The following is a 72,089-nucleotide window of genomic DNA, read 5'->3' as shown; positions in this document are numbered from 1 at the left end:
AGATAATGGTGGAGGATGAACAGAAGGTTATTCTATTAACAGTTTGTGGGCTCAAGACCTACAACGTCATAAGGAATTTGACATCCCCAGAGGCTCCCAACACACAGTCATTTGACCAGTTAATGAAGCTAGAAAAGGAGCATTTCAGCCGCAGACCCTCAGCCATACCACAGCGCTAAAAGTTGAATTTGGTCGTCAGGAACCCAGGAGGGGCGATCTTTGCTTTTGTTGGCAGACTCTGTCCAATGGCTGAGCATTGTGAGTTCAGCACAGCACTCGGTGACATGCTGTGTGACGGTTTAGCATGCGGTATTAACAACATAAGTGTGCAAAAGAAGCTTCAGGCTGAAACAGAAATTGCCCTAGACAAGGCGATCAAAATAATTCCGGCAACCAAGAGCGTGAAAGGGGTGCAACAGAACGTCAAAGCGTGCAAGAGGGGGATGTAAACCAGCTGTGGGGCTGTATAGCTGTGAGACGCACTGCCAGGTCGATAGGCACAGATGGTGGTGCACCTGGAAATGTGGAGGTTTCGTGCAGCACATCTGCTCCCGATGGTTGTCGAGGTGACGTTGTCCTGACTTTTTCGGCATTAGGATCATTCCAGGGATCAAGCGAGGACCTGTGTGAGATCTCGCAGATGCCTGCACACAGGTGTATCCATGATGTGACGGATGCACTATGCGCCGGGCATCAGACTATATGGACGCGATTCAGTGACCCTGTTGCACCCGGCACAGATTCGGGCGCAATGGAGGAATCGTGAAATTGGGCCGTGCACTGGTGTGATCCAAATACCTGGGTATCGGATTAACCCAGCGCCCCAGACTCACCAGCCATGCCCGAGACACCTCACCAGGGAACCATTTAAGGCTGGTCTCTCAGGCTATTAGTGGGGCCTGGGTAGTCGGGGACAGGACGGGTTGAACTCCCCCTGGCACCTGGGCACCTTGACTCTGCCAGTCTGGAATCCTGGCTTGTTCCAGCATGTTCAGGTGCCAGGTTGGCAGTGCCAGGAGTTGGGTCTGTTGGGGGCCTTGCCAAGTAGAGGGGGTTTCCCCGGTGCCACCCCAAGTGTGGCCTTGGCAGGATGAAACTTCCCAAGGTCAAACAAAATGGCAAAGTGGACAACACCCGTTCAGGGTACAAGCATTGTCGGTACTATCTGCTGCGCCTGAAGGCAGTTGAACTCCTCAGCTGGATCTGCAGATGCTGTAAAGTTGCTGACACCCACCTGTAAATCTTGGCTCTGTGCCTGCATCTCAACCAGTGATGGAATCATTCTTTCCAGAAGTGCAACATGTCTCCGGACTACCGTCCCGGGGATCGGGCAGCCCTCCGACTGCCCGCTCCCTCGGGTGTCCCTGACTCCACCTGATGTGCTGCAGCATGCGTGAAGTGCAGACCAGATTGTGACCCAGCAGCCTCGTATCTACAATTCTCCACCAAAGTGATAGTCTCTGCAATGATGAAGGGTGGAGGTGACACAGTGGTGAAACGGACTGGTGCTCCAGGGTGTGCAGGGGATGTGGCTGGATGGCAGTGACCCCAGATGGCCTGGCCTCATCTGTTGATGATCTTGGTTAGATTGCAAGGGTTGAGATCTTGGGGTGGACTGATCTGTGCGAGAGGGATGATTCACTTGCTACAGGGACATCAGCATTGCATTGTGTCTCAAACTGGAGGCCTGTGACCAAACGGTGTGCCCCAGGGATTGGCGCTGGGTCAACTGTCGTTTGTTATATATATTAATGATTTGGGTGAGAATGTAGGAGGCATGGTTAGTAAGTTTGCAGATGACACCAAGATTGGTGGCACAGTGGATAGTGAAGAAGGTTATATAAGATTGCAACAGGATCTTGACCAATTGGGCCAGTGGGTCGATGAATGGCAGATGGAGTTTAATTTGGATAAATGTAAGGTGATGCATTTTGATAGATCAAATCAGGGCAGCACCTACTCAGTTAATGGTAGGGAGTTGTGGAGAGTTGCAGAACAAAGAGATCTCGGGATGCAGGTTCATAGCTCCTTGAAGGTGGAATCACAGGTGGACAGGGTGGTGAAGAAGGCATTCGGCATGCTAGGTTTTATTGATCAGAATATTGAATACAGGAGTTGGGACGTCTTGTTGAAGTTGTACAGGACATTGGTAAGACCACACATGGAATACTGCGTTCAGTTCTGGTCACTATATTATAGGAAGGATATTGTTAAACTAGAAAGAGTGCAGAAGAGATTTACGAGGGTGCTACCAGGATTTGATGGTCTGAGTTATAAGATGAGGCTGGATAGGCTGGGACTTTTTTCCCTGGAGCGTAGGAGGCTTAGGGGTGATCTTATAGAGCTCTTTAAATAATGATGAGCACATATAAGGTAGATAGCCAACATCTTTTCCCAAAGGTATAGGAGTCTAGAACTAGAGGGCATAGGTTTAAGGTGAGAGGGGAGAGATAAAAAAGAGACCAGAGGGGAAATCTTTTCACACAGAGGGTGGTGAGCATCTGGAACGAGCTGCCACAGGCAGTGGTAGAGGCGGGTACAATTTTGTCCTTCAAAAACAGTTACATGGGCAGGGTGGGTATAGAGGGATATGGGCCAAATGTGGGCATGTGGGGCTAGCTTAGTGATAGAAACTGGGCAGCATGGACAAGCTAGGCTAAAGGGCCTGTTTCCATGCTGTAAACATCGATGACTCTATGACTCACTTGGTTGCTGCATGACAACCTCCATGTCAGCCACTGCCCTTGCCTTGGCCTCGCCCGCTATCTCCATTGCCCTCTGCTCCGCAGGTGTCTGCACACGCAGGTCAGGAATACCCCCTCCTGGCACCCTCACCTGTTATAGGTCGTCTTGCCTGGGGATTCAGGAAGGACACGGTGAGATGCATGGAAGCAGGTTCTATGGGAGTCTGTAGCTGGCGGCATGTGTGTGCAAGGCTCCTGGCCAAAGAGGAAAATACATGTGATGGGGCTTGTTGGAAGGTAGAAACATAGAAAAAATAGGAGGAGGCCATTTAGGCCTTCAAGCCCTCTCCTCCATTCATTATGATCATGGCTGATCATCCAACTCAATAGCTTAATCCCGCTTTCCCCCATATCTTTTGATCCCCTTTGCCCTAAGTGCTATATCTAACTGCTTCTTGAATGTTCTGACTCAACTACTTCCTGTGGTAATGAATTCCACAGGTTCACCACTCTTTGGGGGAAGAAATATCTCCTCATCTCTGTCTTAAATGGTCAATTCGGTATCCTCAGGCTGTGACCCCTGATTCTGGGCACCCCTACCATCAGAAAAATCCTTCCTGCATCTACCCTGTCCAGTCCTGTTAGAATTTTATCAGTTTCTATGAGATCCCCCTCTCATTCTTCTTAACTCTAGCGAATACAATCCTAACCGACTCAATCTCTCCTCATACGTCTGTCCTGCCATTCCAGCAAATAGTCTGGTAAACCTTCGCTGCACTTCCTCTATGGAAAGAACATCCTTCCTCAGATAAGGAGACCAAAACTGCACACAATATTCCAGGTGTGGCCTCACCAAGGCCTGTGTCATGAGAATGTCGCTATAAGAAATGTTTGGCTGCTCATATTACTGCAGTGATGTCAGAGTGTGGGTGGAGCTGGGCTGTCTGTCAGCTTTTTTACTTTAGTTTTAGGCTGTTGGCTGCAGGGTGTGTTTTAGTTTCATTTTCAGTGTTGGAACTGAAGCCAGACAGAGCAGGTGTACTGTTGATCTCTCTGCCATGAAAATACTATCTCTTGATCATTTGGTGAATTCAGAATTATAAAGGTTCTCATTAGTGAATGTAAGCCGAATGTGCTTCTGCTGAAAGGTGTTTCTTTTGTCTTCTGGATGTTGTTTGGGAAGTTATTAAGGGTTATTTAGTGTTGTATTCTTTGGGGGTTGTATTTGAATTGATAGTTGCTAAGATGTTCACTGTATGTTTGAAAAAGGTTAACTTGAGTTCATAGAATAAACATTGTTTTGCTTAAAAAAATTATTTTCCATTTCTGCTCTACCACACCTGTAGAGTGGGCCGTGTGCTTAGTGAACTTAAAGACAGTGAGGGGTGAGCATATTGTGCTTGCTTTTCAGGTGTGGTATTCTAGTTTAAGTGGGGAGTGTGTTGTGAACAATGGCTCTTTCAGAGGCTCAGAAGTTTATGGGGGTGGAGACGGTCACACGCAGTACCTTACGGACAGAGACTAAAAGCAGACTTAGATTTGGCAAAAACATTGCAGTTAACATTACCTGACAAAATGCAAAACGATGAGGTAATTATGGCGGTGGCTAAGCATTTAAAATTGCCTGAGATACAGTTTGACTCATTGGAAATGGCAAAAATTCAGTTACAAATTAAACAAATGGAACATGAGCAAGAATTAAAGCAGCTTGAATACGAGAAAGAGAAAAAAGAAAGAGAGAGGGAAAGAGATAGAGATAGAGAGTAAGCTTTGCGCAGGTCAAAGAGACACAGCCGGAGTGAGAGACATCCAGAGTGGGAATTTGGAACTTGGTAATTTGATGCAGTGAAGTAATCAGGAAATGTAAGTGGTAAGTCTAATTCTGCTGTTTTTCAGTCAAAAGTGCAGTGTGTGGATTACTGTCTGATTGGCTGAAGCTGCCCCCACCCTAATTGCTGAGAGGCAGTTATCTGTCAGTCACCTGAGGCCTGTTTAGGGGCACAAAGGTGCACATTGTATTCTTCTCTTTGAAATTTAAGTAGTGTGAGTCACCCTGGTTAGCTGAAGTCTGTATCAAGACAGACAGAAAGCGCACTCAGAAAGCTTTGCGCAGGTCAAAGAGACACAGCCGGAGTGAGACACATCCAGAGTGGGAATTTGGAACTTGGTAATTTGTTGCAGTGAGGTAATTCGGTGCAGAGTGGGAGAAGGTGCTTTTTCCCTAATGTTTTGTTCACTCTCTTTCTTCTGGCCTGTAACTTTCAATCAGCAGGGAGAGAACCAGAGAGCATCTGAGACCCTCGGAAGGTAAGTAAGTGATTTCTACTCATTTTTACTTTTATTACCTTTTCAAATTGTGTGTGGGGTGGGGAAAACTGAAGTGACATCACAGAAAAGCTGTGACCTGATTGGCTGGTTGGGAATCTATACTAAAATTAAAAAATTAAGCATTGGTAAACTAATTAAACATAATTACTTAATTATAATTTAGAGGGGTATCTAAGCCAGAGATCGGAGAGCACTGTATTTAGCTTTCACATTTATAGTAGAAATCTAGTGCTAAGGAAACATATAGTTAACAGTAACTTTTTAAAAAACTTTTAAATTTAATTTACTAATTAATTGACACAATGTCAGTTAGAGGGGTGCAGTGCTCTGACTGTGAGATGTGGCAGGTCCGGGAGGCTTCCAGCGTCCCGGATGGCTTCATCTGCAGAAAGTGCACCCAACTGGAGCTCCTCACAGACCGCATGGTTTGGTTGGAGCAGCAGTTGGATGCACTTAGGAGCATGCAGGTGGTGGAAAGCGTCATAGATCGCAGTTATATAAATGTGGTCCCACCCAAGGTGCAGGCAGAGAAATGGGTGACCACCAGAAAGGGCAGGTAGTCAGTGCAGGAATCCCCTGTGGTTGTCTCCCTCTCGAACAGGTATACCCCTTTGGATACTTTCGGGGGGGGGGATAGCCTATCAGGGGAAAACAGCAACAGCCAGAGCAGTAGCACCACAGCTGGCTCTGATGTTCAGAAGGGAGGGTCAAAGCGCAGAAGAGCAATAGTCATAGGGGACTCTATAGCCAGTGGCACAGATAGGCGCTTCTGTGGACGTGAAAGAGACTCCAGGATGGTATGTTGCCTCCCTGGTGCCAGGGTCCAGGATGTCTCTGAACAGGTAGAGGGCATCCTGAAGGGGGAGGGAAAACAGGCAGAGGTCATTGTATATATTGGTACTAACGACATAGGCAGGAAGGGGCATGAGGCCCTGCAGCAGGAGTTCAGGGAGCTAGGCAGAAAGTTAAAAGACAGGATCTCTAGGGTTGAAATCTCGGGATTACTCCCTGTGCCACGTGCCAGTGAGGCTAGAAATAGGAAGATAGAGCAGCTAAACACGTGGCTAAACAGCTGGTGTAGGAAGGACGGTTTCCGTTATCTGGACCACTGGGAGCTCTTCCGGGGCAGGTGTGACCTATATAAGGACGGGTTCCATCTAAACTGGAGAGGCATAAATATCCTGGCCACAAGGTTTGCTAGTGTCACACGGGAGAGTTTAAACTAGTATGGCAGGGGGGTGGGCACGGGAGCAATAGGTCTGAAGGTGAGTGCATTGAGGGAGAAATAGGGACTGGGGCCAGTATGGCTCTGAGGCAGAGCAGACAGGGAGACGTTGCTGAACACAGTGGGTCTGGTGGCCTGAAGTGCATATGTTTTAATGCAAGAAGTATTATCGGTAAGGCAGATGAACTTAGAGCTTGGATTAGTACTTGGAACTATGATGTTGTTGCCATTACAGAGACCTGGTTGAGGGAAGGGCAGGATTGGCAGCTAAACGTTCCAGGATTTAGATGTTTCAGGTGGGATAGAGGGGGATGTAAAAGGGGTGGCAGAGTTGTGCTACTGGTTAGGGAGATTATCACAGCTGTACTACTGGAGGACACCTCAGAGGGCAGTGAGGCTATATGGGTAGAGATCAGGAATAAGAAGGGTGCAGTCACAATGTTGGGGGTTTACTACAGGCCTCCCAACAGCCAGCGGGAGATAGAGGAGCAGATAGGTAGACAGATTTTGGAAAAGAGTAAAAACAACAGGGTTGTTGTGATGGGAGACTTCAACTTCCCCAATATTGACTGGGACTCACGTAGTGCCAGGGTCTTAGACGGGGCAGAGTTTGTAAGGAGCATCCAGGAAGGCTTCTCAAAACAATATGTGGACAGTCCAACTGGGGAAGGGGCTGTACTGGACCTGGTATTTGGGAATGAGCCCGGCCAGGTGGTCGAAGCTTCAGTGGGGGAGCATTTCGGGAACAGTAACCACAATTCAGTAAGTTTTAAAGACAAGGATAAGAGTGGTCATAGGGTGAATGTGCTAAATTTGGGGAAGGCTAATTATATCAATATTAGGCAGGAACTGAAGAACCTAGATTGGGGGCGGATGTGTGAGGGTAAATCAACATCTGACATGTGGGAGGCTTTCAAGTGTCAGTTGAAAGGAATTCAGGACCGTCATGTTCCTGTGAGGAAGAAGGATAAATACGGCAATTTTCGGGAACCTTAGATAACAAGAGATATTGTAGGCCTCGTCAAAAAGAAAAAGAGGCATTTGTCAGGGCTAATAGGCTGGGAACAGACGAAGCCTGTGTGGAATATAAGGAAAGTAGGAAGGAACTTAAGCAAGAAGTCAGGAGGGCTAGAAGGGGTCACGAAAAGTCATTGGCAAATAGGGTTAAGGAAAATCCCAAGGCTTTTTACACGTACATAAAAAGCAAGAGGGTAGCCAGGGGAAGGGTTGGCCCACTGAAAGATAGGCAAGGGAATCTGTGTGTGGAGCCAGAGGAAATGGGCGAGGTACTAAATGAATACTTTGCATCAGTCACCAAAGAGAAGGAATTGGTGGATGTTGAGTCTGGAGAAGGGTGTGTAGATAGCCTGGGTCACATTGAGATCCAAAAAGACGAGGTGTTGGGCGTCTTGAAAAATATTAAGGTAGATAAGTCCCCAAGGCCTGATGGGATCTACCCCAGAATACTGAAGGAGGCTAGAGAGTAAATTGCTGAGGCCTTGAAAGAAATCTTTGGATACTCACTGTCTTCAGGTGATGTCCCGGAGGACTGGAGAATAGCCAATGTTGTTCCTCTGTTTAAGAAGGGTAGCAAGGATAATCCAGGGGACTACAGGCCGGTGAGCCTTACGTCAGTGGTAGGGAAATTACTGGAGAGAATTCTTCGAGACAGGATCTACTCCCATTTGGAAGCAAATGGACGTATTAGTGAGAGGCAGCATGGTTTTGTGAAGGGGAGGTTGTGTCTCACTAACTTGATAGAGTTTTTCGAAGCGGTCACAAAGCTGATTGATGCAGGTAGGGCAGTGGATGTTGTCTATATGGACTTCAGTAAGGCCTTTGACAAGGTCCCTCATGGTAGACTAGTACAAAAGGTGAAGTCACACGGGATCAGGGGTGAGCTGGCAAGGTGGATACAGAACTGGCTAGGTCATAGAAGGCAGAGAGTAGCAATGGAAGGATGCTTTTCTAATTGGAGGGCTGTGACTAGTGGTGTTCCGCAGGGATCAGTGCTGGGACCTTTGTTGTTTGTAGTATATATAAATGATTTGGAGGAAAATGTAACTGGTCTGATTAGTAAGTTTGCAGACGACACAAAGGTTGGTGGAATTGCGGATAGCGATGAGGACTGTCAGAGGATACAGCAGGATTTAGATTGTTTGGAGACTTGGGCGGAGAGATGGCAGATGGAGTTTAATCCGGACAAATGTGTGGTAATGCATTTTGGAAGGTCTAATGCAGGTAGGGAATATACAGTGAATGGTAGAACCCTCAAGAGTATTGAAAGTCAGAGAGATCTAGGTGTACAGGTCCACAAGTCACTGAAAGGGACAACACAGGTGGAGAAGGTAGTCAAGAAGGCATGCGGCATGCTTGCCTTCATTGGCCGGGGCACTGAGTATAAGAATTGGCAAGTCACGTTGCAGCTGTATAGTACCTTAGTTAGGCCACACTTGGAGTATAATGTTCAATTCTGGTCGCCACACTACCAGAAGGATGTGGAGGCTTTAGAGAGGGTGCAGAAGAAATTTACCAGAATGTTACCTGGTATGGAGGGCATTAGCTATGAGGAGCGGTTGAATAAACTTGGTTTGTTCTCACTGGAACGACGGAGGTTGAGGGGCGACCTGATAGAGGTCTACAAAATTATGAGGGGCATAGACAGAGTGGATAGTCAGAGGCTTTTCCCTCGGGTAGAGGGGGTCAATTACTAGGGGGCATAGGTTTAAGGTGCGAGGGGCAAGGTTTAGAGGAGATGTACGAGGCAAGTTTTTTACACAGAGGGTAGTGGGTGCCTGGAACTCGCTGCCGGAGGAGGTGGTGGAAGCTGGGACGATAGTGACATTTAAGGGGAATCTTGACAAATACATGAATAGGATGGGAATAGAGGGATACGGACCCAGGAAGTGTAGAAGATTGTAGTTTAGTCGGGCAGCATGGTCGGCACGGGCTTGGAGGGCCAAAGGGCCTGTTCCTGTGCTGTACTTTTCTTTGTTCTTTGAAAAAGAAAGAGAGAGAGAGAGAGGAAAAAGAAAAGGAGAAAGAAGGAGAAAAGAAAGAATAGCACTAGCAGAACAAAAAGAAAGAGAAAGGGAAATACAGATCAGGGAAAAAGATAAAGAGAGAGAGTTTGAACTTCAGGAGATGGCCATGAAACATGACAGTCAGTTAAAATTGGTAGACGCAAAGAGAAACGTACAGTTGGATGATAGTGATGAGGATAGTGAGAAAGAGAGTCAAAGTCGAAGGCTTGGTGGGGATCTATTTAAATATGTCCAAGCATTGCCAAGGTTTGAGGAGAAGGAGGTAGAAGCCTTTTTAATTTCATTTGAGAAGGTGGCTAAACAAATATAATGGCCACAGGACATGTGGGTATTACTGATTCAAACAAAGCTGCTAGGTAGAGCTAGTGAAGTGTTTGCATCACTACCGGAGCAGGTATCTGGTACATATGAGGAGGTGAAAAAAATCCATCTTAGGTGTATATGAACTAGTGCCTGAAGCCTACAGACAAAGGTTTAGAAATTTAAGGAAATAATTTGGTCAAACATACATGGAGTTTGAAAGGCTCAAACAGAGTAATTTTGATAGGTGGAAAAGGACTTTGAAAATAGACCAAACGTATGAAGCTGTCAGAGAAATTATACTTTTGGAGGAGTTTAAAAATTCAATTCCTGATGTAGTGAGAACTCATGTGGAAGAACAGAAGGTTAAAACTGCGAGATTAGCAGCAGAAATGGCAGATGATTATGAATTAGTTCATGAATCAAAGCTTGGTTTCCGACATCAGTTTCAGCCTGTGAGGGATAGAAACTGGACATGAGAAATAAAGGTAAAGGTGATCTGATGGGAGATAATAAGGAGAGTGTACCTCAGATTAAAAAAGAAATCCAGGAGGGTGGAAAAGACACAAAAAGTTTCAAATGTTTTCACTGTAATAAACTAGGCCCTGTAAAGTCAGTGTTGGTGGTTGAAGAAAAGCACTGGGAAGGCTGATGTGGTAAAACAGGATAAGACAGTGGGGTTTGTTAAAGTGGTAAAGGAAAGCCCAAGTGAAGTGAAGGAGGTGCAAAAGATTGTACAGCCTGATCAAGAGGTGATTGATAAGAAGGTGCCAGATCTCTTTAAAGAATTTACTTGTGTGGGTAAAGTTTGCTCATCTGTATCAGGAGGAGCAGGTAAAGAGGTCACAATTTTAAGAGATACAGGAGCTAGTCATTCTTTAATGGTAAGAGATGAGGAGTTATATAGTTTGGGAAGAATGTTGCCAGAAAAGGTGGCAATATGTGAAATTCAGGGTGAGAGGAGTAGTGTTCAATTATATAAGGTAAGGTTGGAAAGTCCAGTGAAGAGTGGTGAAGCGGTAGTAGGAGTAATAGAGAAAATTTCTTGTCCAGGAATACAGTTTATCTTGGGTAATGATATAGCTGGATCGCTGGTGGGAGTGATGCCGACTGTGGTTGATAAGCCAGTGGAAAATCAGACAACTGAAGTGTTGAAGGACGAATATCCTGGGATTTTAGGAACATAAGAATTAGGAACAGGAGTAGGCCATCTGGCCCCTCGAGCCTGCTCCGCCATTTAATGAGATCATGGCTGATCTTTGTGGACTCAGCTCCACTCTCCGGCCCGTACACCATATCCCCGAATCCCTTTATTCTTTAGAAAGGCATCTATCTTTTTCTTAAAAACGTTTAAAGAAGGAGCCTCAACTGCTTCACTGGGCAAGGAATTCCAGAGATTCACAACCCTTTGGGTGAAGAAGTTCCTCCTACACTCCATCCTAAATCTACCTCCCCTTATTTTGAGGCTATGCCCCCTAGTTCTGCTTTCCCCGACCAGTGGAAACAATCTGCCCGCATCTATCCTATCTATTCCCTTCATAATTTTATATGTCTCAATAAGATCCCCCCCGCATCCTTCTAAACTCCAATGAGTACAGTCCCAGTCTACTCAACCTCTCGTCATAATCTAATCCCCTCAACTCTGGGATCAACCTAGTGAATCTCCTCTGCACTCCCTCCAGTACCAATATGTCCTTTCTCGGGTAAGGAGACCAAAACTGAACACAATACTCCATATGTGGCCTCACCAACACCTTATACAATTGCAGCATAACCTCACTAGTCTTGAACTCCATCCCTCTAGCAATGAAAGACAAAACTCGATTAGCCTTCTTAATCACCTGTTGCACCTGCACACCAACTTTTTGCGACTCGTGCACCAGCACACCCAGGTCCCTCTGCACAGCAGCATGTTTTAACATCTTACCGTTTAAATAATAATCCATTCTGCTGTTATTCCTCCCAAAATGGATAGCCTCACACTTGGCAACATTGAATTCCATCTGCCAGACCCTAGCCCATTCACCTAACCTATCCAAATCCTTCTGCAGACTTCCGGTATCCTCTGCACTTTTTGCTTTACCGCTCATCTTAGTGTCGTCTGCAAACTTTGACACATTGCACTTGGTTCCCAACTCCAAATCGTCTATGTAAATTGTGAACAACTGGGGGCCCAACACTGATCCTTGAGGGACCCCACTAGTTACAGGTTGCCAACCAGAGAAACACCGATTTATCCCCACTCTCTGCTTTCTGTTAGTTAACCAATCCTCTACCCATGCTACCACTTTCCCCTCAATGCCATGCATCTTTAGTTTATGCAGCAACCTTTTGTGTGGCACCTTGTCAAAAGCTTTCTGGAAATCCAGATATACCACATCCATTGGCTCCCCGTTATCTACTGCACTGGTAACGGCCTCAAAAAATTCTACCAAATTAGTCAGACACGACCTACCCTTTGTGAACCCATGCTGCGTCTACCCAATGGGACAATTTCCCTCCAGGTGCCCCGCTATTTCCTCCTTAATAATAGATTCCAGCATTTTCCCTACAACCGAAGTTAAGCTTACCAGCCTATAATTACCCGCTTTCTGCCGACCTCCTTTTTTAAACAGTGGTGTCACGTTTGCTACTTTCCAATCCTCTGGGACCACCCCAGAGTCTAGTGAATTTTGATAAATTATCACTGGTGCGTTTACAATTTCCCTAGCCATCTCTTTTAACACTCTGGGATGCATCCCATCAGGGCCAGGAGACTTGTCTACCTTTAGCCCCATTAGCTTGCCCAATACTGCCTCCTTAGTGATTACAATCATCTCAAGGTCCTCACCGATCATATCCTTATTTCCATCAGTCACTGGCATGTTATTTGTGTCCTCCACTGTGAAGACTGACCCAAAAAACCTGTTCAGCTCCTCAGCCATTTCCCCGTCTCCTATTATTAAATCTCCCTTCTCATCTTCCAAAGGACCAATATTTACCTTAGCCACTCCTTTTTGTCTTATATATTTGTAGAAGCTTTTACTATCTGCTTTTATGTTCTGAGCCAGTTTACTTTCATAGTCTACCTTACTCTTCTTTATGGCTTTTGTAGTAGCTTTCTGTTGTCCCCTAAAGACTTCCCAGTCCTCTAGTCTCCCACTAATTTTTGCCACTTTGTATGTTTTTTCCTTCAATTTGATACTCTCCCTCACCTCCTTAGATATCCACGGTCGATTTTTCCCCTTTCTACCGTCTTTCTTTTTTGTCGGCATGTACCTTTTCTGAACACTGTGAAAGATTGCTCGGAAGGTTCTCCACTGTTCCTCAACTGCTTCGCCATGAAGTCTTTGCTCCCAGTCTACCTTAGCTAGTTCTTCAATCATCCCATTGTAATCACCTTTGTTTAAGCACAAAACACTAGTGTTTGATTTTACCTTGTCATTCTCCAACTGTATTTTAAATTCCACCATATTGTGGTCGCTCCTTCCAAGAGGATCCCGAACTATGAGATCATTAATCAATCCTGCCTCATTACACAGGACCAGATCTAGGACCACTTGTTCCCTTGTAGGTTCCATTACATACTGTTCCAGGAAATTATCCCGGGCACATTCTATAAACTCCTCCTCAAGGCTGCCTTTACCAACCTGGTTAAACCAATCGATATGCAGATTAAAATCTCCCATGATAACCGCTGTCCCATTTCTACATGCATCCGTTATTTCTTTGCTTATTGCCTGCCCTACCATCCTGTTACTATTTGGTGGCCTATAGACTACTCCTATCAGTGACCTTTTCGCCTTACTATTCCTGATTTCCACCCAAATTGATTCAACCTTGTCCTCCATAGCACCAATATCATCCCTTACTATTGCCCGGATGCCATCCTTAAACAACAAAGCTACACCACCGCCCTTACCATCCATTCTATCCTTTCATCTAGTCTGATACCCTTGGATATTTAACTCCCAGTCGTGACCATCCTTTAACCATGTTTCAGTAATGGCCACTAAATCATAGTCATTCACGATGATTTGCGCCATCAACTCATTTACCTTATTTCGTATACTACGAGCATTCAGGTAAAGTACACTTATGCTGTTTTTTATGTCTTTGTTATGAATCCTAACACCTTGATCAGTAACTTTTCGCAATTTATTTTTCCTCTTACCCTTTCTCCTAATTTTCCTTATCTTTGAACCCATATCTCTACATAATAACCTGTCACGTAACCTTTCATAGAATTTACAGTGCAGAAGGAGGCCATTCGGCCCATCGAGTCTGCACCGGCTCTTGGAAAGAGCACCCTACCCAAGCCCACACCACCCTATCCCCAAGGCAGTAACCTGCTGCCTTGATCTCCATTAACCATTATACTGTCCATAGCTTTACACTTCCCTTCCCCCCAACTTGCTAGTTTAAAGTCCTTCTGACCAACCAATTTATCCTATTCGCTAGAACACTGGTCCCAGAATGGTTCAGGTGAAGACCGTCCCAACAGTACAGGTCCCTCCTGCCCCAGTACTGATGCCAATGCCCCATGAAATGGAATCCCTCTTTCCCGCACCACTCCTTTAGCCATGTGTTAACTTCTCTAATTTTCTCAACCCTATGCCAATTGGCACGTGGCTCGGGTCATAATTCAGAGATTATAACCCTGGAGGACCTGTTCTTTAATTTAGTCCCTAGTGTTTGATAATCCCCAAACAGGTCCTCTTTCCTAGTCTTACCTATGTTGTTAGTCCCAACGTGGACCACAACAACTGGATCCTCCCCCTCCCTCTCCAAAATCCTTTCAAGCCGATCAGAGATGTCCCTCACCCTGGCACCGGGCAGGCAACATACCATGCGGGACTCTCGATCTGGCTTACAAAGGATGCCATCAATCCCCCTAATTATAGAATCCCCTACACCTACCACTTGTCTTTTTGCTCCCCCCTCTTGAATGGCTTCCTGTACCACGGTGCAGTGGTCAGTCAACGCATCCTCCCTACAGCCCTCTTCCTCATCCACATAGGGAGCAAGTACCTCACACCTGTTGGACAAGGTCAAGGGCTGAGGCTCCTCAACTCCTAAACTCAGGATCCCCCTACCTGCCTCCCTTGCAGTCACACCACTCTGTCCCTGACCACTGTCCGAATTAACAGAACGTATTCTACCGGGTGTGACTGCCTCCTGAAACAAAGTGTCCAGGTAATGTCCCCCCTCCCTGATGTGTCGCAGTGTGTGCAGCTCGGTCTCCAGCTCATCAATTCTGAGCCGAAGTTCCTCGAGCAGCCAACACTTGCTGCAGATGTGGTCACTGACGGTCTCAATGGGATCCACCAGTTCCATCATCATACAGCAACAGCACATCACCTGTCCAGCCATATTCAACTAGTTAATTAATTTAAATTTGTTTATTTTTATTTTCTTTATAGAACCTCAAGGATAAACCCGAACACCAACAAAAACACAGCCCTCACTTGCCACTCACCCGAACTCAGTCACTCACCTAAACTCAGATGTACTCTGTTCCAATCAGCACTCCATGTCTAAAGGCACTCCTGCCACACCTTTTGTGCAGTCACCACTCCCAGCACTGTCCCGGCTCTCTCCTCCCGCGCCTTTTAAATCTCCCAGCTCTCTCCTCCGGCGCTGTTTTCGCTGTCCCGGCTCTCTCTGCTCCCGCGCTGTTTTCGCTGTCCCGGCTCTCTCCTCCCGCGCTTTTTAAATCTCCCGGCTCTCTCCTCCGGCGCTGTTTTCGCTGTCCCGGCTCTCTCTGCTCCCGCGCTGTTTTCGCTGTCCCGGCTCTCTCCTCCCGCGCTTTTTAAATCTCCCGGCTCTCTCCTCCGGCGCTGTTTTCGCTGTCCCGGCTCTCTCTGCTCCCGCGCTGTTTTCCTGATTGTGTAATAACAAGGTCGCAAAGTCACAGGTTAAGACAAGAGGAGAAATCAAAGAGTGAAGATGAAGTGGAAGTTCAATTATCAGAAACGATTTTTGATCAGATGGTTGAAAAAGAACAAGAACAGGTGGAGGATGAGGCAGATACTTTTAGTTCAGGAAAATTGGCGGAGTTACAACAGAAAGATGTAGAAATAAAACAGATGTATCAGAAAGCATTCACGGAAGAGGAATCTGAGAGTATACCAGAGTGTTATTACCGTAAAAATTATGTCTTGATGAGAAAATGGAGACCTTTACAGATGCAGGCGGATGAAAAGTGGGCAGAAGTTCATCAAGTAGTATTGCAGGTAGGGTATAGAAAGGAGGTGTTGCGAGTTGCACATGAGGTACCAATGGGAGGTCATTTGGGAATAAGGAAACCTCAAGCTAAAATCCAAAAACATTTTTATTGGCCTGGACTACATAAAGATGTAGTTAGATTGTGTTAATCATGTCATACATGTCAAGTGATAGGGAAACATCAAGCAGTGATAAAACCAGTACCCTTAATACCCATTCCAACATATGAGGAACCTTTTACAAGGGTCCTAATTGATTGTGTAGGACTGTTTCCTAAAATGAAAAGTGGGAATCAATATCTTTTGGCTATAATGGATGTGTCTATTACGTTTCCAGAGGCCATTCCAGTACGTAATATTACAGCTAAAAAGATTATGGAGGAGTTACTTAAATTCTTTACTAAATATGGGCTACCCACAGAAATACAATTGGATCAAGGATCAAATTTTACCTCAAGGTTATTCAAAGAAGTTATGGATAGTTTAGGAATAAAACAAGTTAAATCAACTGCGTACCATCCAGAATCGTAGGGAGCGTTAGAAAGGTGGCATCAGACATGAAAGACAATGTTGAGGGCTTATTGTCAAGATTATCCAGAGGATTGGGATAAAGGAATTCCATTCGTACTGTTTGCAATTAGGGATGCACCTAATGAGTCAACCAAATTTTGTCCTTTTGAACTAATTTTTGATCATGAGGTAAGAGGACCACTTCAATTGATTAAGGAAAAATTGGTGAGTGCGAAATCAGAAATTACATTATTGGATTACGTGTCAGATTTTAGGGTATGATTAAATAGAGCAGGTGAACTGGCTCAACAACATTTAAAAATTGCACAAAATGTGGTGAAACGGGGAGCGGCCAAGAAATCCAAAGTTCGTAGTTTTGCCAGTGGAGATAAAGTTTTAGTGTTGTTACCAGTGGTAGGTGAGCCTTTATAAGCTAGGTTTTGTGGACCTTATCAGATTGAAAGGAAATTAAGTGAGGTGAATTATGTGGTACTAACGCCGGATAGAAGGAAAACTCACCGTGTGTCATGTGAATATGCTTAAAAGGTACTTTGAAAGGGAAGGAGAGAAAAAGGAGGAGGTTTTAATGATTCTAACTCAAAGTGACGAACCAAATCCAGGTGACTGTGAATTTGACATAGCTCAAATTAAATTGGAAAACGAGGATGTTCTTAAAAATGGTATGTACCAATTCAAAGTTATGCCATTTGGCATGAAAAACGCACCAGCCACATTTCAACTGTTAACTAACAACGTTGTTTCAGGATTACCCAATTGTGTGGTATACATCGACGATCTGGTCATTTTCAGCCAGACATGGCCAGAACATTTGAAACATTTGATGGGAGTTATTCGATCGACTTCAGGAGGTGGGTTTGCTGATAAGCCTAACCAAAAGTGAATTTGGAAAAGCCCAAGTCACTTTCCTTGAGGAATTTCTGATACCCTCAACACAAAAGGAAATAATGCCATTTCTTGGCATGAGTGGATTTGATCGAACATTTGTGCAAATGTTTCGTAGCGTGATTGCTCCACTGATGGACTTGCTTAAGAAACGTCGAAAATTTCAATGGACAGCGGACTTTCAACAAGCATTTGGCGGCCTGAAAGCTGTGATAACCAATGCTCCTGTGTTGGAGAATTACAAGGGACTCTGTGATCAGATTGAACTAAAGTATCTGACTTTAAAGAGAAATGCCGAGACGTAGAGAAATGGACGGATCGTGCAGAGATGTTCTTGTTCAAAGAGACTGTCAATCAGGAAGGATTTCAGTTGGAGGAAGGAGAACAAAAATGGACTATATTATTATACCTGTTTGTGTGTGTTTTTTGAAACGAAATAGTGTATTTACTGTGTGCATTTCTTAAAGGATAGTGAAAAGGTGAAAAATGAAACCATCTTGAAGTTGATGGTTTATTCTTTTTTCTTTGGGGGAAGGTGTCATGAGAATGTCGCTTTAAGAAATGTTTGGCTGCTCATATTACTGCAGTGATGTCAGAGTGTGGGTGGAGCTGGACTGTCTGTCAACTTTTTACTTTTGTTTTAGGCTGTTTGCTGCAGGGTGTGTTTTAGTTTCGTTTTCAGTGTTGGAGCTGAAGCCAGACAGAGCAGATGTACTGTTGATCTCTCTGCCATGAAAAGACTATCTCTTGATCATTTGGTGAATTCAGAATTATAAATATTCTCAGTAGTGAATGTAAACCTAATGTGCTTCTGTTAAAAGGTGTTTCTTTTGTCTTCTGGATGTTGTTTGGGAAGTTATTAAGGATTACTTAGTGTTGTATTCTTTGGGGGTTGTATTTGAATTGATGGTTGCTAAGATGTTCACTGTATACTTGTAAAAGGTCAACTTGAGTTCATAGAATAAACATTGTTTTGCTTTAAAAAATACTTTTCAATTTCTGCTCTACCACACCTGTAGAGTGGGCCATGTGCTCCCCATACCACAATCTATTCAAAGTTCTGGGTCAGGTGAACTCCATGATACATTTTGGGATTCTCTAAACCCTGGCTCATAACACCTGTATAATTGCAGCAAGATATCCCTGCTTCTGTACTCGAATCCTCTCGCAATGAAGGCCATCATACCATTTGCCTTCTTTACCACCTGCTGCACATGCCTACCTTCAGTGACTGATATACGAGGAAACCCAGGTCTTGTTGCATGTTCCCCTCTCCTAATTTATGGCCATTCAGAAACCAGTCTGCCTTCCTGTTGTTGCTACCAAAGTGGATAACCTCGTATTTATCCAAATTATACTGCATCTGCCATTCATTTGCCCACTCATTCAACTTGTCCAAATCACACTGGAGGATCTCTGCATCCTCCTCACAGCTCACCCTCCCACCCAACTTGGTGTCATCTGCAAACTTGGAGATATTACATTTTGTTCACTCATCTAAAATCATTAATATATATTGTGAATAGCTGGGGTCTGAGCACCGATCCCTGCGGTACCCCACTAGCCACTGCCTGCCAATTTGAAACAGACCTGTTAATTCCTACTCTTTGTTTCCTGTCTGCCAACCAGTTTTCTATCCATCTCAATATGCTACCACCAATCCCATGCTTTTTACTTTACATGCTAATCTTTTATGTGGGACTTTGTCAAAAGCCTTCTGAAAGTCCAAATACACCACATCCACTGGCTCCCCTTCATCAATTCTACTAGTTACAGGGTGGATTATATGGGAGATGCAGGCAGGTGGGGTGTGGTTGGCCTCTAGGGGATTGATGTGAAGAGTGATGGGACTGATGGGATCATTCATGTTTTTACCCCATTGGGTTCCAGTCCTCAGGTTCGTCAGGCTGGCAACAACACTGACTGCCTCTGCCACCTCCTCCCAGGCCCTGTTCCAACAGCTGGCTTCAGTCTGCAGCCCAACCTGGGGAAGAGGGTGTCCCTTTTCTCTTCCAGAGCACCAGCATCTTGTCTAGATCACTTTCCAGAAAGCAGGGGCAGGTACCCTGGAGCCATCTTCTTGGCTGGAATGAGAATGAGCTTGTCAGGCTCTCTAGCGTTAATTCTGGCCGTGGCGAATCAGAAGCTAACGGTAATGGGAATTGATCTCAATTCATGTGGGCAGAGTACTGGCACATTTGCATGTCCTGACTCACTTATCGAATAGCGCCTCCAACGGGAATGTGAATCACACGCTATTCAATCCCGGCGACAACATTTAGTCTCCCAAACGGAGAATCCCGATCCCAGAGGCCTTGCCAACAGGTTTGGCCTTGCATGGGTAGCTTCTGCTATGTCAGATCTTCGAGGTAATTCAGAGGCATTCAAGTTATTGATATGGGCCCTGAAGACATCTGGGGCAGGATTCACCAACGGCGGGATCCTCCGCTTTGCCGACAGCTCACTCACAGCCGTGGGTTTCCCGTGGGGGTGGCCACGATGGGAAACCCCACTGGGCGGCTGCCAAGACGGAGGATCCCACTGCCAGCCGGGGCGCACGTGCCAGAAAACGGGTCTGGCGGGATGGAGAATCCCACCCCTGAGATTTATTGATACTAGCTGGCTGTTTAACCACATAAGCATCCAGCGAGCAGTGGCATCATCAGCATGTTAGCTGGGTGGTGTCTTGTTCCCTGAATGTGGAATTTTACTTCACCTTTCCTCATACAATTATATAGTTTTAAATCCTTCTATCCCTATAAATGTCCCTTTAGTGCATTACATAGATTCTCTCGTCCCTTTTTTAGATGTATTCACTTAATCCCTATAAAGATGCATTAGTCAACCATATTCATTATCTGCCCTAATAAATTGTTGCAACAAACCATATTCATTATTTCCCTCTTACACACAACATCCTCAATAACATGGCATTCCGTGTCTGACAAAGTCAGGAGCAGCAAGGACACCATTTTTCATCTTAAATTAAAGGCTCCCAACCAGCACCCATAACAATGTAAGTAGGTCCTACATTTCTTGGACCAAGAGAACTGCCTGTTCTTCTTCAAATACCTTTTATATCCACTAAATAGGCAGACAGGGCATCATATTAATGTCTCATACAAAAGACAGCATCTGAAATCAATGTCACGCTCCCTCCTTTACTATTGCATTCAAATGGAACGGCACAATGGCACAGTGGTTAGCACTGCTCCTCACAGCTCCAGGGTCCCGGGTTCAATTCCAGCCTCGGGTGATTGGCTGTGTGGAGTTTGCACTTTCTCCCCATCAGGTCTGTGTGGATTTCCTCCGGGTGCTCCGGTTTCCTCTTACAGTTCAAAGATGTGCAGGTTAGGTGGATTGGCCATGCTAAATTGTCCCATGGGGGGGGGAAAAAAAAGGTTAGGTGGGGTTACGGGGATAGAGCAGTGGTGTGGGCTTACATAGGGTGCTCTTTCCAATGGCTGGTGCAGACTCAATGGGCCGAATGGCCTCCTTCTGCACTGTAAATTCTATGATCTGTTTCTGTGCTGTAAATTCTATATAATATTAATGAAATTGCTCCTATGGCAGCCTTTATAAACATCATAGCCAACAAATTTCAATGCATTTTGAGGGAACTTCAGAAGGAAAGCCCCAGATATATTGAAACCCCACTGACAAGCAAAGAGAATACGGCAGGTAAAAGTGAAATCACAAAAAAAAACTAACTGCTGCCTGTTTGTGTTTCTATTCTGCACCAATCTCTTCCCATATAACTCCATCTAGCCCAAACAGCATGACCTGCAACTTTTTCTAACAACTTCTATTTATATAGCAGCTTTAAAGTATAACCGAGCGCCTCACAGGAAATATAAAAAGAACAAAATCGGGCACCAGGCCATGGAGGGTATGTTAGTTTAGATGACGAAAGGTTTGGTCAAAGATGCAGCTTTTAAAGTAGGAAATCAAAGATGGAGATGGAGAGGTTTAGAGAGGGAATTCCAGAACTTAGCATCTCGGTCATTGAATATATTTCATGGACACCGACGATGGAACAATTAAAATCAGTACTGTTCAAGTGGCTGGAATTAGAGAAGCACAGATACCTTCAGAGGGTTGTGAGGCTGAAGGAGATAACAGGCCCCGCTTTCTCAATTTTGCCCCTCAACGGAGGTGTGGTGATCCTCAGGTTAAATCACCATCAGTCAGCTCTCCACCCTCAAAGGGTAAACAGCCGATGGCGGCCTTACACTTTACAGAGACCCTACAGTGCAGAAGGAGGCCATTCAGCCCATCAAGTTTGCATCATCCCTTTGAAAAAGCACGCTACCTAAGTCAACGCCTCCACTCTATCCCTGTAACCCTTCCTACCGTTTTTGACACTGAGGGGCAATTTATCATGGCCAACCCACCCACCCAGCACATCTTTAGTCTGTGGGAGGAAACCCATGCAGACACGGGGAGAAAGTGCAAACTCCACACAGTCACCAGAGGCTGGAATTGAACCTGGGTCCCTGGAGCTATGAAGCTGCAGTGCTAACCACTGTGCCACCCCATGAGCGGCAAAACCATGGAGGGATGTGAAAACAAGGATGAGAATTTTTAAGTCAATATGTCTATCCCTCCTGTTAAATGCATCCCTGCTCTTTGCCTCAAGGACTCCATGTCGTCGGGATTTTCACATTCCAACCTTTCTCTGGGCAAACAAATTTCACCTGAATTCTTTATTATTTGCAAAATGGTCACTAATAAATCTGTGTAAAAACAGAAAATTCTGGTTAACCGCAGCAGGTCTGGTAGCATCTGAGGATAGAAAGAGTTAACGTTTCGGATGTAAATGATCCTTGTGCAGAACTGTCTAGTTTCTGATCCTCCCCAAATAGAAACACGTCCTCTACATCTATCCTACAGCCTTCTCCTTTCCAGATAAAACAGCCGCAATCTGTTTATTATTTCCTGGCAATTGTTGCCTCTCAGTTCCACTTAACTATATTGTGGCACCTAACACAAACAGGGCCAACCTGCAGAAACCTGGAAGTAGAATGTCAAATCTAGCTCCTTGCCACGTTGATGGAGACACCTCACTGATCAGCACTTTCCTGTCAATCGCACTTGTGAAAATATTTGTCACATATTAACATACTCCATCTTAAAGCTACAAGAGCAAATATATTTACCGATGGGATACAATCTGGGGGGGAGGGGGCAGCTGTTCGGTGTGACAGTTTGATTTCGGTTTAGAATGTAGCCCTTTGAAGCATTTAAATCTGAAGGCAAACCCAGCTTCTCCTATTTCAAATGGCCTTCACCCTTTGGAATAATGAAGCTCGTCCCCGGAGTTTCCAGAGGACATATCCAGAGCGGAAAAGTCAGTGACAGTCCTGTCTGGCTGGACCTATATATTTTACGTCCTCACGCCCTCATTATTAGGTTTGTATGCTGAGGGTTTGACGCCCACTAAGTGAGCTGATTTCTCAATCTGGGCTGCTCGGGCTGGTTCATGTCTGTCTCCCGATGAGCTGTTGGTGGCGCCGGTGCCCGCGGAGCTGCGGCTGGAGGTGAAGCCCGACCAGTGCAGCCCCTCTTTCCGTCTTAAAGCCTTCCTGCTCCGGCCCGGTCTTTGGACAGTTCCTGCTGACCTTCATCCCCGGCACCGCGGACCGGGCAGGTTAGTGACGCGCTTGTACTTCACTTGTCGCTATTTCCCCTTCCGCAAGCGGGCACTGTAAATAGGGAGACCGGCTCCCCAAGCGCCGGCGGTCACCTTTGTTACATCTTGTGCTCTCTTCCCAGCCCCCCGAATCAAACAGCAGGTCTGAATCGGTATCATTCAGCTAACTTGTTGTTTTATTGTTAAATGCCCGGTGTACAGGCGTCCTGCATCCCAGCACCAGTGATGCAATGTGCCTCAAGCGTCTGAACTCACTTCCTGGTTGTGGCCTGATTATTGTACTCAATGCATTGATTAATTGGCAAACTGCTGACCCCTCTCAGACTGTACGAGTCTCAAAACTTGCCTGATTGGGACTTGCTCCCCCAATATATAACCCCCTCATCTTTCCAAAGGCTATGAGCACTGCCAGGGATGTCAAGAGGCCCAAAGATTCAGTCTCAGATTTATACCCAAAACAGACTCTCAAGTGCTGCCCATTCCAAAGATTAGTCAAGTCTGGTTCTATTTCAACGTACTTACTACCGTCAAAGAACAAAGAAAAGTACACCACAGGAACAGGCCCTTCGGCCCTCCAAGCCTGCGCTGACGCCCGTCTAAACTAAAATCTTCTACACTTCCGGGGTCCGTATCCCTCTATTTCCATCCTATTCATGTGTTTGTCAAGATGCCACTATCGTCCCTGCTTTCACCACCTCCTCCGACAGCGAGTTCCAGGCACCCACTACCCTCTGTGTAAAAAAACCTGACTCGTACATCTCCTCTAAACCTATGCCCCTAGTCATTGACCCGTCCTTAAGAATGTAGGAGCAAACACAGGTTATCTAACTGTTTGTACTTTGTAATATGTCCACGGAGGCAGAAGTCCCATCACCAGAATTCCTTTTATTTATAAACCCAACAGCTGAACAACCATGACCATTCAGCCTGCTGTCGACACTGGGAGTGCAGAGGATCTGACACTCCCTGTTATATACACAGAAAGGGGTTCACTGATTGGGCCACTAATCAGGGAACTCGAATTCTAACTGGCCAATCTCAAAGGCCTGGCATAAGTCATTCCACCTCTCCCCTCCAAAATCCAAGGAGGATTTGGTCCTCGTGACTCATGGGTCTCCTGCTTTGTTTTTGCACCGGGTCCGGCTCCTCCACTTCGGCCTCCAATGTGGGGGGGGGGGGGGGGGGGGGGGGGGTATAATGGGGCCCGTCTTTTCTGATGTGAGCGCCTGAGGGGCGGTTTGCCCCTTTCCTCCAGCGGCAGGGGTACAGCTGCGGCATCATCCACGGTGTCCATATCCGGGTCCGTTGTCCTCACCAGTGGTGTCGAGGAGCGTGAATAGTTTGTCGGGGAGGACTCTCCATGGTCCTTGGTAGGCTGGTCTGAGTCAGCTCCGGGGGAGGAAACAAATCTGAGGCGCACACCTGGTCCAGGTGTTTATTACATGTTTTCCCACACGTATCTCATACGACGACACAGGTCCTGTCCTGGCCCTGACTGTTCCTGCTACCCATGTGGGGTCATTCGCATAATTTCTGATCCATACATTTTCACCCGTGTTGAACTGTCTTTCTCGGCGAGTGTTGTCGTGGCCTCTGCATTGGGCCTCTTGGTATCTCTCTATTCTGCCACCTAAATTCGGGAATAGTAGTCTCAGCCGGGTCTGGACTCGTCTGCCCTGGAGTAGCTCTGCCGGTGCTATTTCCGTTGTGGCATGTGTGGTTGTTCTGTAGTGAAATAGCCAGCGCGACAGTGAGGTGTCCAATGATGCTGCTGGCTGTTTCTTCAACCCGACTTTAAGGTCTGGATGGCTCTCTCCGCCAAACCATTCGATGCCGGGTGGTATGGTGCCGTCCTTATGTGCCAAATGCCATTCGACTTCATAAATTTTGTGAAGTCCTGGCTGGTGAAAACTGATCCATTATCTGAAACTAACACCTTCGGGATACCATGAGTTGTGAACGAGGTGCGGAGTTTTGCAATGGTAGTTGTTCCTCATGGGAGGTAGGTGGGGCTTCTAGGGTATGCATTCTCCTGTACCCCGGCCTACATGACCTTCTCCATGATGATGGTTTTGGGCTTCAATTTCTCCTTTCTAGCTCCGATCTCTGGCAACAACTACAATATTTTGCCAGGTGAAAGGCTGCAGGGGCTGCCGCCTGTCTGGACCTAATTTTCCCTTGCTTGGGTGGGCTTCTGCAAGTGGGCCTGCTTAACTTAGTATCGGAGTCATTCCGGAGGTTGGCTATGCAGTTGCTTATCCCCCAGCGGTAGTCCCTTAACTCAGTTTCACTGGTATGGGCATCGACCTCCATCGGAGTACCCTGTAACTCATGCGCTCCGCTTGCCACTTTTTCTAAGGACAAAGCCAGCTGCAATGCTTGTTTGCAATCCAGCTCGGCCTCTGCCAACAGACGTTTCTGTATTGCTAAGTTATTTATTCCACATACCAAACGGTCTCGGAGCATCTTTGTGGGCAGCACGGTAGCACAAGTGGATAGCACTGTGGCTTCACAGCGCCAGGGTCCCAGGTTCGATTCCCCGCTGGGTCACTGTCTGTGCGGAGTCTGCATGTTCTCCCCGTGTCTGCGTGGGTTTCCTCCTGATGCTCCGGTTTCCTCCCACAATCCAAAGACATACAGGTTAGGTGGATTGGCCATGATAAATTGCCCTTAGTGACCAAAAGGTTCAGGAGGGGTTATTGGGTTGCGGGGATAGGGTGGAAGTGGGGGCTTAAATGGGTCGGTGCAGACTCGATGGGCCGAATGGCTTCCTTCTGCACTGTATGTTCTATGTTCTATCTCATTTAGCATCAGGCTAAAGTCGCAAGCCTCTGCTAATAGCCTTAATCTTGTTAAAAAGTTTGTAACCGACTCCCCAGTGTCTCGGAATGCTGAGTAAAACCGATACCTTCGCAGGATCAGAGGTGGCTTAGGGTCATAGTACTCTTTTACTAAGTCCGTCAATTCCTGGAAAGTTTTCGTGTCCGGTGCCTCCGGAAAAGTGAGAATGACCCGTTGCTTTTCATCCGGAATTATATCGTTTGCTCTAAAGAAGTATTTAATCCGCTCTACATATTGGGCCCAGTCTTCCACTGCAGAGTTAACTTTCCGAATAAAGGCATTTTGCCTGTCAGCAGCATACCCTCAATATGCGGCAGCTGCTGACGAGCAGGTTTCTTCGGGTCGTCCCGTTTTCCTTGTCGCCACTGTAATAAGTCCACGGAGGCAGAAGTCCCGTCACCAGAATTCCTTTCATTTACAAACCCAACAGCTGAACAACCATGACCATTCAGCCTGCTGTCTACACCAGGAGTGCAGAGGATCTGACACTCCCTGTTATATACACAGAAAGGGGTTCACTGATTGGGCCACTAATCAGGGAACTCGTATTCTAACTGGCCAATCTCAAAGGCCTGGCCTAAGTCATTACACACTTTTATATAATTTACTTGCATACAGGAAGAAGTTTCAATTGGCTTTTCTGAGAGGACTTTCCCCCCCCCTCCCCCCCCCCCCCCCACCTCCCCCCCTCCCCCCCAAAAAAGGGTCAAGGCTGATAGTCCAGCTTGCAGTACTGAGCAGGTGTGGCCTTTCACATGAGACATTAAATCAAGACCCTGAGTGCTTTCTCAGGTACATGTGAAAGATCCCATTGCTCTCTTTTGAAGAACAGTGGAGTTATGCCCAGTGTCCGGGCCAACATTTATCCCTCAATCAACAGTTCATTCATATGGTCATGATCATTGTGGTTTGCAGAGGTTTGCTAGCTGTGCACATTTTGGCTGCTGCATTTCCTATGTTACATCCATGATTACACCTCAGAAATACCTAACTGCAAAGAACGTTGCGATGTCCTAAGTTCTGAAAGGCACTATATAAATACAAGTCTTTTCTTTTTTACAAAACTGAATAGACACCAACCAGGCAAAAAGAGAAAAATAAAGTAGGATATGAATTGGGGAACAAAGATGACAGAGCAGAAGGGTTTTAAGGTGATTTTTGGAAATAGGTGACAAGGTGGATGGAAGCAGGAAGTACCAGAGGACACAAATATAGTGGCTGAATGGCAACACACAATGGAAGGTGGTAGAAGAGCAAGGTGGTAGAAGAGCAAAGAAACAGTGTGGAAACAGGAGAAGTTCACCAAGGTTGAGAAAGATTATGGAAAAGCTGAAGTGAATGGGAGCATTTTGAAGTCAACTCTTCTGGATTCAAGGCTACTGGAATTTCAGAAAGATAGGGGTGAACAAAACGGGGATACGGAATTTCAGATGATTTGAGGATTGAGGCAGGGAGACTGCCGAATAGATGATTCTAGAAGCTGAACTGGCAGGAGACGCAGACACGAGGCTGGAATTTACACCAAGGTTGGGCTCCCTACATTTCGATGTAAATTTCAGAGATGAGCCCATCTCCAGAGATGAGCCCATCTCCATGTACCCCAGCTCACCCCACTTAAATCTTTCAGCTTTGGCAATGTGAGAGGACATCCCATCTCATACTGCAGCTCTGCACATGGACAGCACCAAGCAAGAGCAGTGGTCACTGTTGGTAGTGTTATGGGCCAGGGTTTAGAGAACCCCAAAGTGAATCATGAAGTTCACCTGACCCACAACTTTTAATAGATTGTGGTATGGGGAGCACCCGTCCCACTCTACAGGTGTGGTACAGCAGAAATGGAAAAGTATTTTTTAAAGCAAAACAATGTTTATTCTATGAACTCAAGTTAACCTTTATAAAACATACAGTGAACATCTTAGCAACCATTAATTCAAATACAACCCCCAAAGAATACACTAAGCAATCCTTAATAACTTCCCGCACAACATCCAGAAGACCGAAGAAACACCTTTTAACAGAAGCACATCAGGTTTACATTCACCACTGAAAACATTTATAATTCTGAATTCACCAAATGATCACGAGACAGTCTTTTCATGGCAGAGAGAACAGCAGGACACCTGCTTTGTCTGGCTTCAGCTCCAACAATGAAAAACGAAAGTAAAACACACCCTGCAGCAAACAGCCTAAAACAAAAGTAAAAAGCTGACAGACAGCCCAGCTCCACCCACACTCTGACATCACTGGTAAACACCCATTTCTTAAAAGTACCGGGCCAAGGCTGAGCTCAGGGCCAACCAGTAATCAATGTCCCACACCTTCTGACTCTTCCTGAGGTTGATGGGGTTGTGACAGTGACTTGTACCTGCAGACAGGAAGGGAAACACTGACTGGGGCTTCATTGACACTAAGTTGAAGGAAATTATTAGCTTATCTGCCTTTTGATGTCAGACAAACTTTTTGTAGAGTTAAGTAAAGACACCATCTTTAGCTTAGACTGAGTAGCAGATGCGATCATAAATCGGTCACATCTGCTGCTGTACATTTCAAGGTGTATAAAATATATAATTGCTTATTGTCACAAGCAGGCTTCAATGAAGTTACTGTGAAAAGCCCCTAGTCACCACATTCCGGCACCTGTTCGGGGAGCTGGTACGGGAATTGAACCCATGCTGCTGGCATTGTTCTGCATTACAAGTCAGCTGTTTAGCCCACTGTGTTAAACCAGCCCCTAACAAGACCAGGCTGCAGAAGGACTAGCAAAGGTTTCATTTAGTCTACTTATTTGTTTTGTTCCAGAAGAGAAATGCAGATTGTATTTCTGCTTCAGATGCACATCTTTTGTACTCTAGACTTTTGGTAGTAGGCTTCAAACAATAGCATTTCAGAGAAGATACTTTCTGTACATTAGAAAGTATCAGATCTGCATTGTTAAGCACATTTACAGCCTTTCAAAATTTATAAACCCTAAAAGGTAATAGTTTCACATGGATTAGAAGATTTTTTTCTCTTTTATGGGATGTAGAAACTGCTGGGATGTGGGGTCATTGTTCCCCATTCCTCATTGCCCTTGAGAAGGTAGTGGTGAGCTGCCTTCCTGAATCACTGCAGTTCCTGTAGGAACATCCACAGCGCTGTTCGGAAGGGAGTTCCAGGATTTTGACCCAGCGACAGTGGCAATGTTATTTCAGGATGGTTTGTGGTTTGGAGAGGAACAAGCCAGGTCATGGTATTCCCATGCATCTACTGATCTTTTCCTTCCAGGTCGGCATCCTTGGAAGGTGATGTTGAAGGAGCCTTGCTGAGTTGCTGCATTGCATCTTATAATAATAATCTTTATTAGTGTCACAAGTAGGCTTACATTACATTGCAATGGAGTTACTGTGAAAATCCCCTAGTCGCCGCATTACGGCGCCTATTCAGGTACACTGAGAGAGAATTCAGAATGTCCAATTCATCTAACAAGCACGTCTTTCGGGACTTGTGGGAGGGAACCGGAGCACCCGGAGGAAACCCACGCAGACAGGGGTAGAATGTGCAGAATCCACACAGACAGTGACCCAAGCCGGAAATCGACCCCGGGTCCCTGGCGCTGTGAAGCAACAGTGCTAACATGCCGCCCATGTAGATGGTACACACTGTTGCCATTGTGCATCAGTGGAAGAGTGAGTGAATTTTTATTGTATGTACGAGGTGCCAATCAAGTGCCTGCTTTGTCCTGGCTGGTATTGGGCTTCTTGAATGTTGTAGGATCTGCACTCATCCAAGCAAATGGAAAGATTTCCATCAGATTCTTGACTTGTGGCTTGTATATGGTGGACAGGCTTTAGGGAGTCGGGAGGTGCGTTATTACCTGCCTCAGACATGCTCTTGCAATCACAGAATTTATATGACTAGTCCAATTCAGTTTCTGGTCAATGATAACATCCAAACAGTATCCCCAGGTAGTGAGGAATTCAGCAGTGGTATTGCCATTGAAAGACAAGGGAAGATCGTTAGATTCTCTTTTGTTGGAAATAGTCAATTGCCTGGCACTTGTGAGGTATGAATGTCATGAAGATGGAATTTTTCATATATTGGCTTAAGCTGGTAATATATTTTTGTCTGGAGCTTTCGGGGCATAGTTTGGCTGTGTGCTTGTAGTAGGGACCTCTAGACATAGGAACATAGGAATTAGGAGCAGAAGTAGGCAATTCAGCCTGCTCCACCATTCAATCAGATCAAGGCTGATCTCTTCCTGGTCTCAAATCCACCTCCCCACCTGTTCCCCATATCCCTTTAACCGTTTTTGTCATCAGAAATATATCTCCTTGAAACCATTTAATGCCTCGGACTCCACCGCAATATTGGGACTCGAGTTCCACAATTTCACCACCCTCCGCAAGAAGTAGTTCTACCTCATTTCAGGGCTGTCGTGGTGAGGTTTCACCGCTTCATGGACAGGGAGTGCGTCCTGAGATGGGCGAAGAAGGAACGGAGCAGCAGGTGGGAGAATACGGAGATGCGTATTTATCAAGACTGGTGTGCAGAGCTGGCTAAGAAGAGGGCTGGATTCAACTGGGCCAAGGCGGTGCTCCACCGAAAGGGGGTGAAGCTCAGGCAAAGGCGGGAGCGGCCGGGGTCAGCAGGAGTCAATGGGGGGAGCAAGGGGGCTAGACGGTGGTCTAGCTGGGGGGGGGGGGGGGGGGGGGGGGGGCGGACAGGGTTGCTGCTGTACTGACCGAAGATGAGCTGGAGGTAAAAGGGAGAGTCGGGGCGGGGGTTCGCCGCCTGGGGGACTGGAGTGTGCGGGAGGCGTGGGCACGTGGCTGGCGTAAGAAAGAGGATGGCTAGTCGGCGCAGGGGGGGGGGGGGGGCGGCGGCACGAGTAGCCCCCTGATCCGGTTGATAACATGGAATGTGAGGGGCCTAAATGGGCCGGTCAAGAGGGCCCGGGTGTTCACGCACTTAAAGGGACGGAAGGCAGACGTTGTTATGCTTCAGGAGACGCACTTGAAGGTGGCAGATCAGATCAGGCTGAGAAAGGGATGGGTATTCAGGGCTGGATGCGAAGACGAGAGGGGTTGCAATACTGGTGGGGAAGCGGGTGTTATTCGAGGCGCTGAATATTGTAGCGGATAATGGGGGTTGATACATGAATGTGAGTGGTAGGTTGCAGGGGACCCGAGTGGTACTGGTGAATGTGTATGCCTCGAATTGGGACGATGCAGGGTTTATGAGGCGCATGTTGAGTCGGTACCTGGATCTGGAAGCGGGGAGCTTGGTAATGGGGGGGACTTTAATATGGTACTAGACCCAGCATTGGACCGATCCAGGTCAAGGACGGGTAAGAAGCCAGCTGCGGCCAAGGTGCTAAGGGGGTTTATGGAACAGATGGGGGGAGTGGATCCGTGGAGGTTTGCCAATCCGGGGGCCAGAGAGTTCTCTTTTTTCTCCCATGTACATCAGGCCTATTCACGGATAGACTTCTTTGTGATGAGTAGGGCACTGATCCCAAGAGTGGAGGGAACAGAATATTCGGCTATAGCGATTTCGGACCACGCCCCGCACTGGGTGGATTTGGAGTTGGGGGAGGAGAGGGACCAGCGTCCGCTGTGGCGCCTGGACGTGGGACTGTTGGCGGATGAGGAGGTTTGTGGGCGGGTCCGGGGGTGCATTCAGAGATACATAGAGGCAATGATAATGGGGCGGTGCAGATGGGTGTGGTTTGGGAGGCTCTGAAGGCGGTGGTTAGGGTAGAGCTAATTTCAATTAGGGCTCACAGGGAGAAGAGAGAGAGGATGGAGAGGGAGAGGTTGGTGGGGGAGATAGTAAGGGTGGACAGGAGCTATGCAGCGGCCCCCGAAGAGGGGCTGCTGAGGGAGCGATGGAACCTCCAAATGGAATTTGATCTATTGACCATGGGGAAGGCAGAGGCTCAGTGGAGGAAAATGCAGGGAGCAGTGTATGAGTATGGGGAGAAGGCGAGTCGGATGCTGGCGCATCAGCTACGTAAGAGGGAGGCAGCGAGGGAGATTGGAGGAGTCAGGGATAGGGGGGGAATATGGTGCGGAGTGCGGTTAAAATAAATGAGGTATTTAGGGATTTCTATGGGGACCTGTACAAGTCAGAGCCCTCGGAGGGGGCAGAGGGGATGCGGCGGTTCTTAGATCAACTGAGGTTCCCGAGGGTGGAGGAAGAGCTGGTGGCTGGCCTGGGGGCCCCGAATAGGCTGGAGGAGCTGGTTAAGGGATTGGGGAGCATGCAGGCAGGCAACGCCCCGGGACCGGATGGGTTCCTGGTTGAATTTTATAGGATGTATGTGGATCTGTTGGGCCCGTTGCTGGTGAGAACCTTCAATGAGGCGAGGGAGGAAGGGACGCTGCCCCCGACAATGTCTCGGGCGCTGATCTCGCTGATTCTCAAGCGGGATAAGGACCCACTGCAGTGCAGTTCGTATAGGCCGATCTCGCTCCTTAACGTAGATGCCAAGTTGCTGGCAAAGGTCCTCGCTACGAGGATTGAGGATTGTGTCCCGGGTGTGATACATGAAGACCAGACGGGGTTCGTGAGGGGCAGGCAGTTAAATGCGAATGTGCGGAGGCTCCTGAACATGATTATGATGCCCTCGGTGGGAGGGGAGGTGGAGGTGGTGGCAGCTATGGTCGCGGAGAAGGCCTTTGATCAGGTGGAGTGGGAGTACCTGTGGAAAGTGCTTAGCAGGTTTGGGTTCGGGGAAGGGTTCATAGGGTGGGTCAGGTTGTTATACAGGGTCCCGGTGGCGAGCGTGTCTACGAACCGGCGGAGATTGGAATATTTCAGATTGTACTGGGGGACGAGACAGGGGTGTCCCCTGTCCCCTTTTGCTGTTCGCGCTGGGAATTGAGCCACGGGCCATGGCATTAAGGGAGCCTAGGAACTGGAGGGGGTTGGTCAGTGGAGGGGAGGAACATCGGGTATCGTTGTATGCTGATGACCTGTTATATATTGCAGATCCAGTGAGGGGGATGGCGGAGGTCATGCAAATCCTTAGGGAGTTTGGGGACTTCTCGGGCTACAAGCTCAACGTGGGGAAGAGTGAGCTATTTATCGTGCATGCGGGAGGCCAGGAAAGGGGGCTAGAGGAGCTAGAGGGCGTTGAAGAGGGCGGAGAGGAGCTTTCGATACATGGGTATTCAGGTAGCTAGGAGCTGGGGGGCCCTGCATAAGCTTAATTTGACACGGTTGGTGGACCAGATGGAGGAAGACTTTAGGAGATGGGATGTGTTGCTACTTTCCCTGGCGGGTAGGGTGCAGTCGGTCAAGATGATGGTCCTCCCGAGGTTCTTGTTCGTGTTCCAGTGCCTGCCCATCCTAATCCCCAAGGCTTTTTTCAAGCGGGTAAGCAGGAGTATTATGGGTTTTGTATGGGCGAGCAAGACCCCGAGGGTGAAGAGGGTGTTTCTGGAGCGCAGTTGGGACAGGGACGGGCTGGCGCTGCCGAATCTGTGTGATTATTATTGGGCAGCTAATGTGGCAATGATCCGTAAATGGGTAATGGAGGGAGAGGGGGCAACGTGGAAGAGGCTAGAGGCGGAGTCTTGTGTGGGTACTAGCTTGGGTGCGCTGGTGACGGCACCGCTGCCGCTACCGCCGACGAGGTACACCATGAGCCCGTTGCTGTCGGCGACATTGAAGATCTGGGGGCAGTGGAGGTGACAAAGGGGTGAGGTGGCGGCCTCAATTTGGTCTCCGATACGGGATAATCATAGGTTTGTGCCGGGCAGGATGGTTGGGGGATTCCTAAGTTGGCATCGGGCAGGAATTAAAAGGATGGGGGTCCTGTTTATAGATGGGACTTTTGCTAGCCTAGGGGCACTGGAGGAGAAATTTGGGTTGCCTCCCGGAAACGCTTTTAGATATATGCAAGTGAGGGCGCTTGTGAGGTGGCAGGAGAGGGAATTTCCACTACTTCCAGCACAAAGGATTCAGGACAGGGTGATTTCGGGTGTATGGGTTGGAGAAGGCATGGTCTCGGCGATTTATCAGGAGCTGCAGGAAGCGGAGGAGGCCTCGGTGGAGGAGTTGAAGTGCAAGTGGGAGGAGGAGCTCGGGGAGGAACTGGATGAGGGTCTGTGGGCTGATGCCCTGGGCAGGGACAATTCCTCCTCCTCATGCGCCAGGCTCAGTCTAATACAGTTCAAAGTAATACATCAGGCGCATATGACGGGCGAGGATGAGTAGGTTTACTGGGGTGGAGGACAGATGTGTGAGATGTTCGGGGAGCCCAGCGAATCACGCCCATATGTTCTGGACGTGCCCGGCACTGGAGGGGTTCTGGAGGGGCTTTGCGAGGGCTATGTCCAAAGTTGTGAACACCCGGGTCAAGCCGAGCTGGGGGACAGCACTATTTGGGGTATCGGACGAGCTGGGAGTGCAGGAGCCGAAAGAGGCCGGAGTTCTGGCCTTTGCTTCCCTGGTAGCCCGGCGGGGGATCCTACTAAAGTGGAGAGATGCAAAGCCCCCGAGCGCGGAAACTTGGATCAATGGCGTGGCAGGGTTCATTAAGTTGGAGAGGATAAAGTTTGCCTTGCGAGGGTCTGTGCAGGGGTTCTCCAGGGGGTGGCAGCCGTTCCTAGACTTTCTCGCGGAACGCTAGGTGGAGGTCGAAACAGCAGCAACCCAAGGGGGGGGGGGGGTTGGTTTATGTTTTTGTTAAAAGGGGGCGTTTTCCCCACTTTTGTAGTTATTGGTTAAATGGGGTTAATGTATCCTTGTTTGATTTCCTATGTCTAATTTTGTTTTTCTTTCTCTCTTTCTGGAGTGTTTGGTTGAAAATTGTTGAAAATTTTGAATAAACATATATTTTTTTAAAAAATCTACTGCCTCTGAAATAATATCTGTGACCTCTTGTTCTAGATTGCCCCACAAGGGGGAACATTTGGTTTTCATTTACTTTATCAATCCCTTTTGGTATTTTATATACCTCAATCAGATCCCCTCTCATTCTTCTAAACTCCAGCGAGTAACAAGCATGTCTATTGGGACTTGAGGGAGGAAATATGTCAACCCTTTCATCCCCGGAATCAATCTGGTGAACCTCCTCTGAACTGCCTCCAATATCACCACATCCTTCCTCAAATAAGGAGACCAAAATAGGCCACAATACTCCAGATGTGGTCTCACCAACACCCTATACAATTGCAACGAAACTTCTCTACTTTTGTACCCCAGTCCTTTTGCAATAAACACTAACTTTCCATTTGTCTTTTTAATTACATGCTGTACCTGCATACCAACTTTCTGCGATTCATGAACAAAGGCAGCCAGATCCCTCTGCCCAGACGCATTGTGAATCTGCTTTTCATTTAGATAATTTGCATTTCTAAGAGGCCGAAATGGGTAACCTCACACTTAACTGCACTGAACTCCATCTGCCAAATTTTTGCCCAATCTCCTAGCCTGATTAGCCTGTTTGTAAAATCTTTATCTCCTCTTCACTGCCTGCTTTTTCACCTATTTCAATGTCATACGCAAATTTTGCTACGTTATGCTTGCAGATCATTTATATAGATTGTAAACAGTTGAGGTCTGAGTACTGACCCTGTGGCACCCCGCTAGTTACAGTTCACCAGCCAGAGAAACACCCATTTGTCCTGACCCTATGCTTTCTGTCAGTCAGCCAATCCTCAAACCAATCTGGTACTCTACCCCAATCTCCTATGATCTCACCGTCTGGACCAGTCTTTTATGCAGCACCTTGTTAAAGGCCTTCTGGAAGTCTAGATATACCACATCCACAGATTCCCCATTATCCACCTTGCTGGTTGCGTCCTCAAAGAAATCAAGCAAGTTTATCAAGACTTTTGCTGTGATAATAATGGAGAGTTTATCAGTCAGCTATCAGCAGCACTGCTGCCTCAAAGCGCTGAGGACACGGGCTCAATCCTGGCCCTGGGTCTCTGTCCATGTGGAGTTTGCACATTCTCCCGTGTCTGCTTGGGTCTCACTCCCACAACCCAAAGACATGCAGGGTAGGTAGATTGGCCACGCTAAATTGCCCTTAATTGGAAAGAAAAGAATTGGACACTCTAAATTTAAAAAAACAATTAGATATCGGCAGTTCAAGACAGAAATTCAGAAGTTGCCACCAGAGGAATCTCTTCATCCACATGGTGAATGGTTGCACTTCTGACAAATTCACAGCAATCGCAAGGGCTTGGAATAATTACCCAATAGTGCCACACTCTAAATCATTGAAGAAATTAGAGCTGTAACATTCAGACTTCAGTGAGTTTTTAATGGCAGAGTAAATTATAATTAGTACTGAATATTTTTGAAATGGAAAATTAATTTTACAAACATGGAGACTCATTCCATCAGGAGAAAATTAATCTATTGTATTTTTTAAAGTTTTTCTCACGTGTCTCGCTTAATCCTATCTGTATGCCCATTTGTTATTTAACTTTCTGTACACTGATTTGAACATAATTTACATTTCTGGCTTTTACGTCCTGGTTTACAATCTGCGTTTCTCGGTTGGTTGCAGAGTCATCCTGCTGCGTTACCTGTTCACAGAACCACAGATCCCCTATAGAATGAGTTGTACTCGTCCAGGCGCCTGAAAACTAAAAGTCTCAGCTGACAAGCCTGCAAAAAACATCTCTGGACCACTGTACTTGGGGTCAGTGACAAAGCGTGTGTGTTTAGGGTCCCCTAGCTCCAACAAATAATATTTTAGGTATTTAGTTAGGCCTTAAAAAAGACTACATTGGAGCCAGATCTTTAGATATTGGATATTATTTTGAGCCAGGTGCCTGTGTTAAGGGGGAAGAATTGTTACATGGAAAGTGAAGGACCTAGACACAATGGTGTCCAAGATAAGTCCTCTTGTACCCATTTGACAAACAAAAAAGAAATCCAATTCAGGTTTTGCAAGCTAATATACCCATGAAAATCAGTTCTCGAAAATCTTGATAGAAATTGAAATAATTACACAAAATGTAATTATTCCACAAAAATGGTAGCTGGTGAGGAGTTTACTTCTATTAATTAATACATCGTGCTGCTTCAATGTATAATGAGGTACTCTATATCGAAAACATAACTATTCTGAATGTCTGATGTTTTTTTCCTTTAGCATTTCATAATGGAGACAGAATCTCACAAGTCATTGATAGCAGAAGAGAATGCCCCCTGTGATGGTGATGCCCCTTCAATGCCAATAGACATTCAATTTCAAGCCTCCCCCAAAACACAGCCATACGTGTGCACCTTGAGTCCACATCTGATCGCTAAAGCACAGGAAGAGCTTCAGGAGAAGCCTGAATGGAGGCTCCGCGATGTGCAGGCTCTGAGAGACATGATTTTGAAGGAAGCACCAAATCTAAAAACCCGCATGGATGATGCCTTTTTGTTACGCTTCCTCAGAGCTCGCAAGTTTGATTATGACAGGGCGTTGAAGCTTTTAATGAATTATCATGCAAGCCAAAGGACTTGGCCCGAGGTGTTTACAAATTTGAAACCATCTGCAATAAAACATGTGCTAGACTCTGGATTTCTTACTGTTCTCCCTTATCCTGATCCTTACGGTCGGTGTATTTTGGTAATTCGACCAGGTAAATGAACAGAATTGAGCGAAAGTGTATTTGAAAAACTTAAAGCAAAGTGAGTGTGCTTAATTGAAAACCATGTCATTCTTAAATCTTAAATGAAAATATCCAGGCTGTGCAATGGCAAGATTTCTACAAAGCTACTTGGTTGGAATCATCGAGTCCCTGCAGTGCCATTTGGCCCATCCAGTCTGCACCGACCCTCTGAAAGAGCACCTCACGCGCGCCCCCCCCCGCCCCCATCCCAGTAACCCCACCTAACCTTTGGACACTAAGGGGCAATTTAGCATGGCCAATCCACCTAACCTGCACATCTGTGGACCTAGGGAGCACCCAGAGGAAACCCACGCAGACAAGAGGAGAACGTACAAACTTCAAACAGATAGTAAAGGTTGGAACTGAACCCGGGTCCCTGGCGCTGTGAGGTAGCCATGCTAACCACTGAGCCACCGTGCCACCCACATAATTTAATTTATTCTTTCATGGGATGTGGGCATCACAGCCAAAGCCAGTATTTGTTGCCCATATGCTGGACCCCATCTCAGAGGACAGTTAAGAGTCAACTAGACTGCTATGGGTCTGGAGTCACATGCAGGCCAGACTAGAACCTTCTCTAAAGATTTTTACGGCACTCCAGAACAGTTTCATAGTCACTATTTAATTTTTTTGAATTCCAGTCCTATAATTAAAAGATAATTGTGCTGAACCAGAATAGTGCTGAGTGACACTTAACAGTTGATGAAGCTTTTACATAATTAAATTTATAGGATTATTAATCACAGATCAGCAGTATACCTTCGGTAGCATTCATTGGTGACAGAATCCAAAGCTGTATTGCTGACAATTAGCTGATATAATTCTACGTTGTCTTGTCTGTTTATTCTTTACTTGAAAACAGTAATTAAAAGCGGAGGAGGACTCTACCATCTTTACTGTAGGAGGGCTGTGTGCCTCTTCCTTACAGGGAATGGTTCTTTTGACTTACTTTCTGAGGCAGTAATGTACATAGACAGGTGTAACAAGATAACTGTTACATCTGTTATTGTTACGGCGATTTCTGACGATTGTAGTGCCTTAACCACTTCAGAATTAAAGAACCAAATGTTTTATTGAAGCACTTCCATTGGGAACAATGAACATAACTAATTACAATCTATATTAATGACTGGGATGATGGTATCAAATGTACGGTTGCTAACTTTGCTAATGACACAAAGATAGGTCGGAAAGTAAGTTTTGAAGAGGATGTAGACTGGTTGAGTGCCGGAACAAAATTGGTAGATGGAGTATAATGTGGGAAAATGTGAACTTGGCAATTTTGGCAGGAGGAATAAAAAGCCACATATTATTTAAATGGGGAGAGATTGCAGAACTCTGAAATACAGAGGGATCTGGGTGCCCTCGTCCATGAATCATAGAAAGTTAGTATACAGGTACAGCAAGCGGTTAGGAAGGCAAGTGGAATGTTGATGTTCATTGCAAGAGGAATGGAATATAAAAGTGGGGATGTTTTGCTACCATTGTATAGGGTATTAATGCAACCACTTATTGGCTACTTTGTACAATTTTGGTCTCCTTATTTAAGAAAGGATGTAATTGCATTTGAAGCAGTTCAAAGAGGGTTCACTTGACTAATCCCGGGGATGAGGGAGTTATCCTACAAGGAAATGTTGGTTACGTCAGGCCTGTATCTATTGGAGTTCAGAAGAATGAGAAGGCGATCTTATTGAGAAAAATAAGAGCCTGAGGTGACTTGAAAGTGCGGTTGCTAGAAGGATGTTTCCCTTGTGGGAGAGATTAGAACAAGGGGACAGTTTTTTAAAAAAAGTCTCCCATTTAAGATGGAGATGAGAAGTAACATTTCCTTTCAGAGCATCATGAGTCTGTGAAACTGTCTTCCCCAGAGAGTGGTGGAGACTGAGAATCCATCTACCGCAACCTGTACAATATTGCATATTATGAAGGCTGAGTTAGATCGATTCTTGGTTGACAAGGGCATCAAAGGGTATAGAAGGAAAGTGGAGTTGAGACAACAATCAGATCAGCCATGATCTTATTGAATGGCGGCGTAGGCTTGAGGGGCTGAATGGTCTGCTCCTGCTCCTAGTTCGTAAGTTCATATGCATATAAGCAACTTTAAAAAAATATTGTACAAGGAAGTGTGATTCCCTATACCCTTTTTTGTTTTCTCAATTTATTGTCTGCTCTACAATATCTATTTCTGCTCACTTTGCTGTTGTACTTCTGGCCTTGTTGTTAGCTTACATTCTGGTCCTGTGTTTCTGTTTGCACTTCCCATTGTGCACAGTCCCCAATATTTGACTGAAAACTGTCATGAGTTATTTGCTGTATACCTGGAATTAAACCGGGGCCTGCCAGTAATCCCCATACACCAGTGAGGATTCTTCCTGTTTCATTAATAAAACTAAAAAATGTTTTATGTCATCACTTAATTGGGATGTGCAATAATTTCTGATTGAAGAGCTGCCTGTGGACAAGGTTGTGTGTGAGAGCTGGCCACAGTAAAATAGCATGTAGAGAACATTATATACACTTCATATACATCTATATATATGGAGTTAAGGCCAGGATGAGATCAGCCATGGTCGAATGGCGGAACAGACTCGATGGGTCAAACAGCCTAAATCTTATGAATTTATGAATTTATCTCTTTAGATCTTTTAAGGAATTCTGTAACACACTTTAAGAACTGAAGATTTTCTCCTGAGCTTTTCCTCGGCATTCAAATGAATAATTACCAATCCTTGGACTGGAGATATATGAATTGTCTATTTAATGACATTTAAAATCAGGATTTAATTGTGACAGTTTTTTGGACATTTTTCCTATACTGTCTTTCCATGTGGATTATGAAGGAAATATTCATGGCCTTAGGTTTCTCAGATTGTGTATGGGCTAATCAAAGGGTATTATATTTTAAATGTGAGTGATTGTGCTTTGCAAAGGCACTTAAACATGTAACTTATATTCTAGGGAAATGGAGGATTGGTGATTATCCTATCACAGAAAACATTCGTGCCATTTATATAACATTGGAGAAGCTTGTTCGGGCAGAAGAGAATCAGGTGAATGGAATTGTCATCCTTGCAGACTACAGTGGCGTTACCCTGGCCCAAGCTGCACAGCTTGGTCCATTCATGGCCAAAAAGGTCATTGGAATTCTACAGGTAAATATAAAGTATATAATATAAAGTAAAATTTGAAGTGTTTTCAGGGCTTTTTAGTCCCAGCATTAGGCAGAGCTGCCATTGACCCTAATGTGCCTAATTTATGGATTTCATATTGTTCCTCTTTCTCTGTCAAAATGACATAGTTATAATCAGGTGAGAAAGGATGAAATGCCCCCCCCCTTCCCCCCTCCTTGTTTGAACGCAACAGGTTTTGTTGCCAAATCAGCAACAATTTAACTTTTTACACACTCTGATCATAAAAGAACCAATCGGATAAGTTTTCTGGAGTTTAACTAAGAAGGAGGTTTGAACGAAGAGCAAAGAACAAAGAAAAGTACAGCAAAGGCCCTCTAAGCCTGCGCCGACCAAGCTGCCCGTCTACATAGAACATAAAACATAATGTGCAGAAGGAGGCCATTCAGCCCATCGAGTCTGCACCGACCCACTTAAACAGCACGGTAGCATTGTGGTTCGCACAATTGCTTCACAGCTCCAGGGTCCCAGGTTCGATTCCCGGCTTGGGTCACTGTCTGTGCGGAGCCTGCACGTTCTCCCCATGTGTGTGTGGGTTTCCTCCGGGTGCTCCGGTTTCTTCCCACAGTCCAAAGATGTGCAGGTTAGGTGGATCGAACCTGGGACCCTGCTGCTGTGAAGCCACAGTGCTAGCCACTGTGCTACCGTGCTGCCCTGGTCTAATCTAAAACATTCTACACTTCCGGGGCCCTTATCCCTCTATTCCCATCATGTATTTGTCAATACGCCCCTTAAACGTCTCTATCGTACCTGCCTCCATCACCCTCTTCGGCAGCGAGTTCCAGGCACCCACTACCCTCTGTGTAAAAAAACTCCCTCGCACATCTAAAAAACTTCCCTTGCATACCTTGCTTTATTATACTTAAACTGATCTAAGTAAAATAATAAAATACGCTCTGACTTCCGCAAATACATACGCGCAAACACTCAGTTCACACATACACACCAATAGATTATAGAGTGGGGAAGGATAGATATGTCAGCTTAGACTCCAGAGAAATAAAAGGGGTACACAGTCTGTAGCTTGGTGACTCTCCTGTTACATGTCACCCAGTGATTCTTTTAAAAATAAATTTAGAGTACCCAATTCATTTTGTCCAATCAAGGGGCAATTTTGCGTGGCCAATCCACCTACCCTGCACATCTTTGGGTTGTGGGGGTGAAACCCATGTAAACACGGGAAGAATGTGTAAACTCCACACGGACAGTGACCCAGAGCCATGATCGAACCTGGGATCTCGGCGCCGCGAGGCAGCAATGCTAACCACTGCGCCACCGTGCTGCCCGTCACCCAGTGATTCTAACATGGTTGTGGCATGTCTAGGAACCTCCTGTTGAATATCTCCGGTGATTCCCTTGATGCTTCGTTCATGGGAACAATATATCTGGCTCACTCATATCCTCCTAAGGTTATTGCCCTTGATCGGTCTTTGCAGGTGCTGTGTCTCATCTCAGTGGGTTGCAATGTGGAGAATACAGTGATCTAAATTTGGGTAGCCACCTTTCTTGTGAGGTCAAATCACACATTTAGTCTGTGTTTTAAAATATCTCTGTTTTTAAAAGTTCAACTTGGTTTTCTAGCCAGTGGATTAAAAATGATAATTCGGCATAAAGCATGTTTTTATGACACCTCCAAATCACACGGAATGAAATGTGACTTACAGGAACATTTCATTATAAAGTTGTAATAAAATAAACACACACACATTAATCTCCACGCTCTCACTTATAAATCTTAACACTGTTACAGCTTTGCTCTGTTTAAGTTCAAATCTTCTGAAGCACCGATCCCGTCCCTGGGTCACTGTCCGTGTGGAGTTTGCACAGTCTCCCCGTGTCTGCGTGGGACTCACACCCAACAACCTCAAAGATGTGCAGGGTAGGCGGACTGGCTGTGCTAAATTGCCCCTTAATAATAAAAAAAATCTTCTGAAGCACAATTATAACTAAATCCCTTTTGGTGTTGGGAGTTAGGTTTAAGGAAGGTTTTGTTTCAGAACCTGTGCCTACTGACCTTTTCCTTCGAAATCCCTGTTAGGTGTCTTCTAGTGTGCCTGGATGTTCACTAACATCTGGTGGTAGTTCTCTCCATCTTTGGTTGGCTATGGATTTAACAGGAGTTCAAGTTGAACTCTGGGGCCTTAAAATAAATCACATTTCATTGGTTGCTGAGATCGAAGGTTTCTACTGTGCAAATTTCTTTTACCATATGGTTGTACCAGCTGTGACGTTCCTGACCCATAGTTGCGGTGTCCACAACTTGTGGGTTGAACAGTTCCATTTCTGGTGCATTTGATAAATCTTATTTCTAAGATGATAATTGGGGATAAATTGCTCTTGAGTCCTTGTGGAGCGTCTGGGTTCCCTTCCTGCACTTAGACGTCAGAGGGTTCTAAATCTGGGCTTGGTGGGATTTGGAATTTTGACGGCCATTTGATTCATCAGTAGATAATTCCACACTGATTTCACTTGTATTTCCCTTGTGGTTTCCACATGTGGCACTTGTTTTAGGGTGTGTTACCTTCCTTTTTTCTTTTACCTCGGGAATGTGTTCCTCCCCAATCTGTCTCGTATCTTCTGGGTCCCTTCTACCCTCAGGTGGTTACCCAGCTTCTGCTGCATTCCCCTGTGGCTCTTTAACTAGGCGAGGCATCATCCTTACGTTCTGATTATTTGTTTGGCAACTTCCTTTATCTCTATTTACATATTGATAGAAGGAATCCGCTAACCATGCTTCTGCTGCATTTCCTTCAACTGCTGCTCCTGTTCCAACACCTTGGTTTTCCTCTGGCCCTATTTTGGCCACTTTAATCCTTTCAGGCTTTTCCCTGGCTTCCTTAAATCTTGCGGGCTCTAACCTGACTCAGTTAAAGTCTACTTGCTCCAACCTGGCTCTGTTGTTTTCCTTCAATCTCTTCAGTCTTATGACCTCTATTTCCCCCAGTGAGACCGTTGAAACTTCCTCAGCCCTCTGCATCTGTGCAGAATTTGGCTTATTCTCCTCAGTCTCCCAGTCTCTATGGACTGCCCAGAACACTTTGTGGGTTCTACCTTCCCACCAGCTAAGTCATTACCTAATAAAAAATCTACCCATGTATGGGCAAGCTTGGGACCCAAGTGTGGTCATACCCAAGTACATGTCCTGTATCTAGCTGTCTCTGCAGGTCCATTTTAATTAAAATGACCTCTACATAGTCACCAGTGAATCCCTTAACCAGCACACTGGTATTCACTCTATATTTGGTTGGAAAATCAGCAACTGCTGCCACAAGCTGAGATCGTAAATAACCTATGTTTGGAGAAAACTGTTCTCCTTTCATGGCCTTTTTAGAAAAAGCAGGGTTCATCTTTCCTTTAAATAGAAAACCCGGGTATATACTCTGGCCTTTGACCATATTTAAATACAGGCTTGCGACCTTCATGGACATCAATACTGTCTTGATTACAACGTCCCTGGTTGATTTTCTGGCATGCCAAGTTCTTTATTAGGTAACCAGGTTTTCCACACTAAAAGCACACTGGGTTCCTTCTTTTAAAAGTTGGGGATTGAACTTTATTACTGCCCTTTTCTCCCAAGCCTGCTTTGGCTTCATCTGCTTCCCTCCTATCTCTTCCTCACCTGTAAAAAATACCAGATCATAGTACATTTTGAGTTAAGGTTCTGTGTGTTAACTTATAATCATCTGCTATGATAGCTGCTTGTCTGCTTTTCAACACTCTTTACTCTTCCACAAAGATTTTTATGGAAAGCGGGAGAGAGCTTGTGGTAAACCACTGTATTGTATTGTACTGTTACATGCCTGGGCGTGTCCCTGCTGGGTCCGAACCACTGTAGTATATAATCTGTGTATTGTGGTAAACTGCCACTGTATTATATGTAATGTGGTAAACTACTGCCTGCTGGCATCGCCTCCCCCGGCTCGGTATAAAGGTGGCTAGGCTCCGCCGCTGCCCCAGTTCGGGATCCGAGGCCAGGAGGCTTTCTGTTTAGTTTATTAAAGCCTCAGTTACGTTCACCACTTGCCGTGTGTTCATTGATGGCATATCAATTTAATAAACTAAACATCTAAGATGAATTCATCACTCAAGCCAGATCTCCTGGAGCTGGACCCATAGGTAGCCGACGCCACTGCAACATTCGAGCACTGGCTAAGCTGCTTCGAAGCGTACCTCGGATCCTCCACCGAAGACTTCACCGACCTCCAAAAGAAGCAGATCCTCCACGCACAGGTTAGCCCGCAAGTCTTTCTTCTCATCAGGGACGCCCCCTCGTATGCGGAGGCGACAGTGCTGCTGAAGGGACACTATGTAAAGTCTGTAAATGAAGTGTATGCTAGGCAACTTCTCGCCATGAGACGACAATGCCCTGGGGAATCAGTAGCAGAATTGAGAAAGCCTGCCAGGCCTGTTCTCTCCCGAAAACTCCTAGGCCCAACAGCGCTGCCTGCTGCCTGTTGGGGCCGCCCCCAGCTGCCGCGCCACCCGCCATGTGCGACCCGTGGGTGCCGCCATATTCGATTTCGCCCGCCACGTGCGACCCATGGGGGCTGCCATCTTTGATGAGATCTTGTACTCTACCCGCCACGCGCGGCCCATGAGGGCCGCCATCTTTGACACCATCCCCGATGCCATCCACCATCTTTGGACCACTCCGCAACCTCTCGGGAGCCCTGCTCACCCGGTCGTACGCTGGCCGCCGCTACCTCCGACCAGCCTACCCATCACCTTCTGAAGCTCGCCTCCATCACGCTCGACCAGCCTCGGCCTCATTACCTCACAAAATCTATGATGACCGTCCGGATCAACGGGCACGAGACGGCCTGCCTTTTCGACTCCGGGAGCACAGACAACTTCATACAGCCAGATAAGGCAAGGCGCTGCTCCCTCCCAATTTTACCCGCGACCTAGAAAATCTCCCTGGCTTCCGGATCACATACAGTAGAAATCCAGGGGTACTGTGTTGCGACCTTTACTGTACAAGACGTAGAGTACACTAACTTTAAGCTCAACATCCTTCCCCATCTCTGCACTGCCCTATTACTGGGGCTCGACTTTCAGTGCCACCTCCAAAGCCTTACTTTAAAGTTTGGTGGAGCCCTGCCCCCCCTCACCGTCTGTAGCCTCGCGACCGTTAAGGTCGCCCCACCCTCGCTCTTCGCTAATCTCACCCCGGACTGTAAGCCCATCGTTACTAGGAGCAGACGATATAGTGCCCGGGACAGGGCCTTTATCAGGTCAGAGGTCCAGCGACTCCTACGAGAGGAGATCATTGAGGCGAGTACCAGCCCCTGGAGCGCCCAAGTGGTGGTCATCAAGACTGGGGAGAAGCACCGGATGGTCATCGACTACAATCAGACTATCAACCGGTACACGCAGCTCGATGCGTACCCCCTCCCCCGCATATCTGACATGGTCAATCAGATTGCGTAGTATCGAGTCTTCTCCACAGTTGACTTGAAGTCTGCGTACCACCAGCTCCCTATCCGCCCAGAGGACCGCCAATACACTGCCTTCGAGGCAGATGGCCGCCTCTACCACTTCCTCAGGGTTCCCTTCGGTGTCACCAATGGGGTCTCGGTCTTCCAACGAGAAATAGACCGAATGGTTGACCAGTATGGGCTGCGGGCCACATTCCCGTACTTAGATAATGTCACCATCTGCGGCCATGACCAGCAGGACCATGACGAAAACCTCCGGCACTTCCTCCACACCGCTAAACTCCTGAACCTCACCTATAATAAGGAAAAATACGTTTTCTGCACAACCCGCCTAGCCATCCTTGGCTACGTTGTGGAAAATGGAGTCCTAGGGCCCAACCCCACCTTATCCTGGAACACTCCCTCCCCCACTGCCCCAAGGCCCTGAAGAGATGCCTGGGGTTATTCTCTTAATATGCCCAGTGGGTCCCCAATTATGCGGACAAGGCCCGTCCACTTATTAAATCCGCCGTTTTTCCCCTGACGGCTGAGGCCCGCCTGGCCTAAACCGCTTCAAGGCAGATATTGCCAAAGCTGCGATGCACGCTGTGGACGAGTCCATTCCATTCCAGGTGGAAAGCGATGTGTCGGACTCTGCTCTGGCCGCTACCCTCAACCAGACGGGCAGGCCCGTGTCTTTCTTCTCCCGTACCCTCCAGGGCTCCGAAATTCGACACTCCTCCGTCGAAAAGGAAGCCCAAGCCATTGTAGAAGCTGTGCAACATTGGAGGCAATACCTGGTCGGCAGGCGATTCACTCTCCTCACTGACCAACGGTCGGTTGCCTTCATGTTTAACAATACACAGCGAGGCAAAATCAAGAACGACAAGATTCTGAGGTGGAGGATCGAGCTCTCCACCTACAACTACGATATCTTGTATCGACCTGGGAAGCTCAATGAGCCCCCAGATGCCCTAACCCGCGGTACATGTGCCAGCGCACAAGTAAACCGACTCTGGGCTATCTACAATGACCTCTGTCACCCGGGAGTCACCCGTTTTTTTCACTTTATCAAGGCTCACAACCTGCCTTACTCCATCGAGGAGGTCAGGACCATGACCAGGGACTGCCAGGTCTGCGCGGAGTGGGAGAAGGACCAGCGCCCGCTGTGGCGCTTGGAGGTGGGGCTGTTGGCGGACGAGGAGGTGAGCGAGCGGGTCCGAGGAAGTATAGAGAGGTACTTGGAGACCAACGACAACGGGGAGGTCCGAGTGGGGATGGTATGGGAGGCACTGAAGGCGGTGGTGAGGGGAGAGCTGATCTCCATCAGGGCCCACAAGGAGCGGGGGGAGAGGGAGAGGCTGGTGGGGGAGATGGTGAGGGTAGACAGGAGGTATGCGGAAGAACCTGAGGAAGGATTGTTGAGGAAGAGGCGCAGCCTCCAGGCCGAATTCGACCTGGTGACCACCAGGAAGGCAGAGGTGCAGTGGAGGAAGGCCCAGGGGGTGGTCTACGAGTATGGGGAAAAGGCAAGCCGGATGCTGGCGCATCAACTTCGGAAGCGGGACGCAGCTAGGGAGATCGGGGGAGTTAAGGACAGGGGAGGGAGCATGGTGCGGAGTGGGGTTGGCATCAATGGGGTCTTCAGGGATTTCTACGAGGAATTGTACCGATCCGAGCCCCCACGGGAGGAGGGAGGGATGGGCCGTTTCCTGGACCAATTGAGGTGTCCAAAGGTGGAAGAGGGGACTGGTGGTGGGACTGGTGGTCCCGATTGGGCTGGAGGAGCTGATCAAAGGGATAGGAAGCATGCAGGCGGGGAAGGCACCGGGGCCGGACGGTTTCCCGGTCGAGGTCTATAAATAATATATGGACCTGTTGGGCCCGCTGTTAGTTAGGACCTTCAATGAGGCAAGGGAGGGGGGGGCTTTACCCCTGACGATGTCCCGGGCACTGATCTCCTTGATCCTGAAGCGGGACAAGGATCCCCTGCAATGTGGGTCTTACAGACCGATTTCCTTGCTAAATGTAGATGCCAAGGTGCTGGCGAAGGTCTTAGCCACGAGGATTGAGGATTGTGTGCCGCAGATCATCCATGAAGACCAGACGGGGTTTGTGAAGGGGAGACAGTTGAACGCGAATGTGCGGAGGCTTTTGAACGTTATCATGATGCTGGCGAGGGAGGGGGAGGTGGAGATAGTGGTGGCGATGGACGCTGAGAAAGCCTTCGATAGGGTAGAGTGGGGGTACCTGTGGGAGGTGCTGAAGAGGTTTGGGTTTGGGGAGGGGTTTGTCAGGTGGGTTAGGCTGTTGTATGAGGTCCCGATGGCATGTGTGGCCACAAATAGGAGGAGGTCCGAGTACCTTTGGTTGCACAGAGGGACGAGACAGGGGTGTCCCCTGTCCCCCCTGCTCTTCGCACTGGCGATTGAACCCCTGGCTATGGCACTGAGAGAGTCGAGGAACTGGAGGGGGTTGGTGCGGGGTGGGGAGGAGCATAGGGTGTCGCTTTATGCGGACGACCTGCTGCTGTATGTGGCGGACCCGGTGGTAGGAATGCCAGAGGTAATGAGGATGCTTAGGGAATTCGGGGACTTTTCGGGGTACAAGCTCAATATGGGGAAGAGCGAGCTGTTCGTAGTTCAGCTAGGGGACCAGGAGAGGGGGATTGGCGAGCTCCCACTAAAAAGGGCGGAGAGGAGTTTCAGATATTTAGTGGTCCAGGTGGCCAGGAGCTGGGGGGCCCTGCAGAGGCTTAACTTTACAAGGCTGGTGGAGCAAATGGAGGAGGAGTTCAAGAGGTGGGACACGTTGCCGCTGTCCCTGGCGGGTAGGGTGCAGTCAATCAACATGACGGTGCTCCCAAGGTTTTTGTTCCTGTTCCAGTGCCTCCCCGTGTTTATCCCGAAGGCTTTTTTCAGGCGGGTTAACAGGAGTATAATGGGGTTTGTGTGGGCGCGAGGGACTCCGAGGGTGAGAAGAGTGTTCCAGGAGCGGAGTAGAGATGGGGGGGCTGGCGCTGCCCAACCTCCATGGGTACTACTGGGCCGCCAATGCGACAATGGTGCGCAAGTGGGTGATGGAGGGGGAGGGGGCTGCATGGAAGAGGCTGGAGACTGGCTTCCTGTGTGGGTACGAGTCTGGGGGCGCTGGCAACGGCGCCGCTGCCGCTCCCTCCAAGGAGGTATACCACGAGCCCGGTGGTGGTGGCGGCCCTCAAAAAGAGGCGGCACAGGGGGGAAGTTAGGGCCTCGGCGTGGACCCCATTACGGGGGAACCACCGGTTCGCCCCAGGAAGAACAGGTGGAGGGTTTTCGGGGTGGCACAGGGCAGGCAAACGAAAGTTGGGGGACCTGTTTGTGGACGGGAAGTTCGCGAGCTTGGGTGAGCTGGAGGAGAAGTACGGGCTCCCCCCCAGGGAACACCTTCAGGTACTTACAGGTAAGGGCGTTTGCCAGACGGCAGGTGGTGGAATTCCCACGGCTTCTGCCACACACAGTACAGGACAGGGTGCTCTCGGGGGGGTGGGTGGGAGTGAGGAAGATCTCAGAAACTTACCAGGTGATGCAGGAGGAGGAGGAGGCCTCGGTGGTGGAGTTGAAAGGTAAGTGGGAGGAGGAGTTGGGAGAGGAGATTGAAGAGGGGACGTGGGCAGATGCCCTGGGGAGGGTGAACTCTTCCTCTTCATGCGCGAGGCTCAGCCTCATACAGTTTAAGGTGCTGCACAGGGCACACATGACCGGAACAAGGATGAGCAGGTTCTTTGGGGGTGAGGACAGGTGTGTTAGGTGCTCAGGGAGCCCAGCAAATCACACCCATATGTTCTGGGCATGCCCAGCGCTGGAGGAATTTTGGAAGGGCGTAGCGAGGACTGTGTTGAGGGTGGTAGGATCCAGGGTCAGATCGGGCTGGGGGCTCGCAATATTTGGGGTGGCAGAGGAGCCTGGAGTGCAGGAGGCGAAAGAGGCCGGAATTCTGGCCTTTGCGTCCCTGGTAGCCCGGCGAAGGATTCTCCTTCAGTGGAAAGATACGAGGCCCCCAAGCGTGGAATCCTGGATCAGCGATATGGCAGGGTTCATTAAATTGGAGAGGGTGAAATTCACCCTGACAGGGTCGGTACAAGGGTTCTTTAGGCGGTGGTAACCGTTCTTAGACTTTCTGGCAGAACGATAGACATTGGTCAATGGCAGCAGCAGGTGGGGGGGTGGGGGGTTTACTTTATTTTTGTTTATGTTATTTACACTGGAAGGGTCTGAGGGGGTGTATACACCTGTTGTCTTAAGTCGGGGTGTTAATGTTAATTTATTATTTAGGTACAGGGGGGGAGGGGTTGCTTTTTTATATTGTGTTTTGTACTTAACCCTGTTGGGTTCTTTTTTCTTTCTCATTTTGTTATTGATATTTTATGAAAATCTTTAATAAAAATTATTTTTTTTAAAAAAAGGTCTGCGCGGAGTGCAAACCGCACTTCTATCGGCCAGACAGAGCACACTTGGTAAAGGCCTCTCGCCCCTTTGAGCGCCTCGATTTCAAAGGGCCCCTCCCCTCCACTGACCGTAACGTGTACTTCCTCAACATTGTTGATGAATACTCAAGATTCCCCTTTGCCATCCCGTGCCCTGACATGACTTCTGCCACCGTCATCAAGGCCCTGCACAGTCTTTTCGCCTGGTTCGGGTTCCTCACCTACATCCATAGCGATGCAGACGGTGCAGACTCGATGGGCCGAATGGCACTGTCAATTCTAGGATTCTATGAATCTGGAATTGTTCTTCAGAATATTTGAAAAAGACTTTTAAGAGTTTGCATCAATTGTAAAGCGATCAATTGCAATTTTCTTGAATAATAAGAAATACTGGTCCATGTGTCCTGACAACACTTGACCTGGAAGCAGCGTAGACAGGAAGGAAGCTAATATTGTTACCATTCCAGTTGGTATTACTACTGGATGGGTAGATCTCAGAATGGAGCCCTGGCTAAGAAGACCGTAACATTTTACTTTATTCGGAAACCATGGCAGAACAGACAGGTTACACAATATACCTTGTACTATAATGTTCGCAATAAACACAAATTCTTGTAACCCAATAGACAAACTGTGATCAGATAACACCCCACTCTGAAACTTTTCTAAGGGCAATGAAGAATCCACACCGAGTAGGTTGAAGCAAAACTTACTTTATTTTACAATAACTATTATTTACAGCTCCAGTAATTTCCTGCTGGGTCTTCTCAACTCGGTGCCTTACTGGCCGACTCTATTTATTCAAAGCCAGCTATTGTTAAGGATTCTCCCCCCCACCCCTTATCGGGCGAGCTCGTATTCTGCAAGATTGGGGTAGTTAATCATCCTTACCCCATAAGACCAATGCGGGTTATAACAGAAACCAAGTGGCAGATTCCACTCAATCGATCTTCTGTGAATTTCCCTTCAGATGATTGCCACAGGTGTTTCCAAAGCTCAACCCTCAAAATGGCACACTTGAAAATTTTCTTTCAACCAATGCTTTCCATCAACTGTTTTCATCAAAGATCTGCCTCCAGGTTTTCCAACTATCCTTTCAAAAAAGGCTTTCTCTCAGCTGTTTTAGCAAGGATCTGCTTTCAGGTCTTCTAATGCTCCTGTCCATATCCCTTTGTCATGAATTGCAACATGCATCCAAATTTCTACACGAAACTCAGGTACTTAGTTCCCAACAGAGTATGTTTCAAAAACTGGAAGTAAGGACACCAAATCTTATGATTGCTTCTGATATATGGCTTTTCGATAGCCAACTTCATCAGCTCTTCTCTTCCCAGGTCTAACTTTTACTTCAGTGACCATGTTCCAGTGGCAGTTTCTCTTTGTTCCTTTTCACTTCAATATGCCTGGAGCTTCTTTTCCATTTCCTGGTTCCTAGAACTAACCGTCCGTTAGCTTATCTGGTGCTTGCTTTTGTGCACCTTACTCTATTGTATGGCTTTCCTGGTTCTAGCAGAGCTGTTCCATTTCTAGCTTCCTATCTCCTTGATCTAGTTGAACACTAAAGCTCAAACGGTCCTCTCCCTAAAAGTAACCCCTGGTTGCTAAGCAACATATCATTCTTTCCGTAAGCTGGTATTTACTTTTCCTGTCATAAATGCTTTCTTAGCACAATAGAAGAACAGTTTGAACTGAAACCAAAGAAATCCCCCATATATGCAGCACCTTTGTCTAACATGAATCTAACTAGAGTTGTATCCTTTCCTGCACAAAAACACTAAATTAAACCCACATAAATCCATACCTTATTTCTAATATTTAACAATACAAATATAGATCACTTAAATCTATCTCCTGACAACATGCAAAAGTCCTGTGGTCAGACACAAAGGACAGCTGCAGCTGCGGGGACAGCAGGCAAGGCACATTTACAAAGTGATACACTTAATCAAGACTCAAAGCCCAATACAGGTTTTGAATAGGGATTGCAAATTGCACAATTTTTCTGCTGCTGTTTCAGTTTTGCCGGAGCCAAAAAAAAATTTGATCGAGTTTATTAGAATATTGGGATAAAGGGAAAATCTGTGCAATTAAACCTAGCTAAGAAGGTCCTGTAGGAGTCTGCTGTTTGGGCAACAGCCGTGTCCGGGGACCTTGGTTGAAATGTGGCTGCCAATGAATGCGACTTGAGGGCTGAATGAATTGAGTGAGAAAGTGAGAGATGGCCCATTTGAGCAATCGCTTGGTATAGTGTGACTTTTCAGTTTTTGATATTATTTTCTCATGGTTCTGTTGGCTGAAATTAATCAATTAGAGTCTCAAGTGTTGGCGACGCTTTTTAGCAAATCCATTGACCCCGCAGTAGGTATCTTAATAGTTTGTTCATTTCACTGTCTGGAAAGCACGTTGTCATCTCATTAATCTGTTTTTGATTAACAGGGCTTTGGCCCAATGTGAATAAAAGCACACCAGGTAGAGGAAAACAGGTTTCAGTTTTTACATTTTTCTCCCCCTGATAATCACTAAGCAATCATTTCCATGGGAACCACAGCTCATTGGTTTTGAATACTGCAATTGCTCTGGAGGAAGATAACGATTGGAAAATCTTCCTGTTATTGATCTGAATTAACTGCTTTTTGATAATCCCTGATAATTATATAAATCAACAATAATATTCCAATCACAAACGACATTGATTTCAATTGATTTTTCTCTGGCTATAAAAACTCTTCAAAAATAAATCAACATCTAATATGCCTTCTTATTCATTATAATAGATGGGCAGCACAGCAGATGAGCATGAACAAGCAGGAAATGTAGATGGGAAGTACAAATATATACTTAAATGTTAAATGTTGGGCGGCACGGTGGCACAGTGGTTAGCACTGCTGCCTACGGCGCTGAGGACCCGGGTTCGATCCTGGCCCCGGGTCACTGTCTGTGTGGAGTTTGCACATTTTCCCCGTGTCTGCGTGGGTTTCACCCCCACAACCCAAAATGATGTGCAAGTTAGGTGGATTGGCAACGCAAAATTTCCCCTTAATTGGAAAAAAAGTAATTGGGTACGCTAACTTTTAAGAAAAAGTCCAAAAAAATAAAATAAAATGCTAAATGTTTATTATATGTATAGTCTGTGAACTCCGTGGAAGGCCATCTGGGGCTATGGGATATTTTTAGGTTGAGCATTTGGTCCCCTTGATCCAGTCATTCTTATCAAACAGTGTTGAATGTGATATTTGAGTCACTACTGGAGAAATAACTTTCATTTCCTGTTTTCGTTATCTCGCATTTATTATGTCTGCCTTGTGCAATTCCGGTACTAACTTACTTCAAAAATTAATTTTCTTCCAGGATGGATTTCCGATGAGAATAAAAACGGTCAATGTCATCAATGAGCCCATTATCTTTAAGGGTATTTTTGCTATCATTAAACCTTTTCTAAAGGAGAAGATGACGGAAAGGGTATGTACTTTAGATATATTTTGTGCCATACAGTTGCTCAATTTAACACACCCCTCAATATATGAATATGGAATTGTTACGTGTACAGCTGTTGAATGCTGAGTGTTTCTTTCATTAAGAAGCTTTTAGTTGTACTGCCACCTTTTAGATGGCTGTTAGATCTTTACTCCAAACCTTCCATATTGCATTTTAAACTCATCAGATATACAGTGTGGTACATTGTTGTGCATTTTATCCACTAAATTTTGAAACATATTTCTGGCATTTTGTAAATCAAGATGGCACAAGATCCAGGCTTGTTATATTTTACTAGATTTTCTGATTTCTGGATAATGTAACGAGGGGTAGTGTTGCCTTACAATAATCCGATGGATTTTTTTCTACACTATATTGTTCTTCTAAACTGCTTGGGGGTGAGAGAAGGCAGAGGACATGCATATCAGACTCTGAGATTTTAAAGCAGTAATTAAATTCATCTTCATCTCCAGTAAAGGAGGTAAACTGTAGAATATCAAATTTGCTTTTAACTAAATTGCAGGATGTTGTTGTTGCTGGCATATCTTCACACCCCTTTGGGTGATAGTGGGGGAAGTGGTGGAAGGATTTCCAAGTTAATTATCAGTCCGTTGAACCACATTGGATTATTTCATCCATTTTTCCAGATCTTTCTTTGATTTGTCTCACCTGCATTAACACTGACAGACATTCCGGGGGCAATTTTACGCCCGTGTTTGGCGTCAGCGAGAACGGCGACGCGGGCACAAAATCTCACAAGAGTCGGGAACGGAATTCTCGCTAGCATGACCTCATTTCCTGATTTCCCTTGCCCCATGCGGTGACATATTTACATATTATTAAAGGGCCTACACGCCACATAATTTCCCCCTCACTGAATAGTCAAACCTCACTGGTGTGATGTTACATCAGCGAGGCTCACAACAGCCTTACCAAGACGAGAAACAATAGACGTGATCGCGTCGGGGGCATGAAAATGAGTATGGCCCCCAGGGGGAGAGGGGCAGCATACCTGAGCACTGCCCCCTTCCCTGCCCATTGCACACGTTAGCACTGCCATCCTGTGACTTGGGCGATGCCAGGGCGGGCCCTTTGGGGATCCCAATTGGGTGGGGGGGGTTGGTGTCTGTTATGTGTGGGGGGAGGGGAGAGAGAAAGAAGGTTTTGTAGGGAGTGACATGGCCGTCAAGGGGGGGAGCTGACATTGAGGTGGTGACCTTGCATTCAGAGGGGGGAGAACAGGCATTATGGAGAGGATCTCCCGATAAGTGTGCGGCAGGGTGTTAGGGAGAGCGCCCATTACCTTCGTGGTGGCGAGGGGGAATGGGGGAAGTTTAACATCAACTCTGATCGGGACGCCCTTTATAGATGCCCCCCCACCCTCGATCTCTGTGGAGCCGGCCTTGCTGGCACTGTCAGCAATTTAACACACCCCTCAATATATGAATACCCTGCCAGACTGACAGCGTAAACCACGCCACAAATTTTCTTTGTCAGAGTGGCTCAAGATGTGTTTTGAAAACTCGGCTGTGTATCTAGAGAGATACGTGCCAGCTTTCAGTCATAGCCTGACACTCCGACAAATTGTGAGAAAATTCTTCCCTCCAATTCATGTTGTATCCTTGTTAAGTGGAGAGGTGGATATGAGCATGGAGCTCATATCCTGCATTCCATGGTTTAGCATTTAAAATTGATCTATTTGTCCTTTTGGAAGAATAAGAGAATTCCTGGTCAATAGGTCAGTGATTGTAAGATTACAGCTTAGGTTATCATAGTATCAGCTAACAAGTATGGTGAATCCCACTTAAACTCTAAAATAAATTATCTGCTTCAATGAAGATATTGCTCCTCCAATTATTTTCTAAAGACTTGCAGATCATTTAAATTAGCTAGAATATGAGTTTTGGCTCCAGAGCTCTATTCTGTCCAGGCCACATGCTCCAGTCTCTGATTAGGTCTAGGCCTACCTGAATGCTGTAATGGGAAAAGTAAAATAATCAGAGTAAACAAATTAACTTTTTAATTTGAGCAGATTCCACTGCACTATTTAATTCTTTTTTGTGGTAACTTGAGTAATTTCTTGGCTGGCCTGTTCACTAACCATTTTTTTTTTAATGGGCCAGTTATGCTGAGACTGAGGGCAAAAGTCTCCCTAGGATGATCAAATAAGCAAAAGAGTACACTTAGTGGAGGAAGTCCCATCATTTTAAAAGGTAGTATTTATTTTGGCAATATATTTCAAGTCACCACATCTTTTTGGTGACGTGAATGAAAGAAATTTGAGTTTCAGCAGATTCAAAATGAATTTTTATTAAGTTTATCAGTGGAAGACAAGTTAGTAATATTATGGCTATGTTTGGTTCTATCGGTGAGTTTCTGGAGGAGAACGAGAATTGGACTGAATATGTGGCAATTGGGATCGCTGACGAGACTGGAAAGCGCTCAGTTCTCGAGTGTGTGTGGGGCGAAAACTTACAAACCAGCGAGAAACTTAGCTTTACTATGGAAATTGGGGGACATTTCGTTTGTGGATTTGGTTACACTCGTCAGACTCACCACAATCCTAAACCCTCAATAATTGTACAACGTTTCAAATTCCATAGTGAATTTTTGAAGATGGGACAGTCTGTAGCTAGCTTTGCTGTTGAATTGTGCCAGCTCTCTAAACATTATGAATTTGGGGCAGTTTTGGAAGACATGCTTGGGTACAGACTAGTTTGCAGCATTAATGAGGATAGCATTCAGTGGTCTTTGCTGGGAGAAGTCACAATTGCTTTTCAGAAGAATCTAGAAATTTCTCAGGGCATGGAAATGGTTGCCAATAATGCAAAAGATATTCTGAAGGCCAAAGGCAGGTGCACTGCATCAAGTAAAGGAAGAAGCTGCAAGTAAAAAGCTTAAAGAGTGGAGTGTTTTAGGTGTGGCGGATCGAATAACTGTAAGTTTACGGATGCTGCTTGTCACCAGTGCAACAGAAGGGACATATAGCAAATAAGTGCCGGATGCTATGGTAAGTCGAAGACTGCACGGGGAAATTCAAATTCAAGGCAGCCTCAGTCCAAGGTGCATCGCTGGAAAGCTCAGACCAGCAGAGGAGCACTATTACGACATGTTTGATGAGTGAGGGGCGTGAAGAGCATATTTATGCTACACTGGAGGTTGATGGACAGAAAGTCAATGTAGAAGTGGACACAGAGGCCTCTGCACCGCTAATCATTGAGACCTTCAGGACGATTTGGAGCTCTAAGGAGGAACCAGCCCTTACTCAGGCAGGAATCAATCTTCGTACGTACGCTGGTGAGACTAGATCATTGTTAGAGGTAGACATTGCATATAATTGCCAAGAATCGAAAGCATGGCTCCTAGTAGTGAAAAGGCATAGGCCTAGTCTACTAGGGCATGACTGACTCAGGAAAATTCAATTGAGATAAACACACACAAGTGACAGAGGATGCATTCAGAAATATCCTGAGGTTTTCAAAGATGAACTGGGTACATTGTGGGGCATAGCCGTTAAATTGTTCATAGATCCTTAGGCTACTCCTCACTTTTTCAAACCAAGGACATTGACCTATGCCGTGAAAGGCAAAGTGGAGGAGGAGTTGGAGCGGCTGCAAAGGCTAGGAGTCATTGAACCCATCCGGTTTTCACATTGGGCAGCTGCAATTGTTCCCGTTCTTAAAGGTGATGGTACTGTGGCATTTGTAGAGATTACAAGCTTACCATTAATCAGGTTTCAAAGCTGGATGCTTAACCGTTGCCAAGAGTAGACCTGTTTTCAACCTTTGCAGGAGGCAAGACACTTTCTAAACTAGACATGAGCCAGATGTCATGTTCTGTAGACTGGCCAAAGTGAATGGTGAACTACAAAACATCCAGTTTAAATAATTTATTATGAAACAACTGCATGATAAAGATAACCAGGAGATGTAAAATAATAAACTAGCAACGATAATTGAATTGCCTTATGCATATCATCACACCAGGCACATCAACAACTCTCGCTAGAGGAAGATTCAAAGTAGTATGTGACCATCAACATGCATAAAGGGTTGTTCAAGTACAATCATTTGGTTTTTAATATACTGCCCAGTGAAGTAGTTGAGGCTCCTTCTTTAAACGTTTTTAAGAAAAAGATAGATACCTTTCTAAAGAATAAAGGGATTCGGGGATATGGTGTACGGGCCGGAGAGTGGAGCTGAGTCCACAAAGATCAGCCATGATCTAATTGAATGGTGGAGCAGGCTCGAGGGGCCAGATGGCCTAATCCTGCTCCTAGTTCTTATGTTCTTATGTTCTGAGGTCGTCGGCCAGGTGGAAGGATATAGAAAGGGGAGGTATGGAGCATCGGGTGTCTCTTTATGTGGATGACTTATTGTTGTATATCACAAACATTCTCTCTAATGTGCTGCACAATTCTAATCTGGCCAATCTGGTAGAGGGATGAAGACAGATTTGAAATGATGAAAAGTTCTCTCGTTATCCTTGGCAGGGAGGGTCCAGACTATGAAAATGAATGTCCTGCGAAGGTTCTTTTTGTATTTCAGAGTCTTCCCATCTTTCTGCCTAAGTCTTTTTTTGGTAGGATTAACAAGCTGGTCTCAACCTTTGTTTGGGCAGGTAAGACCCCTCGGGTTTGGAAGGAGTTTTTACAGACAGTTAGACAGTCATGAGGGTTGGCTTTATATAATCTGATAAATTACTACTGGGCGGTGAATATTGAGACAATACCGAAATGGGTTATGGATGAGAGGTTGGCTAGGGACGGATGGAGGAGGTTTCCTATATAAGTTCAAGTTTGAGGACACTTTTGACTGCTCCACTTCCGTTCCCGCCAGCCAGGTACAACACGGGTCCAGTGGTTACAGCTTCTCTGAGAGTATGGAACCAATTTAGATAACATTTTAAGCTGCAATCTAAGTTGCTAACGGCACCAATATATGGGATGCACAGATTTATTCCACCGGATTTGTCTTACAGGGTTTGGGAATGGGTGGGTTTAGAGAGGTTTAGGGACTTGTTAGTGGAGGTTAGGTTTGCAAGGCTTCAACTGTGGAGAAGTTCAGCATCCGGGGGGGTGGGGCGTCCAGATATCTGCTGGTTCAGAACTTTGGTTGGAAGGAACTGTCTATGTTTCCTTGGTTGCCGCCCCCTTCTCTGATGGATAAGGTAGTGTCTTTGGATGAGATAGGGGAAGGGAGAATTTCTGATATCTATGGGAAGTTGATGGAGAGGGCTTCGCTGGAGGAGATAAAGAGAAAATAGGAAGAAGAGCTGGATTACTCATTTGAGGGGGATGTGGAGTGCCGCTTTGCACATGGTAAATTCTACCTCCTTATGTGCAAGACTGAGATTGATTCAGTTTAAAGTGGCGGACAGAGCGCACATGACTAGGACGTGCATGAGTCCGTTCTTTCCGGGGGTGGAGGATAGATGTGAATGTTGCTCAAGAGGGCTGGTGAATCACTCACATATGTTTTGGTCCTGGCCTAAGTTGGTGGGGTTCTGGGCTTCCTTTTTCGGAATTATGTCAAAGAATTTGGAGGTAACGGTGGTGCCATGCCTGTGGGTGGCTATCTTTGAGGTATCGGATGAGCCAGGGCTGCAGGAGGGGAAGAAGGCTGATGTCTTGGCCTTTGCCTTTCTGATAGCCCGGAGGAGATTTCTGCTTGGGTGGTGGGCATCGGAGCCACCTAAAGCGAAGACTTGGTTGGGGGATCTGTCGGAGCTTTTGGACCTGGAAAAAAAATCAAGTACTCCATTAGAGCGTCAGAGGAGGAGTTCTATTCAAGGTGGAGGTTGTTTATTTCCTTCTTTAAGAATTGGTGGTCGTCAGCAAGTTGGGGGGAGGGCGGAATGGGGGGGTTGAATAAAAGAGGGAAATATGAGTCTGGTTGGTGGGGATATTTTTATAAAAATGGTATAAAGTTGATTGTTTGTTTTGTGTATGTTGTAAAATCGAAAATTTATTGAATAAAAATATTGTCACAAAAAAGATTTCTGATGGAAGGATGGCCATCTATCATAGAAAATGGTGGGTAGAGGCCTTATGTGTGAGGCACAAAGATGTGTTGTGTGCAAGATGGTTGCATACTGTGGGGGTCGAGCATAGTTATTCCACTCCCTGGTCGTTCACAAGTAATGGATGAAATTCATGAGGCTCATCCAGGTGTCTCTCGAGTGAAGCGTCTAGCCAGGTATGGCGGCCTAATATGGCCCAGGATTTGGAGAACAAAGTGAAATCCTGTTCTGCATGTCAATCTAACCAGAAGATGGTGCCACTACCACCATTTTATCCTTGGCAGGTGGCCTGATCCTCATTGGTCGAGAATGCATGTGGATTTTGCAGGTCCTTTCATGGATCACATGTTTTTAGACATCGTGGTTAGAAGCATACATCATGAGCAACATTACAGTTCCCAGTACCATAGAGAAGATACGGCAAGTCTGCAACTCATAGATTACCGGATTCTCGCATTTTTGATACAACATTTACAAGCAAGAAGTTCCAAATGTTTATGCAAAGGATTGGAATATGCCATGTGCGTACTGTGCCTTTTCATCCAGCTTCAAATGCTTTGGCAGAGCTAGCTGCTCAGACATTGAAGAGAGGATTGAAGAGGATGGCAGGGTGCTACTTTATGGACCAAGCTCTTGAGGTTCTTATTCAATATCGTATCACACCACAAACAATTACAGGACTCTCACCAGCTGAATTATTGATGGTACAAGACCGAAGTCTTACCTGAATCTGCTACAGCGAGATGTTGAAGCTAAAGTGTGAAGGAAACAAGAAAAGCAGACAGAGAGACATGATTATCATGCTAAGAAGAGACATTTTAACCTGCATGATTTTTTATCAGAAATTGTGGCAGTAATCAGCGTTGGCTACCTGGAGTTATTCTTAACTGAAGTGATCCAGTATCTTTGGTAGTGAAATTGAATAATGGGAAAGTTGTTCACAGGTGCCAAGATCATATCATATCATGTACTCCGTGACTTAGCAAAGTTTCCAGATAACAGAATAGAAGGAAATGTGGCTATGGAAATTCAACAAGTCATTCCTGTCGTACCAGGGCTTCCAGTAGACTCTACTTCAGCAGAGGGACACTCATGCACAGATACTCAACCTACTCCTGTGCCGACAAGTTCAGTTGAACTAAGTTAAGCATCACCAGAGTTGACGGAGTCACCAGTGGTACTGCACAGATCACAGGGCAGTCACAAAGCTTCTGAAAGACTGACGTATAATTAAGGCATTCGTTTCATTGTACTTCTGTCTTTAAGGGGGATTAAAATTTAATGGGTGAGAAGTATTATAGAGTTATTATTATGCACCTTCTTATTTAAATCCTTTGGTGACGTTATCGGTAAGTGCTATGATGTAATTAATTGTTGTCTTTGTATATTCGTATTTAACTACCGTTAGTTTTAATTCGATTCAGTTACTGTTATTTCAATGTTTAGCTAGTTGCTCTTGGGTTTTTGAGTCCGTACTGTGTTTTAAACTTTGTTACTTTTATATATTAAAGAAGATTTACTTTATTCATTAACTTGATTAAATACGTGTTTCGACTACCTTTTTGTGGTTAAGTCACCACACTTACCTTTTGATGTTCCAGCAATTTTTATTTGCATTAAAGTTCTGAATGTCTTTTCCCGTTTTTTTTTAAAGTTTGTTCTTCATGGTTCGGATCTAAGCTCACTTCACAAGGATATTCCACCAAATACCCTTCCTCAAGAGTATGGAGGTACGATGGGAAAACTCAACACGACAGACTGGGCCGAATCTTTGCTCGCATTTGAGGATGAATTTGTAGCAGAATTTTGTCAGACGCATTCACCGATGGAAAATTCACTTGCACAGTATGCAGTGGGAGCAAATGATCAGTCAGGCCAACAATGCGATGATTCCTTTAGAGGCGTGAGGTCACCACTGTACTACTGCTATTAATAAGATTCTTGTTTGACACTTCTGAAGAATTTTGTTTTGGTGCTGGGGTATTTATTCAAAATGACGGTGCGGTCATTTAAAGTACTTTACAGTCCCTTCAGTATCTAAAATAATTGTCAGAAATGTCTGACTTGTGCTTTCCTATTTATGGAAATTCAACATATTATAATTTTGATCTATGGCTGCAATTTTAAATCATTCATTCACCTGAGGAAGGAGCAGTGTTCCGAAAGCTAGTGATTCGAAACAAACCTGTTGGTTGGTGTTGTAAGACTTCTTACTGAGCAATTTTAAAGACGGTGGCAGACATCTCAAAATTTTTTGATAACTTATTTATAGAAAATCTCAGCTGTTAGATCGACCAAAATGCACAAATTTGAGCAGTGTTAATCTGTCTGCTGCCATGCTATTGGCCTTGTATTGATGACGCCTCAAACAGCAACATTTGGTTGGAAGCTACACATGTGCCTCAACCTTATGGAGATTGAGGCCAGATTTTTAACTGAAAATACCAGTCTCAACTTAAATCATTTGAATATTGATATAGTCATATAATTTCCATTGTCCAGTATCTGCAATGGTCACCACCTGAAACTGCTAAGTATTAGAGGATAACAGAGCCAAAGGACATGTTATAATTCTCGAAGCATTTGCAAAGTAACTACACAATTTGATACCGTAATGTTGCAGTGGGCCTCAAAGAGATGAAGAAAAGAAAAGTATTTATTAACAGCTGACCATCGGGAGTATAATGCAAACAGTATATAAAAAGAGTCTAACTGAAAAAAGTTATTATATCCCATCTGCAATAACCCAAAAGTTTTATTCAATTAAAGTGTTTCAGGATTAGATTAAAATGAAAAATTCAGCAGTGTGTAATTCACCTGCTTTTTTAAATAAACTGCTCTGAAGATAAAATAATGCAAAGAGAGCTTTCTCCTGTATCTAAGATATTGGGGCAGCATCGTTCAATAAAACAATAAAAGGTGTAGAGTTCCGCACATTCATACTGATTTGATTGTCCAGTATATTTAGTATGTCCAGTCCAACCTGAAGGTGTCCAAAGCTGGTTGAACATTTCAACACCAGGCTTTAGCAATATATCGTACAGGCAGTATACGTTTTTCTACACTGAATTGGATTAATAAGGAATGAGATTAATAAAAATAAAGTCATACATACCTCTGTTCATTTATATGGTACTGTAACAGAAGTGCTTTATTTTGTTCCCCTGAATTTTCAGAAACATATTGCAGAAATAATTTGATACATATTAACTCAAAGAAAACACAGACAATGTGCAGCTTGTATAATTTGGCAAATGTTACAGACAAGAACATGTTCGAATATAATGCATCGTATAATATTAGCGTGTTTGCACTGAAGTATGACAGGATATCAACTGGGTCAAAATGTTACACCTCTGTCTCTCCCCTTTTATTTAAAGAGCACCACTGACTGAAGAAAAGGAGCAGGATCAAAGGATGACTTGTGTAACACCATATCTGGTCAATACAGCATTTTTAATACTTCATGTGTACCATTTGTAAAAATTTGAGATATAAGCACCAGTTCCATTAATATTGTCAACATCATAAACATTTGATTGTTTTTGTGTAAATATAGAATTCTTTTTTTTCCCAATTAAGGGGCAATTTAGCGTGGCCAATTCATCTACGCTGCACTTCTTTGGGTTGTGGGGTGAGACCCATGCAGACACGGGAAGAATGTGCAAACTCCACATGAACAGTGACCCGGGGCCAGGATTGAGCCAGGGTCCTCGGTGCCATGAGGCAGCAGTGCTAACCACTGCGCCACCATGCCAGCCAGATAAACATTTGACTTATGAGAAAAACAACTACAAAATGGTCAACAGAATTCCACAGAATATCTACAGTGCAGAAGAAGGGCATTCAGCCCATCGATTCTGCACTGACCCTCTGAAAGAGCACCCTACCTAGGCCCCGTCCCCCCCCCATCCCCGTAACCCCATCTAAATATTCACTTTTTGAACACTTAAGGGGCAATTTAGCATGGCCAATCCACCTGCACATCTTTGGATGTGGGAGGAAACCGGAGCAACTGGAGGAAACCTGGAATTGTCAGACTTGGATTTAACTAATCTTCATTCAGTTATCTTTCAGTATTGTACATGGCATTGTAAAGTACAAAGTTGATTGATTTCTCCTGTTTGGAGAATTTTATGAAAACATGTCCTAAAACATGTTGATGTTTCTCAATTGCTGAATTAATGTTGTATCATTGTGCTGTATTGAGGAGTTACTGTTATTGCAAAAGCAGAAACAAATTGCAAGACCTGAATTTTGAGTATTACAGTCACCCATTCAGTTCGGAGTTCTCATCTGGCTTATTGCCACTGAGTATTTTTGAGACTCAGTGGAAAATCATTTGTCAAAGACCAACTGTGCTTATTGTATTAGTTTTGGAAGGGAGAAGAGAGAGAGAACGGTTTAAGTACAAGTCACTACACTGTCATGGACCAATCAGCAGCTCAGAGGCCAAATCCATCCTGTCACTGAATACCAGATTCAAGTCCCTCCCACTGGTGGAAACTATTAATCTGCCTGTATGTTGATGGGAAATTAAGAAAGTACCTGGGCAGTGCTATGGGCCTTTACCAGCAAGAGGAACGCAGATTATCATGCAGCTTCTGCTCCCAGCAGCACTGTGTCCGCAGTAATGCTGCTCTGTTCTAAAGGACAAGAGCAAGTTGTTTTTGTAAATTTGCTCTCTGATTCTAACCCACTGCTCCAGATGGTTGGATGTTTTTGCATGGGTGCATCTCTGTGGTATCGCTCGTTTATAGTCAAATTGTATGATATTTTATTATTTAAACCCACTCAACACCCTCCAGCCACCATCCCTCCCTCTCCCAACAGAGAAATAGACATACATTTTGAATTTACCTTGGTTAGTTTAAGACCCTTGATTTTCACTCACTTTGTAGTACCAAATAAAACCTAAAATGCAGCCAAATAATACATTTTTAAATTGCCAATAAAAACTGACTTTATTGAACCTTATCCACTGTAACTGGCTAATTGGCATAGTAGTTTTCTATAAGCCAGTATAAATTGTTCATTTGGAAGAGTGAACTCGGGCAGCACGGTAACATTGTGGATAGCACAATTGCTTCACAGCTCCAGGGTCCCAGGTTTGATTCCGGCTTGGGTCACTGTCTGTGCGGAGTCTGCACATCCTCCCCGTGTGTGCGTGGGTTTCCTCCGGGTCCTCCGGTTTCCTCTCACAGTCCAAAGATGTGCTGGTTAGGTGGATTGGCCATGATGGATTGGCCATGATAAATTGCCCTTAGTGTTCAAAATTGCCCTTGGTGCTGGGTGGGGTTACTGGGTTATGGGGATAGGGTGGAAGTGTGGGCTTGGGTAGGGTGCTCTTTCCAAGAGCCGGTGTAGACTCGATGGGCCAAATGGCCTCCTTCTGCACTGTAAATTCTATGAAGAGGAACACTTTCTGAATCTGGAACAACTTTAGAAATTGAATCTCCTTACTTCAGTGTGGCACGAGCAAGATTCCAGATCATTCCTGCCTCTGCATTAGGGTCTGAACCTTCCGAAAGTTTTACAGCTAAATTTGGTTCACAAGTGGGATATTGGCCGCGATGCTGGGAGCAGGGAGAGTGAAATGGGTAATTTTCCCACATCGGCCAGCAAGCTAGTTCCGTGCCACAGTCCCAACTTCGGACAGCTTTCCTGGAGGTTGGATCAGATGAGAAATGGCTACCACCTGAAAATGATGGGGGTAGTATGTTGCCAATTAAAACGGCCATTGAACAGAGACTGGAAAGAATTTTCCTGCCTCTGTGGCATCAGAGGCCTGGTAGCCTCCCGGCAGCGGTCCGGGAATCAGTGATCCAGAATCAATTTGTGTCTTCCCCTTGCAGCTGCCACATGGAATTTGCTACAGGCTTCCCTATAGAGAGATTTCAGCTCGATAATGATGGTCCAGCAAGTTGTGGCCATTTTTAGTTCCAAGTACTTTAAAGTCCCTTACCTGCAACAGCAGGCTTCAGCTCTTTCCATGCTGGAGGGCCTACTGTTGACCTTCCAGCTTGCAGAGCCTGCCTGCCATCCTAAACTGGGTGCGGAGCCCCCCCCCCTCTGGTTACACATTGGCCAATTCAGCAAAAAATAGATGTCTGGTTATTATTCCTGAGACGGTGAAGGTTTGGCGCTCTGAATGAAATTATGATGTTGAGGATCCCAATCCAAAACAGAAAATCCTGCCTCAAATTCAGTTTGCCAGTTAATTTGACAACCTTTTATTTATCTTAATCACAACAAAATACTGGGCTTTTCTTTGAACATGCAGTGCATTACATTTTGTTGTAGTTTGTGGCTTGGCTTGATATTGGGGAAACCCCCTTTTAGTTTCACTGTATCCATGTGGCCATTGAACTTTTGAGCACTTTGCAGATACAAATCTAAAGGTGCTCAAGACTCAACAAACTTGCAATCTAACCAGAATATAATAATGTTGTTCAAACTGTTGCTAAAGTTGATCTAGCTCACTACTATTATCAAATTACCCCATTTAATAACGCTCAGCCCACAGAAGACCAATTGATTCAAAACTAAAAACAAGTGCGCTATTTTAAACCTGTATAACTTCGGAAACTGTGGTGATAGTGCACCTTTACAGAAATAAACCATTCTCAGTGCTTTTTTTAATTTACAGAGTACTGTTTGTAGTTTTAGTGTATATTTTCAGAAGTACATCCACGGTGCTGCCAAGAACTTTAAATTATCAAGCTGACAAACTCTGGGTAGCCTGCCTGACTCACTTACCACAGCTAAATCCTGGTGGTTTGGGAAGAGAAGAAGGAACCATACTCACCAAGTTAATCGCCCATCTAGCAGTGGCAGAAAATGATTTTTAGCAACTTTAACTGTCCGGCCCCAATCAGTTGTGCAAAATGGTAAGTAAAGTCACGATAGTCCCAGATGATGATAGGCTTGTTCCTATCGAGAGCTGACTGGTGGTGATTTAACCTGACGATCAGCACACCTCAGGGCAAGGAGCAAGGTTGAGATTGCGGAACCTTCATGGATAACCTCAGCCGGCACGGGAATTGAACCCGCGCTGATAGCTCATGCTACATCACGAACCAGCTGGCCAGCCAACTGAGCTAGTTTGTACAACCGATTGGGGCTGGGCGAAAACGATCTTACTTACCATGGACGACCTGTTCATCCTTCCCAACAGCAGCCAATCTGTTTTCATCTAGCGGGTCCCTACTCGGGCTCAGGATAAAGTGCAATTGAGGATCCCAATAAGATCATTTGCAGAAAGTATTGGGATTCTTGCCTGCTCTGGATGAGTGCTTCACCTGCTCTGGATGAGTGCTTCACCTGCTCTGGAAGAGTGTTTCACCTGCTCAAGAACCTTGCAAGTTAAAATTAACAATGCCAAGAAAGGCTTGAGTTGCGAGCCAAATCAAACCTCTTGTCCCTGTCTTGGTTTTCACTGGACAGGAAGGGTTTAGATGGATCCCTTGGTGTTTTGATTCCAGAAAGCTTTCAGCAGCTGTCAGCAACCCAGCATAATTACTTTGTGCAAAATCAACTGTTGTAAAATTCTCTTATAGTCGCTCTCATATCTGGAGAGCAAGCACTTTCCCAAATATTTTATATCTATTTTTTGAAAGAGTATTCCGCATTTTCCTGACAATTGCTTTGCAGGTTCTTTATATTCTGCTCCACAACCACATTTCAGTTAAAGAATATTCAATATTGAAAGTTATTTTTTAAATATGAAGTTATGTTAAAAGTATGTATTGTATTGCCGACGAGGTCCATGTTGGGCTATTTGCTTACCAATGGATAGCTAAACTATATCAAACAGTTTCCAAGTTTTACTCCGGTCTTGATCTGCAATGGCATGGCAGTACCTGCACTGCAATTCTCCTGAGTTAAAAGGGTTGAAAATCAGCGAGGATTCATGCTGCTGATCACTCTCCAACAGGCGGTTTTGGAAATGAGTGCATTTGAATGTTAGGAGGGATCACATTAAACCTGGTTATCATGCCCCCACGAGTTAAACGTTCTAATAAATAATAGTCATAGAATTTACAGTGCAGAAGGAGGCCATTCGGCCCATCAAGTGTGCACCGGCCCTTGGAAAGAGCACCCCACCCAAGCCCACAGCTCCACCCTATCCCCATAACCCAGTAACCCTACCCAACCTTTTTGGACACCAAGGGTAATTTAGCATGGTCACTCCACCTAACCTGCACATTCGGAGCACCCGGAGGAAACCCACGCAGACACAAGGAGAACATGCAGACTCCGCACAGACAGTGACCCAAGCCGGGAATCGAACCTGGTATCCTGGAGCTGTGAAGCAACTGTGCTAACCATTGTGCTACCGTGCCACCCAAGGGCACCATACCCGAGGAAGGACTCAACAACATCTTAAGGGGCAAAAATTGGAAATGAAGAAATGTTATTTTAATAAATGTTTTATATTGTGTCTTTTGTATTAGAGCTATTTGGCATAAGTCAATATGTGAACTCGTTACATTAAAACTTGGGCTAGGCCGTTAATTTTAGTTTAAGTCATGTTCACAACAATATACTTAAACAGGCCTAAATGGCAACATAAAAATATACGTCTGGGACTTTTCTCAACTAATGTTATTGAAATATTCCATTTGATGTTAATTGTTACAACTGTAAATAAAATTTGTTTTGAAAATCTCAGGAGGTTTTCTTTGAATAAGGCAAACATTCATGCAGAGTTAGTTAGTGGGAGGATGAACTCTTGACGAGGATGCAGAGATCCTACAGCATGATCTGGATAGGTTGGGTGAGGGGCAAATCAATGGCAGATGCAGTATAATTTGGATAAATGTGAGGTGATTCACTTTGGAAGCAAAAACCAGATGGCAGATTACTTCCTGACTGTCTGTAAATTGGGAGACGAATGTGCAGTGGGACCTGGGTGTCCTCGTGCACCAGTCGCTGAAGGTAATTTTGCACATGCAGCAGGCGGTAAAGAAGGCAAATAGTATGTTGGCTTTTGTTAGCGGAAGAAATTGCTATATGTGTGTCTGAATTGATATAAGTAATAATAAAGATGTCTCAAGTATTATAACAGCACAGGTCAAGGGAAAAACCAGCAGGCAAGGGTTAATATGTTGGCCCTTAAAGAAAAGTCACCTGCACTGGAGATAATTCAATCATCTCACAGGGCATTAGTATAAGGGGAACCACGTCATGGCTCCAACTGTCTGGAAAAATTCATTGTCCAGCCCAGTGCAGGGGATAAAAACACATTAACACCCTATCCAGAAGTTAAACATGTTGAACAGAATCCAGGAGATTGTAAAGAAGTATTGTATTAGCTGATCGTTTTCCCATTAAAGGGACCAGAAGATATGCATACTGATCACCTTGTATTATTCCGACTGAATTGATGACGTCAATGCCTATTTGCAAATCTGAAAAAACCTTAAATATATATGCGTGTAACTCTGACTTTGATCAGAGTTGGATTTTGTGAGCTAAAGCTAGCAGCAGAACTTGCCTCATGCGTGCACACAGCAATTCCGAATAAACACAACTTGTACAAATCCACGTGGTCGAGAACAGACTCTGAGTTTTACTTCCCTCCAACAGCTTTCATTGTGAGGGGTTTAGAGTACAGGAGTAGGGATGTGTTGTTGCAATTATACAGGGCCTTGGTGGGCTACACCTGGAATATTGTGTGCAGTTTTGGTCTCCTTTTCGGAGGAACGATGTTCTTGCTTTCGAGGGTGTGCAGCGAAGGTTTACCAGGCTGATTCCAGGGTTGGCGGGACTGTCATATGAGGAAAGATTGACTAGGTTAAGATTGTTTTCAGGGCAGCACGGTGGCGCAGTGGTTAGCACTGCTGTCTCATGGCACCAAGGTCCCAGGTTCGATCCCGGCTCTGGGTGACTGTCCGTGTGGAGTTTGCACATTCTCCCCGTGTTTGCGTGGGTTTTGCCCACACAACCCAAAGATGTGCAGGATAGTGGATTGGCCACGATAAATTGCCCCCTTAATTGGAAAAAATTAATTGGTTACTATAAATTTTCAACAAAAAAAAAGGATTGTTTTCGCTGGTGTCCAGACAAATGGGGGGGGGATCTCATAGGAACTTATAAAATTCTTACAAGTCTAGATAGGATGGATGCAGGGAGTTTGTTCCCGATTATGTGTGTCCAGAACCAGGGGTCACTGTCTGAGGATTCGGGATAGAATGATGTTGAACATTGTACAGTCATCAGCAAATATCCCCACTTCTGACTTTATGATGGAAGGAAGGTCATTGATGAAGCAGCTGAAGATGGTTAGGCCTCAGATACTATCCTGCGTGATGTCCTGGAACTAAAATGATCGACCTCCAACCAACACAACCATCTTCCTTTGTGCCAGGTATGACTCCAACAGCACTGTTGTACTGCAACAGTTACATGTACTACACCATTTCAAGGTGGCTCACCACAACTTACTCTATGGTGTTTAGGGATGGGCAAAATTCTGCCCTTGTCAACCACACTAATTTTCGCAAAGAAAGCAAGTCTGAATTAGCTATTGCTAGCTCCCAAAATGCAATTCAGAACGGTCAACATTTTGTCCGCAAGAAGCTTCCGTAAAACAAAACTTCACTGCGTGAACTGAAATATATCCAAGTTTTCTGATGATACAAAGCTGGGTGGGAATGTAAGGTGTGAGGACATAGAGGGCTGCAATGAGATAAAACAGGTTAAGTGAATGGGCAACGAAGTGGCAGAGAAGTATAACCCATCATCGGGAACATCCTGCATCCACACTATCTAGACCTGTAAGAATTTTATAAATTTCAAAGAGATCCCCCCTCATTCGTCTGAACTCCATCGAAAACAATCCTAACCGAGTCAATCGCTCTTCATAAGACAGTCCCGCCATCCCCGGAATCAATCCTCATCCCCCGAAACCTTTGCTGCACACCCTCAAAAGCAAGAACATCCTTCCTCAGAAAAAGAGACCGAAACTGCAGTGGTCAGAATGGAAAAAAACATTTTTTTTTGAACTCGAAACTTGCAAATGTTGATGTTCAGAGAGATTTGGGTGTGCTTGTGGAAGGAATACATTAAGTTAGCATGCAGGTACAGCAACCAATTAGGAAGGCAGGTGATGACTTCCGGTAGCGGCCATGACCTGCTAGGTCACGCGTTTCAGGCCACTAAAAGGAGCGGTGGCGGCATTTAACAGGAGAGACCGGCGTGGGAGCAGACGTGGGAGAGCCGCCCCCCCTCCGCTGGTGTATGGAGAGGATCAGGAGTGCAGCCGGCAGACGTGCAACCCCGGGGAAGAAGGCCAAGAAGTTCTAGGAGGACAACATGGCGGCCGGAGAGGATCGGGAGGTGTGGGCCCAGTGGGCCAGAGAACAGCAGGAGCTCCTGAAAAACTGCTTCATGGAGCTGAAAACGGAGATGCTGGCCTCCATGGAGAGAATTGTGGTGACCCAGAAGGCGCAGGAGAAGGAGATCAAGGAGGTGAGGAGGAAGGTGGCGGAGAACGAGGACGAGGTCCTGGGCCTGGCGGTGAAAGTGGAGGCGCATGAGGCGCTCCATAAGAGATGGCAGGAGAGGCTGGACGACCTTGAGTGCTGGTCTTGGAGCCACAATCTGCGGATCCTGGGCCTTCCTGAAGGAGCGGAGGGGGCGGACGCGAGCACGTACGTGGCCACAATGTTGGAGACGCTGATGGGCGCGGGGGCCTTCCCGTGGCCCTTAGAGCTGGATGGGGCACACAGGGTTCTCGCCAGAAAGCCAAGAGTAAAGGAGCCACCGAGGGCGATGATGATACGGTTTCAGCTCTTGGCAGACCGGGAGCGAGTCCTGCGGTGGACGAAGAAAGAGCGGAGCAGTGAGCGGGAGAATGGCGAGATCCGAATTTACCAAGACCTAGGAGTTGAGCTGGCGAGGAGGTGTGCAGGTTTTAACCGGGCGAAGGCGGTCCTCCACGGTAAAGGGGTGAAGTTTGGGCTTCTGCACCCAGCGAGACTGTGGGTAACATACCAGGACAGGCACCACTATTTTGCTACCCCAGACGAGGTGTGGTCGTTCATCAGGCAGGAGTGGACCTGAACTAAGGGACTGCTGTATGGGGGTGAAATGTGCGGGTGGGGAGGGATCGAGGGGACGACGGCGGATAAAGCATATGTTTATGGGCGTGTATGCCCTAGTTTGGTTGGGGGTTCTGTTGTTTGTTTTGCTTGTTTTCCAGGTGTGCGGTGCTAGGG

The 72,089-nt window shown here is 45.9% G+C and overlaps 1 protein-coding gene across 2 annotated transcripts; it reads left to right on the top strand.

Moving 5' to 3' along the window:
* The first annotated feature begins 22,454 nt into the window (after positions 1 to 22,454).
* Positions 22,455 to 68,533, top strand: ttpal (tocopherol (alpha) transfer protein-like). Of its 2 annotated transcripts, XM_072514800.1 has the most exons (6): positions 22,455 to 22,850; positions 36,202 to 36,336; positions 36,793 to 37,270; positions 40,259 to 40,452; positions 53,719 to 53,829; positions 61,520 to 68,533. In XM_072514800.1, exons 3-6 carry the CDS (start codon positions 36,802 to 36,804, stop codon positions 61,796 to 61,798), a joined length of 1,053 nt encoding a protein of 350 aa, XP_072370901.1. In that variant the 5' UTR covers positions 22,455 to 22,850; positions 36,202 to 36,336; positions 36,793 to 36,801; the 3' UTR covers positions 61,799 to 68,533. The 2 variants fall into 2 exon arrangements, with proteins under 2 accessions (XP_072370901.1, XP_072370900.1); XM_072514799.1 differs by lacking the exon at positions 36,202 to 36,336 and having other exon boundaries at positions 22,458 to 22,850.
* The last annotated feature ends 3,556 nt before the right edge of the window (positions 68,534 to 72,089 follow it).

This window comes from Scyliorhinus torazame, chromosome 8 (genome assembly GCF_047496885.1).
Source record: "Scyliorhinus torazame isolate Kashiwa2021f chromosome 8, sScyTor2.1, whole genome shotgun sequence".
Taxonomy (NCBI): domain Eukaryota; kingdom Metazoa; phylum Chordata; class Chondrichthyes; order Carcharhiniformes; family Scyliorhinidae; genus Scyliorhinus; species Scyliorhinus torazame.
This window is presented reverse-complemented; position numbering and strand designations above follow the sequence as displayed.

What these genes read in the sequence shown, in the direction of transcription:
- ttpal (XM_072514800.1), top strand. Translation starts at nt 36,802, where the DNA reads ATGGAGACAGAATCTCACAAGTCATTGATAGCAGAAGAGAATGCCCCC. An exon ending in AGGTCATTGGAATTCTACAG is followed by an intron (nt 40,453 to 53,718) that starts GTAAATATAAAG and finishes ATTTTCTTCCAG; the next exon opens with GATGGATTTCCGATGAGAAT. An exon ending in AGGAGAAGATGACGGAAAGG is followed by an intron (nt 53,830 to 61,519) that starts GTATGTACTTTA and finishes TTTTTTTTAAAG; the next exon opens with TTTGTTCTTCATGGTTCGGA.